This window comes from Lolium rigidum, chromosome 7 (genome assembly GCF_022539505.1).
Source record: "Lolium rigidum isolate FL_2022 chromosome 7, APGP_CSIRO_Lrig_0.1, whole genome shotgun sequence".
NCBI classification, from domain to species: Eukaryota; Viridiplantae; Streptophyta; class Magnoliopsida; order Poales; family Poaceae; genus Lolium; species Lolium rigidum.
Genome location: NC_061514.1, coordinates 228,801,658 through 228,873,746, shown reverse-complemented (window position 1 = coordinate 228,873,746; position 72,089 = coordinate 228,801,658). Strand labels below are relative to the sequence as shown.

Sequence of the window (72,089 nt, the reverse complement as noted above, 5' to 3'; positions counted from 1 at the left end):
AAGAAGGTCTGCACTGAGAGGAAGTTCGATCTTATTTTCATAAGATTGTTGAACACTACTTCCAGAGGGATGTCAGACCAGAAGCCGAGATTCATACCTCGAGGAAGTAAGAAGTGGACTATAACTTGAGAAAGTGAGTAGTATTTACTCAGAAGTACAGAAGCTCAAGTAAGCTAAGTTTAATGAAGTTGGATGAAGGAAATACCATAGACCAAATACAGTTCAAAAGGGCCAAAGACCGAAGAAGATTGAACATACCAATACCAAAGACTAATAGAATGATTCCTTTCATGGAACCTAAATAAACCAAAATAGTTATAGGTATCAATAATAAGCCATGATTGGATGGACTAAATGAGTCTAATCCATTCTTAAAGGAACAAACCAACATGCTCATTCCCATGTCAGGTACCTTACTTAGTACCATGATTGAAGTTTTGGTAGTAAGGGAAAAACAAAGACCTATTTTATCAAATAGGAGAATGTTATCCAATTAGTCCTCAATTAAGACTGTCAGTACAAGAAGAAGTCCCAATCATTGAATATTCAATGAGAAAGGAAACAAGCTTATAATATTGGAGGAAATCATGGAAGAAAAGGAAGTAATAGTTGTTTGATGTCAAACACTAATGGATTCCAGGAAGAATCTGGACAAGGGATATATTCAATTATATCTAGTGAGATCAATATGGAGTTCGAGAAAAGTTTTAGTCTATACAAGTCCGATTCACACTCCGAAACGTGAGAGATATCAAACTTCGAGGACGAAGTTTAGTTTAAGGGGTAGAGACTGTAATATCCCAGGTAATGGGGTTACAAAAATAGAGGAAACAGATGTGTGCATTGCATTCATGCATAGAAAATCTGGGGAATTTTCGCGCTTTAAAGTAAAATAGTCACAGTAACTGAAGTTTCACTTGACCTTGGTGGAATTGAAGTAGCTCATCAAGTCAAGCGCTATAAACCTCAATGTGACTTTGCTAAAACCTTGTTTTGGGTAGAGAGGATTTGATCTAAGGGGTTAGATCAAATAGAACTAATAATCAACACAACACCACTTTACTTAATGATCAACTACTTGATCTTATTAAAGATCACCACAAGATATTCCTTGCCATAATATATGAACATCCATTTAATTGGAAATCAAGTAACATTAATTGGAGAAACTATTCTTCACTTATCTTTTTCATGTCCTAAACTAATCCTTGATCTTACCATGAACCTCATGGTATCCATTTCACTTCATTCATGGAAACAAGACAAGGAGTTAAACTCTATAAATATAGATCCTTCTCCATTCCATATTATTATCCATCAAATCTAGTGAGGTGAGAGTTTTATGTTATTTGTTAGAGAAGCAAAGATAAACCTTAAGCTAAAACTTGGATATACATCCATGTAATCAAATAATCATCTTTAAGAGGAACCCTAAGATATTATTCAAGACAACACTTGATCTTGGAAGTGAGAAACTAGATCATAAGAGATACTTAAGGAAGCCAAACCTTTGATCATTACAAATTGGATAATGATCATAAACCCTAAGAACTTGAGGTAGAGATATTAAGAACAAGTTGATCATGCCTAATCCATGATCATGCTCTTGAGATATGTGAGGATTAGTTAAACCCTACTAGGATAAGTAGATCCCATTTACACATGAAATTATAGGGAGATCACTAGTAATCAAATCTAGGCTTACATCCCAACCTTTACTTATGAACCATTTGGTGATAATAAGTAGAATCTTACCACATCTAATTTTCCTTCATTCATCAATTAATGAACCTAAGACAAACCTTAGAGTTAAACACTATATTTCATATGGTGGGAAACCATATACCCATATGACCAAAGTTAACTATAAAAAGGAAATATAACCAATGTAGTTACTTTAATGATAAATTGAGGATAATAATAGAAGTTAAATTGGTAGAAGATAAAACCAATTCTCTAATTATTAGTAATTTGGGAAGCACATAAGATATAAAGTAAGCCACCACTCTATCATGGTTGGGGAAAATTAAACCCTAGCACATGTAATATGGAGGCACCCCATCTCTATAACCTAGAACTAAATATCAACCCTAGTTGAGTATCACTTGAGTGATCACAAATAAAACCTAAACCCAAGGTTAGAACAGGTGATCATGGTACTTTAATTCAAATCATAAGAGCCACCTAATGCTAAGCCCTATAATTAAACCAGATGTGTAGTGATCAACTAGTTATCTTGGTAACCAAGATCAACTATGATGGAAACATTACCTACTTAGATACTTTCAAATATAATGATGGTATTAACCTTAAAAAGAGGGGGTTATGAGAGAAACTATAAAACCCTAATACATTGGTGCTCACATAAAATCTTGTGCAAGTGACCAATTCCCTAAATTGAAATCAAGGCTTAACACAACCTTTAAAATACTTTGAGTTGAAAGTATCAACAATAATGATCCAAATAATTGAATTCACAAGGAAAAAGAAAATTAAAAATAAGAATATAAGCTCATGCCTATTTATTTTTAAGCCAACAAGCATGACATGTAAACAAATATAAAATACTTGCTTCATATAGGAGTGTGGTGTAATACATCACACTACCTCTTAATTGAATTGACATAATAAGAAACCTGCAAGAAAATTTTGAAAACAAATTAGATTCAAAACAGAATTCAATAAATGAAAACAAGAAAGAAAAAGAAAAAAACAGAAAAGGGGAGGAAAAACCTTACCAGACCTTACCTAGTTGTGCAGCCCGTGGCGCTGCCCAGCAGCAGCCCACCAGCGAAGCCCAGCCCAAGACCAAAGCCAACCCAAACCTCGTACCGATCCGTTGAGGAAGAAAAACGAGCCCCTCTTCTTCCCCAACGTCGACAACGCACAGGAGGAACTCGGCCACGTCCCGCGCCACCGCATTGGACGACGTCGAGCTCACGCAGTCATCCGGGAGTGTGCTGCAAGTCGACCGCGTTCAAGCATATCCCTATGCGCCAAGATTCACGCCCAGAACAGGACCTACATCGCTGTCTTCATCAGGGCCACTGCCGCCGGCGAGACGCCGAGCCTAGCCTCGCATTGTGCTATAAAGGCCGCTATAAGCTCCGCCGTAGACCCTAATGCCCCTCCGCTCAATCAATTGCTCACTAGCCCTCCATATCTGTCGCCACCACCTCACAGATGTCGCCGGCATCGAGCAAGACCTCGTCGGAGGAGGCCACCCCAGGGACACAGAGGTAGCCTAGGAGAAGCGCACCAGTGAGGGGATTATCCTGGTAGAAAGAATCGAGAAGGGGGCGGTCTCTATCGGGCGAATTTGAGTGTTCCCTTTCTCGGTACTCGCCGGAAATCATGTCCGTGAGGGCAACTCCGACTATACTCGGGCTTCGTCGAGCAGCCTATCAACTTCAGGGTGAGTGTGCGCTCCCAGAGACCCCTTATTTGTGCATTTCCATCGATCGTAGCCTAGGATTCGAGATCCCGCCGGAGTGCTCCGCCGCGGGTTGGTCTACCGGTGAAGCTCCGGTGGCCATTTGGAAAAACAAAAACCACCGCTGTACTCAGCGTGTCGAGGGGACCGGTAGAGCCTAGCCGCGCGTCCCGGGGCGCCAAAATTGGCGGCGCCGCCGCACGCGGACACGCCGGCGTTTAACCGCCGGTGGGTCAAACGCCCTGGTCAATTTTGACCGGTCGCTGCTCGCGTGGCAGTCCACGTGGACCACCGGCCCACCTGTCTCGTGACTATGGGTAGCACTCGCCCGGGTAGATTTAGCTTTTCTTGTGTTTTATTTCAAATTAATAACTACTGAAACTTCAAATAAATGTAGAAAATTCATAAAAGCTCAGAAAAATGCAAATAAGATATCAAAATTCTTATAAAAGAAAAATCTATCCAATAAAAATATAAAATGAAATTTATATTTTTAACTAGAAATTCACTATTTAATACTTATTAAATAAGCCTTTTCTTTAATTCTAAATTGAATTAAAATTCAATAAATAGTAAAACCTTCTAAAACAAATAAAAACCATTAAGAAAAATAAAGAGAACATTAAAGCTATTTTTCTTTATTTTTTATTTTGTTAAATCTTTATTAGTGGAAATTTAAACCCTAATTAATAATTACCTTAATTATAAATTCTTTAGAAATAATAAAATGCCAAAATTCAATATTATTTTTATTCCAAAATTATTAATAACTTCAACTTTAATAATGAAGTTATTAATCCAATAATTATAGGGTAATTAAGAAACCCTAGTTCCATTATAAATAAAGTGATAACCTCATCATTTCATGTGGTATTCTAAAACCCTAATTCATTAGGAACCCTAGCTCCACTAATCCAATTGAACCTTAATTTGTTTCTAACCTAATCCTAGGATAGAATATGAGATCATGTTACTCAATTATCATAGGGCCATGATTAGCAACTAAAGACATATATATATTCACATAAAATGTAGAACCCTATCACTACCAATTTAGCATTCCATGTATGCAAACCATTAAACCAAGTTGATCAAGTAGGATCAAACCTAATCCCTATCACCAAGGATATAATCCTTTATGAACCTTAATTAGCATCACACCCTTGTGATGAACCATAATAGCAACCATACCCAATATTGTGCATCATATACTATTCACACTAAACTCTACTAGTGTGAGATATTTACTGAACCATCCTATTTAGGAGCCAATAATTCCTTACTTAGTGGATCCAAGTAGCAAAACCTAGACAACCTCAACCCTAATTGATATACTTCCTATTATTTAAGAAGTATGTTCTTCAAAAGTTATTCTTTTGAAGAAAATAAGGAATCATCACCAACCCTGCTTATAAGGACCTATAAACCCTAGCCAGCTATCATTAGCAAGATAAACCAACCTTGACAACAACCTTGTATAATGAATTGCTTAGGATGCCTAGGCTTATCTTAACCTTACAAGCCCTAGGTGTTGATGATTCCAACTTTGTTGGGATCCATCTAATATTTACTCCAGCAACTACCTGAAACCATAGTCAACCATATAAACCCAACCTAATTATCATACTTGTTCTTTATCAAAGAACATGTTCTTCAAAAGTTATTCTTTTGAAGTATATGATAATCAATCCTTAACCATGCCATATAGTACTAAAACTGACCACTGTTCTTTACTTGATAACATTATGCCAATTGTTATTCTTTGTGTGCTCAATTGATTACTATGCCTTATTATCTACCTGTTGATAATACCAAGTAATCACACCTGAATAAGAACCTTGTATGTGAATCACTCTAAAAGTGCAACACACCCTAAACTAATCATTACAACTCACCGATCCTAAATCATCGGGGTTAGGTCACGCTTAGAGCGATTGCATCTCATACTTATGCATTATTGCATCCTTGCCAATCTTTTAAACATCGTCCTTACCGGACGATGATGCTATTTCGGAATTTGGAGTTATTGCGTATCGAAGACCTTGTCTGCATAATCTTGCAGCCAAGAAAGGCAAGTTCATCACTTGCTCATGTCATTTGAGTATTTCTATCAAATTACTTGCAAAGTATTATGGTTATCACTATTGCATAAAAATCAAAACCACTACTTTCATAACTATGAATATGACTATGTGGTGGGCAATGGAACCATGGATTGTGTTGATATGGTGGAGGTTCCATTGCACGGGTTTATATCCATCTAGGATTAAACAACAAATGTCGCTGATGATTCTTGTGCCGTAATACCCGTGTTAACCATAAGATCCGGAGTGGGACGGAGTAGTCAAAAGTGTTTCCACCTCTCGTTCATCAACGGATGCGCTTTACCGTAGACACTTGTATCCGTCGGCGGCAAGCGGTAGGTCGGGGAAGCCTTAAGTCCCCACGGCACAGTCCGTAGACACTTGTCGTTCGAAGAACAAGCGGTAGGCTGGGAAGCCTTAAGTCCCCACGGTATTGCGGTCTATGAGGGATTGTAAGGTGTCCGGAACGGTCTATCCATGATGATAGGGGAAGGCATATGAATGCCCGGAACGGTCTCATCATGGATATAGGGGAGGACAATCTTACAAAAGGGTGGGTGTTCGAGGTAGCGGAGGAACATGATTGGCTAGACCTTATACCGGGCCTCACACCATAGGAAGTGTGGACGGGTTGCGCGCTCGGTTGGCACCAAGGTTAAGATCTCTTATGGGTAAAGCAACACACCTCTGCAGAGTGTAAAGAACCGTGACCTGTCACTCCCTGTTCCGGGATATGGAACTGCGAACGCGGCCGGAAAGGAGCTCCATGAAGTTCTAGTAAACCGGTGAAGGCCGACGGACATAGTTCTTCCGAATAAAAGCAATCTCTTGAAGAAATGATTATGAAAACCTGCATTGGTATTAGACTTTCCGGTCTAATGCCGTAGCTAGTGCATTAAACACCTCTTTCCTATAATGAACTTGTTGAGTACGCTCGTACTCATCCCACTCTTAAATCCCCTGCTTAGATATGGAGGCACCGAAGGAGGATCTACAGAGGCAACACGAAGACCGAGGAGTCAACAACTACTTCAAGGGACAGGAACCTGTCAAAGGAGGCAGATACCACATCCAACAAGGAGAAACCTAGATTAGCAATAGAAAGGAACTAGCTTCCTAAACTTAGCTCCTATTTAGCTAGAATCTATTCATAGCCTCTGTAGCTAGTTAAATACTCTACAAATAGAGTTCGTGATAAGACTAGTCTACGAGTCGTTCTTCTGGAATTATCTGCAGTTTTACCTCATTGTAAAGTAGGAGGCTGTGCTGATCTTATGTAATAGAGTCAATGTTGTAATTCTATAGACATACCTTGGACCCGCATATGTTTCTGTTGTACCACTCTGAGCGATATAATACTTGTGGAACGGTGTTTCATTGGTGTTATATCAGACTTGCATACTACACCATGCAGTGGTATGCCGGGTCACCACACGCCAACTGTTGCATTCCATCCACGATGCACCAATGTTTAATACAGTGGGATGGAGATGAAGTAGAGGTCGTCCACGCAGATGACTCAGCCGAGATTTCAACGGCTGGCATGAACGTTTGGGAGACGACGGAGCCAGGAGCCACTCTCAGGCATCACTTTGGACGACTGCGAGCGCATCGACGTGACAAAAGACGGGGTGAGGCTGGTCTTATCCACCGGCCTGACCGTGTAACAAGAGCAAAATCTATGGACGTACGTGGCAAGACCGATCCTTGTGATCGGACCCAAAAAATAAAAAGGGATAATCTTGTCTCAAGCATGTCACGTAGTTATAGTAAAGCAAGACCAAGATGTAAACCTTCATTGAGCAATTCAATCAACATCGAGGCCGATTCCAGCAATCGGCCAAAATTATCCTCACCATACGTTCTGCCTGTGTTCAACGTCGATCTAACGGGCGGCGGAAAGCTGGGATACGGGTTTACGTTGGCTGATGAACTGGAAGAAGTCAACATTGGTCCTGACGGAGCCGATGTTCAAGTACAGTGCCTTGGCTAACTACAGAGCCGATATCTGCAGTTACCTGACAGATTCGGCTCGGGGGGCACCTAATTAGATGAACATGTGCGATACATGGGCAGTGAAATATTGGGGGCCGATAGAGAAATCGGCCAGTAAAAAAAAATTTAATGTACAGCCGATGCACAAACATCGACTTTAGAACTAAGAAACAAAGCCGATGCACAGCCATCGACTCTAGTACAAATTACACAGGGAGACTCTACTGAAGGAACATTTCGAGGGCATGGAAGGCATCAGCACGGACACGATCCACCTCCGCGACCTTGGCCTCATCATCTTCGTCGTTGCCTGCTACCAGCTGCGTGTTCAAGGCGCGGATTTCGGCCAAGTCGGTCTTCAGTTCAGCTTTGAGGCCTTCTGCTTCCTCGAGGGAGTGAACAATGAGAGCTTCCTTAGCTTCAATGAGCTGTTTTGTTGCCCGAACCTTCTCTTCAAGGACCTCCAACTCTTTGCGCAAGGTCGCCAGTTCAGCAGTACTGTCAGATGTGTCAGTTTTGGCGTCCAAGGCAGCCCCTTTTTCTCATTGAGCCGTTGGTGTTTGTCTGCAATATCGTCTTTCAACGGGAGCTGAGCGTGGTGCAGGTCGATTCTCTGACGAGCCGATGCCACTCTTGACCTATGGGCAGACAGAGTTGCGACTGGCCAAAGTTTCACCTGCAGCGTCACCGGAAGATGAGGCTGGATATCCTCCAGAAAGCTCGTCACTGCTTCGGAGTCTTCAACCAATGTCTCGATGGAGGAGTGCAGGGCCTTGAGATGCTGGGGTTGACCATGTGTAGTGCTGGGTCCTGGCCCTTCGCTCGTTTTAACGATAGCCGGCTCGATGGATTCAGGGTCAAATGTTAGCAGGCTGATAAGAATCATAACCAGGTTTGATGATCCTGTTTGAATTGCTCATGCCAACTGGAAGGAAGCAGGGACGGATCATGATGGAATACAACTGCCGAGTGTCAGCATCATCGGCAAAACTATCTAACCTGAAGGAGACTGGACTTTCAAAACAGCCGATGAAACAGCCATCGACTTTAGAGTTGCAAAGTATTATGGTCAGATATTAAATTACAGTCTGAATTTGAGGAGTGCTTGGATGACCGCCTAAATTGGTATTTGAGTCTGGCCTCATGGGCGTTTGAGGGGAAAGTCCGATACGTTGCTATCGGTTCTTGGTGCGGCAAATGGAAGACTTGAAATTGGATAAATGGAGAGTCAAATTGGAAGAACAGTTCTTATTGATTCAAATGAACGACTTTACAAGAAAGAGCCGATGGCTCTCAAAAGGATCATCCGATGCCTAATGCACTACTACCACTAGTCCTATGCTACTAGTCCTAGTCTAAGGGCCGTTGCTGCCCTCGTCGGTGCTGTCGTGGCTGCGGTCGGCGCTGCTGCCGGCGGGCTCCTCATCGCTGCTGCCGTAGCCTTCGGCAGGGGCCCCGTACTCCTCCTCGTCATCGTCGTCGTCGTCATCATCATCCGACCCGGCGCGAAAGCGCTTCATCGGCGGGTACTCGTCGGAGGAGGTGTCCTCCTCCACTTCCTCATCCTCCTCATCGGAAGAGATGTCTTCGCCCGCAGAGCATCATCGTTGCCCTCCTCCTCCGAATGCCCATCAATGAGGAAATGGAGGTTGTCTTCCCCATCGGTCAGGGATTCATCATCCTCTGACCAGACGGAGAAGTCCCAGTCCGCCTCGTCCCATCGCTCCGGGGCGCGTATGTCCTCCGGCGTCGGCTCGCGGGAGGAGGAAGCCCGGAGGAGGAAGAGGAGGAGGAGTCCATGGTGGAAGAAGGGTTTTCGAGTACTACAGAGGAACAGAGGATGAGGAGGGGATGAGGAAGCAAACTGCTCGATGCGGTTAAATAAAAGGGGATATAGTGGAGATTCAATGCCACAGCAGTTTCCGAGGAGGTGGTGCCCAAAGAAAAAAAAAATTGCCAGGTCACGCGGAGAAGTTGAGAAGGCAAGGCATAATGATGAAGGGTACTGCGACGGTTCTGCTCTGCCACGACATGACCCGACGAAGAAAGGCAGAGTGATTTTGGAATTATCATTTCCAAAACCAGGGGGCATGTGTTATCACCAGAATTTGACCGAATCAGAGGTGGGCCGCGATTAAGGTGGGCTTGAAGAATATACGCGGAAGATATACATGAATCGGCCTTGTATACAAAGTTTGGGCTAGTTTGCCCGTGTATCTGTAAATATAGTAGGATACGTGTCGGTTAGATAGAATTTGGCTCGTACACGGTTGGGATTATTCCCACGTTAGAAAGTCTACGGACTATAAATATGTATCTAGGGTTATTGAGAAAGACAACAATCACGTTCATCACAAACCAATCTAGGCGCATCGCCAACCCCTTGTTTCGAGGGTTTCTTCCGGTAAGCATCATGCTGCCTAGATCGCATCTTGCGATCTAGGCAAGATACGTTTATTCGTTGTTCATGCGTTGCTCGTGCTGAAGCCTTGTTGATGGCGAGCAGCGTAGTTATCATAGATGTGTTAGGGTTAGCATTGTTCCATCGTATCATATGCTTTCGTCCATGCAACCCTTAGACGTCTAGCCGCCCTTACACCTATCTTAGGTGTAAGGGCGGCACCTCGCTTGATCATTATTTAGCAGATTCGATCCGTTATGATTGCTCCTTGTTCTTCAAGGATTAGTTTAATATCTCGCATAGCTAGGCCTTGCAAACGGGTTGAAGGATCCAAGTAGCACGTAGGGTGTAGTTTGCTAGCCCTAGATAAGATGTTCCGGGATCAACTTCGTGTTGGTTTTTAGGCCTTGTCTAGGGTTGGTTTATTATCACCGTGCGTGGCTGCCAGGCTCAATCACGCGTAGGATGTTCCGATTATGTGGTGAAAACCCTAAATCGTTGTAGGTCGTTTTAGCTTTATATTGATCAAGCAGGACCACCATGTGATCGTAGACCTCATACAAACCATGGGTGGATCGGCTCCTTGAGCCGATTCACAGGACAACCTGAGAGCCGATCGAGGCTCGTATTTAATGTTTACGTTTATGCCATGCAGGAAACTAAGCGAAGCAAATCCATCACCTTCCTGATCAGGTATAGGTCAGGTGGCACGCCCTTGCACCACATCGGATGTGCGTGCCGAGGCTTTGCGGGCCGTCGCTCGAGGGACCAGGGCCAGCCGCAGTCCTGGGAGCCTCCCGGCTCTACTGTGTTGCCCGTCGTTGCTCGCCGGTGGGTTTCTGTCCAGTCGCTCGCGTATTCCCGTACTGCTTTGTTGGGGTATGTCACCTACCGCAACACATCCATACTTGAATCCAACACATGGAATACAAGTAGTACCTATGGAATATTCCTTCATATAAACTCAATGAAAACATTAGTCCATAGGGGTTGTCATTAATTACCAAAACCACACATAGGGGAAATATACCCTTACAATCTCCCCCATTTTGGTAATTGATGACAACCACAATAAGAGGGTTTATATAATGAATATTAGAGATAAGTACGCAACTTATCCGAGAATAAGTTGTACAAGAGGTTGTATTTGATATGGTCAAGTAACACTAAGCTACTATCCCATATCAAAACCAACTCTACTCACACAACTACAACTAATGCAAGGGATGTGAGTAGAACCAATATATATAGAGCAAACTCCCCCACAATGTATGCACGTGTGATGAACATGAATTCATTGCATACATTGTCAAGATTAACCTTTGGGACAGTTTCCACTATATATATACAACCATGCAAGACATATAAATATGGAATGCGTGAGAGGCAGAACACTTAAGCACAAACCAAACTTAAGTATAAAACCATTCCCTTAAACCCTCTAAACTTCTCCCCCATTGGCAACTAGTGCCAAAATGGGTGAAAATTTTAGAAAGCCAATATAATGTGAGTTCCTCCCCAAGGTGTGCACTTCTCATAATTTGAGTGGAATCAAGTGCACATATCCAATGATGAATACTTGAAGGAAGTCAAACTATATTGAGGATCAAAGATTGCATAAAGATATCATGGTGAAGTGAGCTTAAACAAATAAAGCAAGCAATCAAAGATCCAATTGGACAAACAAAGATATCATGATAAGAGAGATATAGTGTTCTAAATAAAATAAGGAAGCTCCCCAAGGTTCGTGCATAATTTATAATGTTTGCATTTGAATATAATATGCACAAACATGGAATCCTTACTCCCTCTATATCATTTAGAACACAACCAAGATAAAGAGAATATGCTTATCAAGAACAACTTGAGTCCAACAAATATGAGATATGAGTGCATGAAGAAGAACAAATAAACCAAGCACTCATAAATCTTCTTTGCCAACAACACTAAAATCAAAAGGATAAGAAGATGGGCGGCAAAGAAAAAGGATATCAAGGTGATGTCTACGGGAGCTTCTATTCTTGTAGACAGTGTTGGGCCTCCAAGAGCAGAGGTTTGTAGAACAGCAGCAAGTTTCCCTTAAGTGGATCACCCAAGGTTTATCGAACTCAGGGAGGAAGAGGTCAAAGATATCCCTCTCATGCAACCCTGCAACCACAAAGCAAGAAGTCTCTTGTGTCCCCAACACACCTAATAGGTGCACTAGTTCGGCGAAAAGATAGTGAAATACAGGTGGTATGAATGAATATGAGCAGTAGTAATGGCGCCGTAAAATAGCTTGCTGGCGTGTGGTTGATGGTGGTAATATGGTAGCGTAGTAACGCAAGAAAACAGTAAACAAGCAGCGATAGCGATATTTAGGAACAAGGCCTAGGGAATAGACTTTCACTAGTGGACACTCTCAACTTTGATCACATAACATAATAGATAAATGCATACTCTACACTCTTGTTGGATGATGAACACATTGCGTAGGATTACACGAACCCTCAATGCCGGAGTTAACAAGCTCCACAATTCAATGTTCATATTTAAATAACCTTAGAGTGCATGAAAGATCAATAAGACTAAACCAAGTACTAACATAGTATGCACACTGTCACCTTCACACTATGTAGGAGGAATAGATCACATCAATACTATCATAATGATAATTAACTCCACAATCTACAAGAGATCATGATCATAGCATATGCCAAGTACTAACACGGATGCACACACTGGTCACCATTACACCGTGCGGGAGGAATAAACTACTTTAATAACATCACTAGAGTAGCACATAGATAAATTGTGATACAAAACACATTGCAATCATAAAGAGATATAAATAAGCACTTCACTACGCCATTCATAACAAGTGAGTAAGTATTCTGTGAAATATAGCCTAAGAGACCCACACGGTGCACACACTCGTCACCTTTACACACGTGGGACAAGGAGTCTCCGGAGATCACATAAGTAAAACTCACTTGAATAGCATAGTGACATCTAGATTACAAGCATCATCATATGAATCTCAATCATGTAAGGCAGCTCATGAGATTATTGTATTGAAGTACTAGGAGAGAGATGAACCACATAGCTACCGGTACAGCCCCGAGCCTCGATGGAGAACTACTCCCTCCTCATGGGAGCAGCAGCGGTGATGAAGATGGCGGTATGGAGATGGCAGCGGTGTCGATGGAGAATCCTTCCGGGGGCACTTCCCCGTTCCGGCGGCGTGCCGGAACAGAGAATCCTGTCCCCCAGATCTTGGCTTCGCGATGGCGGCGGCTCTGGAAGGTTTCTGTGGGTTTCGTCCAACGTAATAGGGTTTTCGCGACGGAGGCTTTAAATAGGCGGAAGGGCAGCCTCGGAGGGGGCTCGGGGCCACCACACCATAGGGCGGCACGGCCCCCATCCGGCCGCGCCGGTGTGGTGTGGGGCCCCCGTGGCTTCCCTCCGGCGGCTCTCGGGTGTTCTGGATGGTTCCGGGAAAAATAGGAACCCGGGTCTTGATTTCGTCCGATTCCGAGAATATTTCCTTACTAGGATTTCTGAAACCAAAAACAGCGAGAAAACGAGGATCGGCACTTCGGCATCTTGTTAATAGGTTAGTTCCGTAAAATGCACGAATATGACATAAAGTGTGCATAAAACATGTAGGTATCATCAATAATATGGCATGGAACATAAGAAATTATCGATACGTCGGAGACGTATCAGCATCCCCAAGCTTAGTTCTGCTCGTCCCGAGCAGGTAAAACGATAACAAAGATAATTTCTGAAGTGACATGCCATCATAACCTTGATCATACTATTTGTAAACATATGTAGTGGATGCAACGATCAAAAAAATGGTAATGACATGAGTAAACAAGTGAATCATAAAGCAAAGACTTTTCATGAATAGTACTTCAAGACAAGCATCAATAAGTCTTGCATAAGAGTTAACTCATAAAGCAATAAATCAAAGTAAAGGTATTGAAGCAACACAAAGGAAGATTAAGTTTCAGCGGTTGCTTTCAACTTATAACATGTATATCTCATGGATAAATGTCAACATAGAGTAATATAACAAATGCAATATGCAAGTATGTAGGAATCAATGTACAGTTCACACAAGTGTTTGCTTCTTGAGGTGGAGAGAGATAGGTGGACTGACTCAACATAAAGGTAAAAAGAATGGTCCTTCAAAGAGGAAAGCATCGATTGCTATATTTGTGCTAGAGCTTTTATTTTGAAAACATGAAACAATTTTGTCAACGGTAGTAATAAAGCATATGAGTTATGTAAATTATATCTTACAAGTTGCAAGCCTCATGCATAGTATACTAATAGTGCCCGCACCTTGTCCTAATTAGCTTGGACTACCGGATCTTTGCAATGCACATGTTTTAACCAAGTGTCACAATGGGGTACCTCCATGCCGCCTCGTACAAAGGTCTAAGGAGAAAGCTCGCATTTTGGATTTCTCGCTTTTGATTATTCTCAACTTAGACATCCATACCGGGACAACATGGACAACAGATAATGGACTCCTCTTAAATGCATAAGCATGTGACAACAATTATTATTCTCATATGAGATTGAGGATATATGTCCAAAACTGAAACTTCCACCATGAATCATGGCTTTAGTTAGCGGCCCAATGTTCTTCTCTAACAATATGCATGCTCCAACCATTAAGGTGGTAGATCTCTCTTACTTCAGACAAGACGGACATGCATAGCAACTCACATGATATTCAACAAAGAATAGTTGATGGCGTCCCCGAAACATGGTTATCGCACAACAAGCAACTTAATAAGAGATAAAGTGCATAAGTACATATTCAATACCACAATAGTTTTTAAGCTATTTGTCCCATGAGCTATATATTGTAAAGGCGAATGATGGAATTTTAAAGGTATCACTCAAGCAATTTACTTTGGAATGGCGGATAAATACCATGTAGTAGGTAGGTATGGTGGACACAAATGGCATAGTGGTTGGCTCAAGGATTTGGGATGCATGAGAAGTATTCCCTCTCGATACAAGGTTTAGGCTAGCAAGGTTATTTGAAACAAACACAAGGATGAACGGTGCAGCAAAACTCACATAAAAGACATATTGTAAACATTATAAGACTCCACACCGTCTTCCTTGTTGTTCAAAACTCAATACTAGATGTTATCTAGACTCTAGAGAAACCAAATATGCAAACCAAATTAGCAAGCTCTAAGTGTTTCTTCATTAATGGGTGCAAAGTATATGATGCAAGAGCTTAAACATGAGCACAACAATTGCCAAGTATCAAATTATCCAAGACATTTTAGAATTACTACATGTAGCATTTTCCAATTCCAACCATATAACAATTTAACGAAGAAGAAACTTCGCCTTGAATACTATGAGTAGAGCCTAAGGACATACTTGTCCATATGCTACAGCGGAGCGTGTCTCTCTCCCACAAAGTGAATGCTAGGATCCATTTTATTCAAACAAAACAAAAACAAAAACAAACCGACGCTCCAAGCAAAGTGCATAAGATGTGACGGAATAAAAATATAGTTTCGGGGGAGGAACCCGGTAATGTTGTCGATGAAGAAGGGGATGCCTTGGGCATCCCCAAGCTTAGACGCTTGAGTCTTCTTAGAATATGCAGGGGTGAACCACCGGGGCATCCCCAAGCTTAGAGCTTTCACTCTCCTTGATCATATTGCATCATACTCCTCTCTTGATCCTTGAAAACTTCCTCCACACCAAACTCGAAACAACTCATTAGAGGGTTAGTGCACAATAAACATTCACATGTTCAGAGGTAACACAATCATTCTTAACACTTCTGGACATTGCATAAAGCTACTGGACATTAATGGATCAAAGAAATTCATCCAACATAGCAAAAGAGGCAATGCGAAATAAAAGGCAGAATCTGTCAAAACAGAACAGTCCGTAAAGATGGATTTTATTAGGGCACCAGACTTGCTCAAATGAAAATGCCCAAATTGAATGAAAGTTGCGTACATATCTGAGGATCATGCACGTAAATTGGCTTAATTTTCTGAGCTACCTACAGGGAGGTAGACCCAGATTCGTGACAGCAAAGAAATCTGGAACTGCGCAGTAATCCAAATCTAGTATCAACCTTTCTATCAACGACTTTACTTGGCACAACAAAACATAAAACTAAGATAAGGAGAGGTTGCTACAGTAGTAAACAACTTCCAAGACACAAATATAAAACAAAGTACTGTAGCAAAATAACACATGGGTTATCTCCCAAGAAGTTCTTTCTTTATAGCCGTTAAGATGGGCTCAGCAGTTTTAATGATGCACACATGAAAAATAGAGTATGAAGCAAAAGAGAGCATCAAGAAGCAAATTCAAAACAAATTTAAGTCTAACATGCTTCCTATGCATAGGAATCTTGTAAATAAACAAGTTCATGAAGAGCAAAGTAACAAACATAGGAAGATAAAACAAGTGTAGCTTCAAAAATTTCAGCACATAGAGAGGCATTTTAGTAACATGAAAATTTCTACAACCATATTTTCCTCTCTCATAATAACTTTCAGTAGCATCATTAGCAAACTCAACAATATAATTATCACATAAAGCATTCTTATCATGAGTCTCATGCATAAAATTATTACTCTCCACATAAGCATAATCAATTTTATTAGTTGTAGTGGGAGCAAATTCAACAAAGTAACTATCATTATTATTCTCTTCAAGTGTAGGAGGCATAGTATAATCACAATAAAATTTACTCTCCATAGTAGGTTGTACCAAAAGACCACTATTATAATCATCATAAATAGGAGGCAAAGTATCATCAAAGAAAATTTTCTCCTCAATGCTTGGGGGACTAAAAAGATCATGAAAACCAGCTTCCCCAAGCTTATAACTTTCTATATCATTATCAACAATGGTGTTCAAAGCGTTCATACTAATATTACTACCAAAGCATGCAAATAAGATTCCATAGGTTTTTTAATTTTCGCATCAAACAATCCATGTTTTAAATCAGGAAATAGAATAAGAAGCTCATTGTTGTCCATTATGCCAAACTAGTGTAAACAAGAAACAAAAAGATGCAATTGTAGGATCTAAAGGAAATAGCTTCGAGCACAAACACAATGGCGCGAGAAAAGTATCGTTACACGGAACCGGAGTATGAGTGCCTTTTTACCTTTCCTCCCCGGCAACGGCGCCAGAAAAGTGCTTGATGTCTACGGGAGCTTCTATTCTTGTAAACAGTGTTGGGCCTCCAAGAGCAGAGGTTTGTAGAACAGCAGCAAGTTTCCCTTAAGTGGATCACCCAAGGTTTATCGAACTCAGGGAGGAAGAGGTCAAAGATATCCCTCTCATGCAACCCTGCAACCACAAAGCAAGAAGTCTCTTGTGTCCCCAACACACCTAATAGGTGCACTAGTTCGGCAAAGAGATAGTGAAATACAGGTGGTATGAATGAATATGAGCAAGTAGTAATGGCGCCGTAAAATAGCTTGCCGGCGTGTGGTTGATGGTGGTAATATGGTAGCAGTAGTAACGCGAAGAAACAGGAAACAAGCAGCGATAGCAGTATTTAGGAACAAGGCCTAGGGAATAGACTTTCACTAGTGGACACTCTCAACTTTGATCACATAACAGAATAGATAAATGCATACTCTACACTCTTGTTGGATGATGAACACATTGCGTAGGATTACACGAACCCTCAATGCCGGAGTTAACAAGCTCCACAATTCAATGTTCATATTTAAATAACCTTAGAGTGCATGAAAGATCAATAAGACTAAACCAAGTACTAACATAGTATGCACACTCGTCACCTTCACACTATGTAGGAGGAATAGATCACATCAATACTATCATAATGATAATTAACTCCACAATCTACAAGAGATCATGATCATAGCATATGCCAAGTACTAACACGGATGCACACACTCGTCACCATTACACCGTGCAGGAGGAATAAACTACTTTAATAACATCACTAGAGTAGCACATAGATAAATTGTGATACAAAACACATTGCAATCATAAAGAGATATAAATAAGCACTTCACTACGCCATTCATAACAGTGAGTAAGTATTCTGTGAAATATAGCCTAAGAGACCCACACGGTGCACACACTGTCACCTTTACACACGTGGGACAAGGAGTCTCCGGAGATCACATAAGTAAAACTCACTTGACTAGCATAGTGACATCTAGATTACAAGCATCATCATATGAATCTCAATCATGTAAGGCAGCTCATGAGATTATTGTATTGAAGTACATAGGAGAGAGATGAACCACATAGCTACCGGTACAGCCCCGAGCCTCGATGGAGAACTAGTCCCTCCTCATGGGAGCAGCAGCGGTGATGAAGATGGCGGTATGGAGATGGCAGCGGTGTCGATGGAGAAGCCTTCCGGGGGCACTTCCCCGTTCCGGCGGCGTGCCGGAACAGAGACTCCTGTCCCCCAGATCTTGGCTTCGCGATGGCGGCGGCTCTGGAAGGTTTCGTGGGTTTCGTCCAACGTAATAGGGTTTTCGCGACGGAGGCTTTAAATAGGCGGAAGGGCAGCCTCGGAGGGGGCTCGGGGCCACCACACCATAGGGCGGCGCGGCCCCCTCCGGCCGCGCCGTGTGTGGTGTGGGGCCCCTGGGGCTTCCCTCCGGCGGCTCTCGGGTGTTCTGGATGGTTCCGGGAAAAATAGGAACCCGGGTCTTGATTTCGTCCGATTCCGAGAATATTTCCTTACTAGGATTTCTGAAACCAAAAACAGCAGAAAACAGTGGATCGGCACTTCGGCATCTTGTTAATAGGTTAGTTCCAGAAAATGCACGAATATGACATAAAGTGTGCATAAAACATGTAGGTATCATCAATAATATGGCATGGAACATAAGAAATTATCGATACGTCGGAGACGTATCATGCATCTTCTCAAATTACTCAAATGCACAATAAGAACTTTTTCTTATAAAAAGGATTTTTCAAGAATCGCAATATTTCCAAAATAAAGAATTTCATGCCAAGATGCAACCTACAAGAGGTTGGATGCTATAGGAGTATGCATGAAGAAGATACTTGTTACCGAGATAGCAATGGCATGATGTAGTATATAAGAGTTCATTGATCATCCTAGCTTGACTCCAATTCTCATATGGTGACAATACCTTCCTTATAGTTGAGACAAGCCTCCATTGTATCTCCAATGTACCTAAAACAACATTCAAGTACATCTTGGTCCCCAAACTTATTGGGTCCAAAATGGTTAGACTAACCACAATACATAGGATACACTCCATATCAATATGTGCATATTTATAAATGAAGTTGGAATTTCATGCACATCTTAGCCATTTAGGATTTGATGGAGTATACCCTATATAATGGATCAAAGAAAGCAAGCATGCTACAAATATAAACAAATTGCATATAAGCACGCATAAAGACTTTAAAGATCCAAGAAAGATACACTTTGGACAAAACACCAAATGAATTCAAGAAGGCATAAAGGTGTGACCAAACAAATTTGTTGTCCAAATTATATGGAAGAAGCAAATCACAAGGATTTGTTCAACAAAGTTCAACAAATGAACTAAGAAGAAACCATTTTGCATAAAGGATGAAATAAAGAAAACATGCTCAAGGATTTATCTCATTCAACAAATAAAGCATAGAAGAAGGAATGAGATAGCAAAACTCCCAAAAGAGCAAGGTTCGAACAAATAAACCAAACCCTCTACACTTTTCACAATGGCACAATGTACCGTAAAGAAAAGGTTTGTCTTCCAAAACAAATACTTGATATGAATCAAGAGAATTTATCAAAAGATTTTTCAAAGGGACAAGGAAGACACATGGGAGCAACAAAGATTTGTTGGAAATAAAATAAGGCAAGAAGAAGCAATCCAAGGTGAAGATGATCCAAAAAAATTCAACCACATACAAGGTTATTAATTGTCAAAGACAATGAGTATATTGGAAATAATTTCCGGTGGAGCATTGACGATGATAGTAAGGATCAACTTCACAATAAAAGGCATAGGATAAGTATATAGAATTAAGCGCTATGCACGGATGAAGATTCTTGATAACTTCAACTAGTCAAACAATCACGCACGACAATGATTAGAATAACTTGAAGCAATCGGTATCCCAAATAAGATATAGCGATATGTATTTGAGGAAAAACCGTACCAAGAATTTCTTACTCAAACAAGAATCCATAAGATGAGAAATAAAAGCTTTTAAATAGAAGTGGAGCTTGTTTGAGCAAACATGCCACCTAGGAACAAGATAATTAAGAGCATCAACTCCAAGTGGCATAACCTCATATGTTCACATTTTCTAGGCTTGTGATATGTACAAAACATATTACTCCCCCATAATGTGATAAAGCATTTCTTCTAATCAAGAGGCAATTAAAATCGACTAGAGATGATTAATGGACATTAGAATTTGAATTTCTCATGAGTATGACACACCACATAGTGACTAGATAATCTTGCAATATCAATACTAAGTGGTGGTACCCATATACACACATTTTAAAGAAAGAGAGATGCACAATGCATATCACTCCCCCAAAATGGGATGTTCTATTAATCACTCAAAGAGAGCCAAATAAGATGTCATCAAGATGCATTAGGCTCACAACAATACACAAGTATATGATGAGTCAAACAAACATACTTGAATACACAAGATAGGTAAGTAAGATACAACACATACACACACATATTTGGTACAAAACCAAACATGCAAAGGGGCAAGTTACTTACAATAAATATGATGAGTTGAAGTATAAGTTACCGCAAAGAGGAACATTGGATATAAGATATAGATGATAATCCATACGACTTGGCTTGGTCAAAATATAATATATGAAGATCCCTTAATTCTTCATGAAGTAGCCAAGTCTCCAATGACCTCCACTTGTACCTATTGATCAAGTTTGAGCTTGTTGGTCCCCAACCAAGTTGGGTCCTAAGAGGTTAGTCACAATAGGCTTGGCAACCCAAATGGTTCTTTTCTTGAAACCACTTTGAGTTCCAACAAACTTGGAAAACACATTGCCATCCTTATCCTTCCCTAGAGAATAATCATCATCAACAATTACAGGGTTAGATAAGGTACCACCTAAGCAAGAAGAAGCAAAGTGCCCCTTCTCACGACATAAGTAGCAAGTGTTCCCCTTTTTCTTCTTTATTGATTTCTTTTCTTGGGGAACAATATCTTGATTCTTCTTGGGAAGTGGCCTATCTTCAACTTGAGGTCGAGCTTGAGCTTGACCTTGACTTTGTGGCTGTTTCCCTTGTTGTTTCTCACTTAAGTGCTTCTTCTTCTTCAATGGGTATGATCTAACATGGTGCCCTTCAACTTTGCACTTGAAGCAAACAATCTTGGCCGAATCCTTGACTTTGCCTTGGCCCTTCTTCTTGTTGTTCTTGCTCTGGGACTTGTTCTTGTTATTGGAGTTGAATCCAAGTCCACTCTTGTCATTGGGGGATTGTTGCACACTTAGCATCTTGTCAAGTGCGGATTTCCCTTCATGACGCTTTTCCAAGTCTTTCTTCAAAGAAAGGACTTGGGCCTCGAGCTCTTTGATTTCCTCTACATGGTTAGTAGAAATACAAGTACTAGAGGAAGTAGAAGCTTCATTGTTAGAGCAACAAGGCAAAGCAAGTATTCCAACACAAGGTGTATCACTAGTTTGACTAGATGGATTACTAGGACTAGCACATGGCAAAATAGCATTTTGAGTTGAGGTTGTGCTAATGTCCACGTGAGGCTCACAAGATACTACTTTAGTGATACTTGCCTCATGAGCTAATTTTAGCTCATCGTAGGAAGTTAGAAGATCCTCAAGAGAGTGTGAGAGCGTTTTATTGCTTTCTTCCAATTCCATACAATTGCTAGTTAGCCAATCAAGTTGAGCCCTTAGCTCAACATTCTCCTTTAAGATAGATGCTTCACAAGAAGTAGAGTTAGTAGCACAAGCATCAACAATAGATTTTTCATTTTCAAGCTCATAGGATTCAATTTTTTTGCGTAAGCATAAAGTTCGTATGCTTCTCATCTTTTAACTCTTGATTGAGGAGTTCAATTCTTAGTCTCCTATTTTCAATATGAGATTATAACTCCACTATGGTTTCCTTGTATTTATTCAAGATTTCCATACAGTGTTCAAGATCAGCACGAGCTTCTTTATTACCATGAAGAGAAGCATATACCATCCCCATATCATGCAACAAGGTATTATATTCTTCATCATTATCATCATCATCACTCTCATCATTAGAGGATGTGTTAGGAGTCAAAGTAGGAGATACCTTTGATCCATTTGCCATAAGGCACATGTGCATACCGGAGGATGATAATGAGGATATTCTTGAATCCCCATTTGAAATCGTGTCTTGATCCATAGAGTGTTCGGTTTCCTCTACATTGTTAGACAACAAACAACTAGAGGAAATAGAAGCATTTTGATTATGGAGACAAGACAAGGCAAGCATATCATCATGAGATCTATGTAAGCAATTTACACATGATATGCAAGGACTATCAACACAAGCATGTAGATTATTTTTAGTGTTGGATGTGTTTAAGTCCAAAGAGGACACATTGCAATGGGAAAGAGATGAAGAATCATCACTATTGAGCACAATATCAAAATTACAATTTTTCTCACCACTCACCATATCATTACCTTGTGTCTTGTCACACGTTGGTGAAGTGGATGAAGATGAGAACTCATCACGGCCGGAGGTGGAAGCAACTTGGAGCTCTTCATGATGTGAAGGGGTAGAGAGCTCCTCGGAGACACCACCGACCAAATGAGAAATGGATCCACCAAACATTTCCTTAAGCTTGATCCACATCTCATGAGACTACTTTCGCTTTATATATATCAAGAACCCACGAAAATCTGGCCTGAAGGAGAATAAAAGATCATTAGATACTTGACCTTCAAGATGTAAGTTTTTTTTCATCCTCTAAATATAGATTTTGAGGATCCATCGGAGGAGAAAAACCTACATCTAGAAATTGCTCAATGTTTGGACACAAGGTCCGAAGATTGCAAAGCAAGCAATTTCGCCACAAAAAATAATTTGTGCCAACAAAGATAATTGTGTCATTGTGCACTAAATTACTAGCCGACATATTTACTCTCAAGGCGGTGAAGCCTTAAACAAGGAGAGACCTTGCTCTGATACCAATTGAAAGATCGAGATGTCGCCTAGAGGGGGGTGAATAGGCATTTAAAAACTCTTACGGATTTGTCTTGTAAGAATGCGGAATTTAACTAACGTTTAGATTACAAGCACAAACCCTAAATATGCTAAGCTCAACTAAGTGTAACAATAGCAACTAGAGCTAAGCAAGATAGGCACAAGATATATGTAGCATAAGTGATAGCAAGATATATGTACTTAAAGCACGATGGCTATCACAAGGAAAGAGAGCTCGGGTATAGAAATAACCGAGGCACGCGGAGACGAGGATGTATTCCCGTGTTCTCTTCCTTTGCAAGAAGGTACGTCACGTTTGGAGGAGTGGAGGTCCCACGAAGGATTCCCCGCGCCACGAAGGCTCACCCTATTCTCCGAGCCACACCCACGAAGGATAATGGCCCTTTCCTTATGGTTAGCTTTTCCTCCACTCCGGAGATGGCAAGCTCCACAACCACTTCACAAGCTCCACGAAGGAGAAGCCGGGCCCCTTCACAATCTTCCACGAAGAGATCACCGGGGCACCAACCAAGCCAAATAGGAGGTCTCCCTCCAAGAGTAACAAGCTCACGGTCTCTCACTCGAACTAATCGTGGTGGAGAGCTCAACACTATGCAATGATGCAAAGCAAGAACACTAGAGGTGTTCAAATCCTTCACTCTCAAATCCCACCCAAGCAACAAATGCTAAGATGAGATTGGAGAGGAAGAACAATGGGGAAAGTCAACAAAAGAATCCAAGATCTAGATCCAAAGGGTTCCCCTCACTTAGAGGAGAAATTTATTGGTGGGGATTGTAGATCTAAATCTCCTCTCTCAAATCCTCAAGAATGGGCAAGAATCATGGGAGGAATCAAGGGGGGAAGCAAGTTCTTCAAATAGCAACAATGGAGGTGAAGAAGGGGAAGAACTGACTCAGCTCAAGGTGGAAGAAGCTTATTTATAGCTAGGGGGAATAACCGTTGGGGGAAAAGACAGAAAAACTGCACAGTGAAAACGCCCAGAAAAACGGCCCAGCCGGTGGCCAGGCCGGCTGACCGGAATTGGAGCTGAGGAGCCCTGCCGGGTGTCCGGTCGGGCCGGCCCACTGGCCGGGCGGGGCGGCGAGCGTGCTGTGCGGGAGATAAGCCAGGGGGAGGCGGCGCGAGGTGGGCCGCGCGAGGCGGAGCGGCCCAGCCGGCAGGGAGGCCGGTCAGGCCGGGGCCATCGCCGGGCGGGCCGGCGGCTGCCGGGCCCTGGGCCGGACCAGACCGGATGGGCCTCAGTAGGCCGTCCGGCTGGCATCAGCGCCCGGGCCGGTCTCGGCCGGGTGGGCCGGCGTGTGGGCCGGCAGGCCGGTCGGTCGGCCGGCTGCCCCTCCCCTTTTCCTTTTCTTTTTTTTCTTTTCTCCTTTTTCTTTAATAGCGAATGCTCCCGAACTCCGATTCGAATGAAACCAGTTTTGTTTGAAAGATAACAACAAATGCTATCCTATAGAAAGTGAAAAACACAAGAATCTGTAGGAGGGGATTTTATCATGAATATAAAAGGTAGAACCTTATATCATGAATAACCGGTAAAATCACCCAACCTTGAAAACGCAATAGAAGATGCATGCGGATTCCATTTTCGATGAACTTGGGCTTGTTGTAAAGATAGCAACAAGCTCAAGAACCTCACACAGAGAAACACCAAGAAGAAATAGAGATATGCAAAGTATGCAAATGATTGAGCTCCCTAAGACGATGTGATCAAGTTACCTAACCGAAAGCCCCTCTTAATAGTGCGGCTATCTATCCTATAATCCGGACTCCCATCAACCACCTTGAGACCGGTAAAAGGAAAAACCTAGCAAGGTCATACCTTTGCCTTGCGCATCCCGCTTGATCTTGATGATAGCTCTTCAAGCTCCACTCAAGCCGGAATGCCTCACTTGATCATCGTTGCTTCGTGAAGACTCACAAATGCTCCCCCATACACCATGATGGGAAAGCTCCATTGATACATATCTTCACATGTCCAATATCACCAAATGGACGGCAAGCTTCAAGCATGTGATCCACTTGAGATGCTCATCTTGAACTTGCCCAACTCAACCTTGTATCTTCTCATACTCTATCATAATATCTTGAGGTGTATAAAGAATTCTTCACTTGGAATCAAGCTCTCAAGATCTTGATTATTCATTGCTTATCACATAAGATAGAGCATGGCTAATATTGAGTTCCACATAAGAACTCCAACTTCATTTCTTCTTCTTGATCATATCGCATATATATCTTCAAATCGATGATCTTGATGCCAATACACAAGGTGTATCTTTATCTTCATGGCATCCATACTTGAATCCAACACATGGAATACAAGTAGTACCTATGGAATATTCCTTCATATAAACTCAATGAAAACATTAGTCCATAGGGGTTGTCATTCATTACCAAAACCACACATAGGGGCAATATACCCTTACACATATCTAGGATGAAAATAGACAACTACTGTGAATTTATCAAGATTTTAGGGGTTACCAAAAAATCAGAACAAGCCGTGCACTAAAAAGTGCAGCGCAGGAATCAACAACTCCATATTTTGTTTGCAACTTTTATCATCCAAACTAGAAATAATTGTCGAAAAATTAGGCATCGCCAAATAATTACCGTAGAATAATTAGTAGTGCAACATTGTGTAGAAGATTGATTGTCGAAATTTACTGATGAAAGATTATTATTACATATGATGGAAAATTATGTCAAAGATTGACAACCAAAAAAATCACTAAAGAATTCCTCTAATTACCCCAAAAATAATGTCCACCGTTGTTACAGTCATCCTCACAATGAACAACAACCTGGTGGGTTCTGGTACGAGCAAACATGCTCGACTTTTATATATAATATTATGTGTAAAAACTTGGTACTTTATTTAGAAACCAGAGAGTAAACTAAAAGAAAACTAACATGCTACAGCAAGCCGAGAGATGGAGTAAAAATGTACCAATTCATGGTTAAGTGCGATAAGTATGTGTCCACTACTCTCCCTTGACTTGAATATTTTGATAGGTTGACAAGAAAATGGATAGCTCGAGTTGAGGAGACCTCATGGGAGGATTCCCCGGCACTGCCAACATACCGCACATGGGAGGACGCACCTGCAGCACCCGAGTATCACTTTGGGGAAGGCTCTTCTTCTCACATGGGGAATGAGAGCGCACCTCAGGAGTGGGCACCATGGGAGCAACATGCACCCTATTATGATGATGATCACCAGCATACTAGCTTCCACCCAAGATCGGGAGAGTATGATTACTGGGCCTTCCTACGTTGTATATTCCATGCTAGAATTATATAAGTTGTTCGATTTGTAGTCTTTTCTTCACAAAAATTCGAAAATCCAAAATGATTTTTTACTTTTAAGCTTTTGCATGTTGTTTACTCTTAGTAAAAACCCAAAAAGATTTCACTTGTCCCTTTAGCTTGCTTTCTATTTATTTAGTTCTATTTTCCACCCAAAACTGAAAACCACAAAAAAAAATCGTTTTTGTAAAATATGTAGAAGGAGCATCAGAAATCTTCATGATGCTGCTCACTATTTTATTTTTAATTCTTTACCTGTAACTTCAATTAGGTTGCAAATTCTGCAGCAACTACAAATTTCATCCCCTACACACACAAAAAATGCAAAAAATCCTGGTATGTTTAAGTAGGGCAAAACTGGGCTGCATTGTTGCAGCAATTTGTTGGCAAATTTTAATTTTCATTACTAAAAGTGGCTAGTTGAACTTGCAAATGATCCCAAATGAGTACTATTAATATATATGGATCACAACCACTATGAACCACTACTTTGACACCATTTGATAAAAAATATGAGGAAGAAGCCCACGGTACGTTTGATCAAACTTTTCAAAATAGGTCCCAGATGAACCAAAAGTTATACCCTCTTGACTCTATTCCATATGTGAGAATATTATGCAGTTCAAGTTGGGAGAGGAAGAGCAAGAATGATGAATCAGTGTGTATGAATTGATGAAAGAGGTATGACACCTTTGCTATATTTATGTGTGCAATTTAACAATAGCAAGTACTTGTGCATAGCTTCAGGAATACTTAGGGAAGTAATAATGGATGTCTATCCTATTTGTGTTTTTCTCGCTATATAATGAGGCAAATGAGATACTATTGAGGAACATTATTTAGACTTGATTGGGAGACAGTAACTTTGAATAAAATTCTATACATCACAGTATGGTTGTTATTACAAACGTGGCACATATCCAATGATGAATATTTATATTCTCGTGTGTCTTTGAAAATGAAGGTTGATGTTTGTGTGACAATCCAGTCTTTCAAATGGTGAACCTCATCGTCGAATCAGATGTAAGTCAGTTGATAGTATCCTTAGTTGACCAACCAGCCTCCCTATAGCCTTTAAACCAATTCCACCAACATGGTAATCATTGTCTTGGTGGGCAAATATCCATGAGCCACTATCCTGAAAAGAAAAGAAGTAGAAAAAGAAAAATAAGAAAAATAAGAAAAAAAGAGAGAGAATGAACCCAATGAGATGGCTATTATGATGATACCAATGAAAGGTCAAAAACTAAGAAGTGCCCGCGAAAGAAAGGCAAACCAAGAAATGCATATACAAGAAGATGAATGAAAAATGGAAATACAAGCTCACATTCTAGGGGCAAGACCCTTGCCGCTCATATAAGGTGTAAAGCTTATAAGAAAGCACGCATCCTACTTCCACTCCACCATTTGGTCAACTAAAGATACTAGCCAGTTACTCATGTATGCGTCTCCTATGAGTGTTTAAAGGTTGAAAGACTGGAAGGATGCGACATCACCCAAGTATTTAGTTTGTAATGCAAACATGGTGAATTATTAGTCAGCAATTGACGGAATCAAAGGTCTCAAAAACCTTACTCATGATTCAATCAAATGCGATGTGAGAACTTTGTTCGTTGCTACTATCAATTAATCAAGCCTAAGTAGTGTTTCCATAGCCTTGAACCATGTATAAACATTGGAGAACAACCATAATGAACTTTAATTAACACTTCGATATTCATTGATAAAGTTATGTTCCAAATACTTTCTATGTTAAGCTGCTACGCATGCATTGGGGCAAAATTATTGTTGAATTTTTATATCGTTTCTACACTACGTTTGAGTTATTTGAGGAAAAATAATGAGCTAAGCTTGGGGGAGCTGAAACACCGCAAATGTATCAACTTTTCCAACTACTTTGCTCTTTGATTTGCTCCGGAATCTCACTGTACTTTGGTAAAACTGCTGAATCTGACATTGTTTTTAGCAAAAGTATTTTTTTATGTTTTCGCGGGAAATAAACTCGAGGAAAAATGCCACAGAAGTTTTTCACCAAAACAAGGGGTCTGGAGCTTTGGAATCACACGAGAGGGGCCACGAGGCCCAAAATAGAAAAAGTGGTGTGCCCCCCTCTATTGGGCGCGCCACCGATGCTATGTCATCCCTGGAGCATCGCCTCGGCCTCCCCTTTGGCGTACACCCATATATACCTAAAAAACTAGGTATCCAGAAGCACGGAGCTTTTTGCGAAACAGAGCGCCGCCACATCCACAATCTTCGTTTCGGGGGTCAGATTAGTCCTGTTGTCCACGCCGGAGAGGGGTATTTCGAGATCTTCTTCACCATCATCGCCACCAACGTCATCACCAACAACCATGTACTTGATGTCTACGCAAGCTTCTATTCTTGTAGACAGTGTTGGGCCTCCAAGTGCAGAGGTTTGTAGAACAACAGCAAGTTTCCCTTAAGTGGATCACCCAAGGTTTATCGAACTCAGGGAGGTAGAGGTCAAAGATATCCCTCTCAAGCAACCCTGCAATTACGATACAAGAAGTCTCTTGTGTCCCCAACACACCTAATACACTTGTCAGGTGTATAGGTGCACTAGTTCAGCGAAGAGATAGTGAAATACTAGTAATATGGATGATTATGAGTAGTAATTGCAATCTGAAATAAAAAATGGCAGCAATCAAACATGTAGCAGAACTGGTTGTAAACGGTGTTTCAATGCTTAGAAACAAGGCCCATGGATCATACTTTCACTAGTGGACACTCTCAACAATGATACCATAATTGAATACATAGATATTATCACTTCACTATGCTACTCTGAACCACTCTCCGGTTTGATAATAAACACAAATTCACTGTGTAGGTCTGCAAAAGCATTCCTTAAAGTTCGCATTCCTAATCTATGGACACTCCACGCTGTCACTTTGAGCATACAAAGATGGTACTAACTAGTCACCACAATTCATAAGTTTTTTTTATAAATTAAGCATAAGAAACAAACACGGTGTGCACACGGTCACCTTCACACCGTTGGACAAGGTGTCCCCGGCGATCACATAATAAAACCACTTGAGTAGCACAATAGTTGAAGAATAACATCTACTTATTCAACTAGATTACAAAGCTCATGATCACATAACTATCATACATGGAGAGATAGATAGACCACATAGCTACCGGTAAAGCCCTCAGCCTCTTAGGAGAACTACTCACTCCTCATCGTGGGAGTCAGCAACGGCGATGGAGATGGCGGTGGAGTCGATGGAGATGGCTCTGGGGGCAATTCACCGTCCCGGCAGGGTGCCGGAAATGAGACTTCTGTCCCCCGGATCTTGTCTTCGGCGGTGGCGGAGTTACTGAACTTTTCGTGGATGGAGCCTTATTCATTTAGGGTTCACGCGTCGGGAGGCTTCTTAGAGGCGGAAGGGAGAGGTCGGTGGAGGTCAGGGGGCCCTAGACCACCCCTAGGCGCGGCCAGGGCCTGGGCCGCGCCTAGGCCTGGTCTGGCCGCCCTTTGGCGCCTCTTCGTCCCCCCTCTGGACTTCGTCTTCGTTACGGAAAAAATAAGATCTTTGGCTTTTGCTTCGTCCAATTCCGTGAATATTTCCTGTACAACTTTTCCGAAATACAAAACAACAGAAAACAGGGAACTAGCACTTTGGCATCTTGTCAATAGGTTAGTGCCGGAAAATGTATAAAAGTGCAACGAAGTGTAAGCAAAACATATATAAATTGGTGTAAAACAAGCATGGAGCATCAAAAATTATAGATACGTTTGCAACGTATCAGCATCCCCAAGCTTAACTCATGCTCGTCCTCGAGTATGTAAGTGATAAGAAAAATAATTTTTGAGGTGACATGCAGCCAACACAATCTGATCAAGTTATTGTAAAAGCAATGTGAGCAGTGATCAAAGTACTCTAAACATAGGCATGATAGATATAACTCTAACAATGGAACTTAGCAACTATGTTACAACATGAGAAGTAGCTCAAACAAAGGATCATGAATAATTGTGCATTGAAAGCAACTGTTTGTTTATGAGCATAGAGAAAACATAGCAAAGTGGTACTCATCTTGTCCTTTATGAAGTAGCAAAACATAAGTGCTAGGACACCTTTAAAGTTCAAAGGGTGACTTGATACAACTAATTTAAGAACAAGCAATATCATAATCATGAATCAATCAATAATAAATTTTGGGACTATGCAAACTATACTCAGAATGACAATTATGCTCTCTTAATTGGTGCATAAAGCAAGAAGATCGAGACTCAACATAAAAGTAAAAGAAAGTGTTCTTCAAAGAAGGAAGCAAGATTAACAAGTTTTATAAACCTTCCAAGAAGTATGGTACTCATTAGCTTTGAGCTCTCATTGCCCCTATCATAAGGATCTTGAATGGTTAAAGTTAATGTGAGTGCTAATATGAGCTATATGCTTGACAAATCACAAGTTGAAAATCGCATGCCCCTTGAATACGAGTACCTAAACCTCATTCTACTCAACTTAGGTCCCAAATAAGTTCTTGTCATTGTAAGTATACATGTATAATCGAGAACGCCAACAGGGTACCTCCTACCCCATGATATGGATGTACTCCTGCATAGGAGCAATCCCATGCCAAAATGACAAAGACAAACAGACAATGAGCATCTCAGCAATCCTTTTATTTACCATGGGTATAGATTTTTATTGAATATGCTTCATAGAATGCTCACTATGGTTCGTTGTAAATTTCTACCATGTATGATGCATGGCTTAGATTAGCGGCCCAGGCGTTTCTCTAACACATATACAAACTCCATGGACTTACAAGTTTATATTTTATTTCGCACCTCTAGGCATCCATGAATAAAAGAACATGACATCAACGAAATAGGAATAAGTGCAATGTTGAAAGCGTTCCCCATGAACACATGGTTGTGCTAACTCCCAACTTCCAATTTGCAAACATATAAACTTCATAAGATAGCCACAATGACTCAAGTTTATTAAGTGCAAAAAAGTAAATGTGCCATCAAGTTCGTGAGAGCTTTACTAACTAATTTTCTCATGCCAAAATTTAATTTGGAAGATAAATAAAAGCATGATGAATTTACTTGGAATAGCAATAATGCTAATAGGTAGATATGTTTGACACAATTGGCAAACTTTGTTTTTAGGTGGTTGGATGCACGAGTAGAGTTCATACTCAGTACAGGCGAAGGCTAGCAAAAGACTGGGATCGACCAACTAAGAGAGCAATAATGGCCATAATCATGCATAGCGACAAAACATTATTAATCAAAGCATAAAGTGATATCACGAGTCAAAAACTAAATGATCATAGAGGTTTTAGTTGACTGGTTATAGTCATAACAAGGTATTAGCATGTGCCAAGTCAACCCAATAAAGCATCAAAGGAGAATACCATAATATTATGCTTTTATATGGTGCAAACAACACATGATTCTTTCAATGGCATACTATGCACTCTCAGCTATTTGAGATAAGTAATGCTACAACAATAAATACTAAGCATATGACAATAATAACATCCAACATAACATGCCAAAGTCTATGCCTCAGTCTAGACAAGCTTCCTTTTGCATCACTATAGGCATGAAACATTTTACTTGTCTCCAACAACAATCAACTTATTTTAAATAGCTCTCAGAGATGAAAATAAATATGGATCATAGAGCTAATAATACATAAATAAGTAATACTAACGAGCTCTGAACAAAATTCAAGAGAATGAACAAGAGCTAAACGCAGTACTAGAAAACTAGAACACTCGCAGAACAATAAGAGCGAAAACTAGAGCGTTCTATGCAATTAAAACAGAGCGTGTATTTCTCAAAAACAAATATGCCGGGATCCAACCATAGGCTACAGCAAAAAAACTAAAAACAAAATAAAGACGCTCCAAGAACAACATATAGTATATGAAGCAATAAAAATATAGCGCATAGAAAGATGATATGATGCTTTGTTGATGAAAAGGGGGTGCCTTGGGCAGGATGTTTCTTGGGGTGACATGGGCATCCCCAAGCTTTAGCTTTTGTCCATACTTCATCTCATTACATCATTCTTCTTTTCCTACACTTGAAAACTTCCTTCATACAAAACTTCACACAATTCTTATTAGCAGCATTAGTGCAATTAAAATAACAAATCCACTTGGGTTCAGTTCTAGCATATATCAAACATCTATAAAAAAATTAGCTACTGTAGCAACTTCTTCAAAAAGCTCTTTCCTCAAAAGAACTCAAAGAGAAAGAGATTAAGAGGCAAATGCAAACAGTGGTAGAAATCTATCAAAACAGAACGAAAGGTAAAGATCAATTTTTTCAAAAATCTTATGTTGCTCAGATCAAAAAGTGTTTAACTAACTAAAGTTAGATAATAACCTGAGGCATATGCATAAAAATTGGCAGCTCAAAATTACATTCTGGCTGGGAATACGAATGTTTATGGTGACATCATAGAATCTGTTTCAGGACATCAACTTCCCTAAATCTTACTTTCTTCCTATTAGAGGCTGTTCTTGGCACAAAAACGAAATAAAAATGATAAGTAGAGGTTATTAAAGATTTAATAACTTCCAAGACTCAACAAAATAAAAATTACAGAAATAAAACATGGGTTATCTTCCAAGAGTGCTTTTCTTTAACGCCTTTCAGCTAGACCTAGTAATTTGAGAATGCTCACATAAAAAAAAATATGAATTGAAGCAAAAGAGAGCATCAAGGAGCAAATATGAAACACATTTAACTCTAACCCACTTCCTATGCATAGGAATCTTGTACACAAATAAATCCACAAAGAACAAAGTGACAAGCATATGAACATAAAACAAGAGCAACTTCAAAACTTTCAGCATATAGAGAGGTGTTTTAGTACCATGAAAATTTCTACAACCATATTTTCCTCTCTCATAATAACTTTTAGTAGTATCATGAATAAACTTAACAATATAACTATCACATAAAACATTCTTATCATGAGCCACATGCATAAAATAATTATTACTCCCCACATAAGCATAGTCATTCTTATTAATTGTACTGGTAGCAATCAACAAAATAGTTATCATTATTATTCTCATCACCATAATCATCAAATATAGGAGGCATATTGTAATCATAATTAATTTTCTCCTCAATAGTAGGTGGACTAAAAATAACAAAATCATCATTGTAATCATCATATGTTGGAGGCATAGTATCATCATAGCAAATTTCCTCCTCTAAAGCTAGGGAACTAAAAAGATCATTTTCATAAAAACTAGCTTCCCCAAGCTTAGACTTTTCCATAGCATTAGATATAATGGTGTTCAAAGAATTCATACTAATAACATTTCTACCAGGATGCAAGTAAAGTTTCATAGGTTTTTTAATTTTCTCTTCAAATACCTCATGTCCTAACTCAAGATAAATACTATAAAGCTCTCTAATTTTGTTGTTGTTTTCCATTAAGCCTAACTAATGAAAATAAAAACAAGAAACAAAAGGATGTAATTGCAGAATCTAAATGAAATAACTTTGAGCACTCGCGAGCAACTAAAAGACTTAGTATCCAGAGGATGTGAGTACCTTTTACCTTACCTCCCCGGCAACGGCGCCAGAAAAGAGCTTGATGTCTACGCACGCTTCTATTATTGTAGACATTGTTGGGCCTCCAAGTGCAGAGGTTTGTAGAATAGCAACAAGTTTTCCTTAAGTGGATCACCCAAGGTTTATCGAAATCAGGGAGGTAGAGGTCAAAGATATCCCTCTCAAATAACCCCGCAATTATGATACAAGAAGTCTCTTGTGTCCCCAACACACCCAATACACTTGTTGGGTCTATAGGTGCACTAGTTCGGCGAAGAGATAGTGAAATACAAGTAATATGGATGATTATGAGTAGTAATTGAAAACTGAAATAAAATGGTAGCAAGCAAACATGTAGCAGAACTGGTTGTAAACGGTGTTTCAATGCTTAGAAACCAGTCATAGGGATCATACTTTCACTAGTGGACACTCTCAACAATGATACCATAATTGAATACATAGATATTATCACTTCACTATGCTACTATGAACCACTTTACGGTTTGATAATAAACACAAATTCACTGCGTAGGTCTGCATAAGCATTCCTTAAAGTTCGCATTCCAATCTATGGACACCCCACGCTGTCACTTTGAGCATACAAAGATGATACTAACTAGTCACCACGATTCATAAGTATTTCTATAAATTAAGCATAAGTAACAAACACGGTGTGCACATTGTCACCTTCACACCGTTGGACAAGGTGTTCCCGGAGATCACATAATAAAACCACTTGAGTAGCACAATAGTTGAAGAATAACATCTACTTATTCAACTAGATTACAAAGCTCATGATCGCATAAAGATCATACATGGAGAGATAGATAGACCACATAGCTACCGATAAAGCCCTCAGCCTCGGGGGAGAACTACTCACTCCTCATCGTGGGAGTCGGCAGCGTCGATGGAGATGGAGGTGGAGTCGATGGAGATGGCTCCGGGGGCAATTCCCCGTCCCGGCAGGGTGCCGGAACAGAGACTTCTGTCCCCCGGATCTTGTCTTCGGTGGCGGCGGAGCTACTGAAGTTTTCGTGGAGGAGGCTTATTCATTTAGGGTTCACGCGTCGGGATGCTTCTTATAGGTGGATGGGAGAGGTCGGTGGAGGCCAGGGGGGCCAGACCACCCCTAGGCGCGGCCAGGGCCTGGCCGCCCCTAGGCCTGGTCTGGCCGCCCTGTGGTGCCTCTTCGTCCCCCCCTCTGGACTTCGTCTTCGTTACAGAAAAATAAGATTTTCGGCTTTTGTTTCATCCCATTCCAAGAATATTTCCTGTACAACTTTTCTGAAATACAAAATAGCAGAAAACAAGAAACTTGCACTATGGCATATTGTTAATAGGTTAGTGTCGGAAAATGTATAAAAGTGCAACGAAGTGTTAGCAAAACATATATAAATTGGTGTAAAACAAGCATGGAGCATCAAAAATTATAGATACGTTTGCAACGTATCAGTGCTCACTCTCCATCATCATGTGTGAGTAGTTATCTATGGGCATATGAGGTGGATGGGGATTGGATGAGATTGATTTTGTAAACATTGATTGTACAAGGATGTCGCCTAGAGGGGGGTGAATAGGCGGGTTATAAAAACTTCTACTTGAGTGCTAAACAAGGCGGAATAAAACTACTCAAGGTTTACTTGTTTAGCACAAAGCCTATCAACTAGGGGTTTGCCTATGTGCACCAACAACCTATGCTAAGCATGATGAGCAACAAGGTGATAACAAACTAGATATAGAACATCAAGCGTGACAGATATCACAATGTAAAGCGCATAGGTAAAGGAGCTTGGGTTGAAAAGTAACCGGTGCACGAGGAGACGACGATGTATCCCGAAGTTCACACCCAAGGGTGCTACGTCTTCGTTGGAGCAGTGTGGAGGCACGGGGCACTCCAATGAGCCACTAGGGCCACCGTATTATCCTCGAGCCTTTCCACCAAAAAGGGAAAGCCTCGATCCACTAAGGGACCCTTGAGGGTGGTCACCGAACCCGTACAAGCTTGGGGCAAACACCCAAGTATCAAGCTTGAGGCAACTCCACAACATGGAGGCTCTCAAGTACAAGGCCACAAGGGCTACAACACACCACACCGGCAACAAGGCCACAAAGACTCCAACGCGCCACAACCGGCTCCAAAACCACAAAGGCTACCACACTCCACAAAGGCAACAACGCCACAAAGGCTACTACGCCACAAAGACGACAAGGCCACAAAGGATACAAGGCCACAAAGGCTACAACACCACAAAGGCAACAAGGCCACGAAGGCAACAACAACACTAAGGTCAACAAGCCCTCTACGAGACCGAAACCCCGGAGAGAATCCAAACCGATGCACCTAATGCAATGGCTAAGAACACCACTAATATGCCCAAGTCCTTCTCTCCCAAATTCCAACAAAGCTACAAAAGCTATTGGGGAAATAAGGGAGGAAGAACAAAATAGGAGGAGGAACACCAAATTACTCCAAGATCTAGATCTAGCAAGATCCCCACACTTGGAGAGGGATTCACTTGGTGGAGCACCAGATCTACATCTCCTCTCTCCTTTCCCCCCAAAATATGCAAGAAATAGTGGGGGGTCAAGAGGAGGATCAAGCTCTTCAAGGTCAACAATGGAGGAGAGAGAATGGGTGGGAATAACTACCTTGAAAGGAGGTGGGAGAGAGGTACAAATAGGGGCCCAGAAATATGACTGTTGGGGCTAGAAAACGGTCAGATTCGCGACCCAAACCGGTACTACCGCTTGTCGAACCGGTACTACCGCTTGCGTCAAAACTCTGCAGAAAACAGGCAGAAAACGACCCAAAGCGGTACTACCTCTCGAGCGGTACTACCGGGTAGGTACCAGCTCAATACCGGACCGGATCCAGGGTCTCACAGAGACTAGACCGGTACCTGACCGGTACTACCGCCCTTCTTCTTTTTTCCTCTAATTAAGTTGCGATACGGAAACGCCAATAACTCGAGCTAGGAAACTCCGATTGAGGTGAAACCAATTTTGCCGGAAAGAGGACGACAAGAGATACCTTCACACATGGTGAAAACATGGAAAAAAGTGGATGATGATTTTCTTATGGTCATAGAGGTGTAACCTTTCAATATGGTACATCGGGAAAATCATCACCCTCGAACATGCAACATTCGATGCATCCGGAATCCGTTTCCGATGAGCTAGAGCTTGTCATGAGAATGAACACAAGCTCTAAAACATCTCATGGATAAGAACCAAGAACAACCAAGAAACACGATGCAATGCATGCAAGGTTTGAGCTCTCTCCGATGATGCGACCAACTATCCTACCGAGCACAAACCTTGACCTTGCGCGTTCCACTAGAGCCGGCAAGCTCCGTCTTCACCCTCTTCATCATTGTACATGCCACCATCTTCTTCCAACATACACGCCACCGTCTTCATCCATATTCTACGCACGTCACTGTCTTCATCTCTTCTACCCCGTCTTCCTCCCCCTTCATCTTCTACACTTCTTCATCCGTTCTCTACATCGAACTCGATCTTCTTCATTGCAACCTTGAGACCAACATATGGCTGTGGACATGACCTAAGATAGATTCTCAATACAACCATTAGTCCATAGGGATTGTCATCAATTACCAAAACCACACATGGGGGATCCATGTCCTTTCAATCTCCCCCATTTTGGTAATTGATGACAATCTCTTCGAGAGGGTTTAGATAAGAAAATTTAGCGAACAACCCAAGTTGAATATTTAGAACAAACTCCCTCATAATATATGCATGTGTGAATGAACTTGAATTTCATTGCATATATCGGAAATTAAAGCCTAGCCGAGTATCCTCTAAATATTCAACCATGCAAAGCAACTAATGCAAGCATGAGAGGCAAAAGCTTAAGAACCAAACAAAAGTAATTCCCTAAAAACCCTCCAAACTTCTCCCCCATTGGCATTGATTGCCGAAATGGACGAAATGTTTCGAAGGCCAATATAGTGAGAGTTCCTCCATAAGGTGTGCATTTCTCATAATGTGAGTGAAATCAAATGCACGTATTCAATGACGAATACCGGGAGGGAATCCAACTATATTGAGGATCAAAGATTGCAAGAGGATAAGAAGGTGAGAAAGCTTCGACAAATGAAGCAAGCAATCCAATGAACCATCGAACCAAATGAAAGATATTATGATAAGATGAAGAAGGATGCTCTAAGAAATATGTGGAAGCTCCCAAAGGTTTGTGCACAAGATAAAATTTTGCATTGAAGAGTAAGGTGCACACATATGTAATCATTACTCCCACAAGATCACTCAAGGCAAAAGATACCAAGTGAAATAAGGATTTATGATAGCCGCACATGAGTATCTTAAATAGAATGAGAAAGCTCCCCAAGGTACATGAACATGTTATAATATTATATGTGAATACAATGTGCATAACATGGAATCTTCACTCTCTCGTTGCCATTTAAAACACAAACGTTTGTAAGAGATCATAGAAGAGATTAAGCATCACTTGGAATAACAAATGGTTGAGCATCAAGTAAGAGCAAATATAAAATAATGCTCAACCAAAAGGATGTGTGAGAGGCATGACAAAGCATATTATAAGACCAATACAAGGATGAGCATTGAGCATCACCATAGCATTCAATGAATGAGATTGATAAGCATAGCCATACAACACACAAGATTCAAATGATATATCAAATGAGAACCAAAAAGAAAACACAAGCTTAATAAGAAGCAAATAAAATCAAAGCTTGTGCCAAAACCACATATGAGTGTGTGAAGATGCAAATAGGATAAAGTGAGCACTCATAGTCAAATTCTTTGTGGAGCCACCAAAGGAACAAACAAGAATAAAAGGATGGACTCCCACACGAGAGATATCAAAGGATATGCATCGTCTCTCATGTATATAAGATTCTCTAAGCGGACAACATGACAAAGATGTTTATCCATCAAGAAACATGTACACACGAAATAGATATACAAGAATAAATTAAACTCTCGCAACCAAATTCTTTGTGGATCCATTAAGAAAATAAAAGAGAGTATAAGAATGGACTCCAACAAAGAGGGATATCAAAAAGATATGTACCATCTCTCATGTATATAAGTTTCTCTAAGTGGACAATAGCACGAAGATACTAATCCACAAAGAAACATGCACACACAAGATAGGTACAAAATAAATAGAGCAAGATATCCAAGGTGAAGTAATACAATATACCAATGAGACATTTGCTTTATAGCACGGCCAAAGGCTCAAATTTATCTCATTGTACATTGAACAACTTCAACCATAAACACATCAAAGACATCACAAGAATCACCAAGAGAATGAGATAGTTGATATTCTTTTAGAAAGGCAAACAAGTATCACAAAATTAAATACCAAATGGAAGAATCAAATTTTTTTGCAAATTTATCTTTATTGCGCATGTGAGCATATTGAGGAGAGAATATGCAATTCAATTGTGAGGTTGACATATTTGGGATTAGGTGAATCATAAACATGATTTTCATATTCCCCGAAAATATGCTCTCATCTCAACATACTCATATTTGCAACAAAGTTGTTTCATTTAAAAGCTTTGCAAGACCATAAAAATTTCAAGCAACAATTCATGCCAAAGATAGCCCCATGGTTGGATACAAGATAATCATGCATGAGGTAGATAGATACTTGTTACCCGAATGCGATGGTGTGATGTAGTAGATATGAGTTTGTCATAACATCATAGCCCGCCTCCAATAGTCACCTGTCCTTCACTTCCTTTTCATGAGTGATACGAGCATCCAAAGCACCGCCAATGTACCTAAGACAAAGCTCAAGCACACAATGGTCCCCAAACTAATTGGGTCCGAGTAGTTAGTGAAACTACAACACATAGGAAAAACTCCACGTAAATGTGTGCATATAGATATGAATTTGAATTTCATGCACATCTTAGCCGATTTAGGATTATGGTGGAGTTTTCCCTATGCATTGGATCAACGAAAGCAAGCATGCCATAAGATATACATAAATGTAAATATGCATGCAAGACTTTCAAGAACCAAATGGAGATATGACTTGGATAAAATGCAAAATAGAACACGATGGCACACAAAGGTGTGACATGTCAAAAAGTTGTCCAACCCATATCCAAGAATCAGATCAACACAAGATTGACCCCAAATTTCGACAAATGAACTCAACACAATGAGCAAGATGATATCCAAAACAAGCATGCTCAAGAACTTATCTCATTTTAAGAAGCTAAAACCAAATATCAAGTAATGAGATAACCAACTCCCAAGGTAAGCAAGGTTCCAAATAAACCAAACCCTCAACACTTTTCATGATGGCACAAAAGTACTGAAAAGAAAAGGTTTGTCTTCCAAAGTCAAATTCTTGAACCAAGAGAGTGTTCTAACAAACATAGGAGAGCTCCCCCAAATTTAGTTCACTATTTAGGATTTTGCATTTGAATACAAAATGCACAAATGCAGGATCATCACTTTACCGTTGTTTATCAAAACACTAAAAAGGTTCAAGTGAAATAAGGAGATACATAAGAAGAAAGGAAGACACATGGGGGTCTAACCCACAAAGACAAATTCTTGGCAAGAAATAAAGCAATTGAGCACATGAGCGAAATGTAAAGATGATCCATAAATATACCACATAATATATTACTAATTGTCCAAGGACAATAGATATTTAGTAAATGTTACCTATGGTGGTTTGCGGATATGTCCAAGATCATCTTCACAACTAAGGAAGCATATGGTAAAGGATAAGAGTTAACCATAATGCAAATGGAGATTCTTGAGAGCTTCAATTAGTTACACCAACATGCAAGGCAATGAATAGCATAACATGAAGCACATGATCTTCCAAAGAGTATATGGAGCTAGCAATACAGTATGGAAAACCATGCCAAGAAAAACTCTCACAAACAAAATCCAAGAGAATAGCAATAAGAACATTTTAGGTAAAATGGGATTTGTTTGAGCACACATGTCACATAGGAACAAGAGTCTATAATATCAATTCTATGTGACACAACCTCAAGTGTTCACATTTTCTAATTTTGTAATATGCGCAAAGCATAATACTCCCCCATAATGTGATAAAGGAATTTTTCATACAAGAGGCAAATAAGAACCACGTGAGATAATTAGTGGACATTATAGAATTTTTTTGAACTTAAAACCATTTCATTCAGCAAACAGCAGGCCGCCTCATTAAAAACCTTCCTGTCCCCTTAGGTACCCTGGAAGGAAAAGAGTGCGTCAGAAACCTGCTGCCGCAATCACAGTATAGTTACATCATCTATAAGAGATTGTAGGAGGAAGCTAAGGGGTTCATCGATCCAGGTACAATCATATTTAGCATTAAAACAAAACCTAGCTAGTGAATGTGCAACCTCATTTGATTCTCTAGGGCAGTGAGTAAAGCTAATAGAATCAAGACTAATAGCAGCATCAACACAGTCGGCAAAAATCACCGATGCTTCATTCCACCACCTTTGCTCGCCATTGCATGCTTGGATCACTTCTAGGGAGTCCGATTCAACAACTACCCTTGAACATCCCATGCGTTGGGCAAGGCCAATCCCCTCACGCATTGCCAATGCTTCCGCCATCATAGCAGAGGCTACGTGAGTAATATAAACTGTCGATGCAGCTATGAAATCGCCTTTAACATCTCTGAGGACTACACCAATAGCTCATGTGCATGAATCAGCAAAGAAAGAAGCATCGACATTTACTTTTACCTGTCTTACCTCAGGTTTCGACCACTTCGCCGTAGTACTCTGGGCTTTCTTGGCACCGACTTTTGCAGCATTAGCCATCATAGCAAGTATAGACATTTTGCATTTATAAACAGGAGGTGTAGGTTCATCATGTGTCCGCTGTCGTCGTATCCACCATAAATACCACTAGGACACCGAGACCACTTCTTTCACACCAAACAACGTAAACCCATCAAGAGCATTATTCTGTCTGTTTAAAATGTTTTCGAGAACCGCAGATCCCGCACGGTCCTCTACTAAGGCATCGTCGATGATATGAAATAGACCCATAAATTGCCAAACTGTCATAGCGGCCAGGCAGGTGAATAGAAGATGTCTGATATCCTCTGCATCCAAATTGCACACCGGACAGGAACCCGATGTACCAATGTGCCTGTTAGCCAGAATAGCTTTGAGAGGAACTATCCCATGAAGCGCTTGTCAAATAAAAAAATTCACCTTTGCTGGGATTTTCAACTGCCATAGGGTCTTGCATACTGGATTCAGGGCCGAGACTCCAGGGATCGGCAGCTGGACAGTAGACGGACCAAATTGATGCCACCACTGTAGATGATAACCTGATCGGACTGTATACTATCCATGTTTGGTGAAATGGCAACTAATAAAGTCCTCAAACCCATGTGTGCTGATCGGAATTTGCAAAATTCTTGTAACATCAATTGGATTGAATAAATCATTCAATAAAACTTCATCCCATTGGCCCGTGATAGGACATAGGAGTTCACTCACCCGCGTATAGATGGCGCCCCTCTAGGGGTCAGTATTCTTCTATTAGCACTTGATGGAATCCATGGATCTTCCCAAATTTTAATTTTTTCACCGTTTCCTACTCGCCAAATATACCCACGTTTAAATGTGGTTAGGCCAGCTAGAATGCTTTGCCATGTGAAAGAAGATCTAGCCTTCGGCCCCGCCTTTAGAATATCACCACCCGGGTAGTACTTTGCACCAAGCACACGAGCACATAATGAGATAGGATCATTGATCAGTCTCCATCCCTGCTTAGCCAACATAGCAAGATTAAAAGACTGAAAGCTCTAAAGCCCATACCTCCCTCTTTTTTTGGATAGCAGAGTTTCCACCAGGCCATCCAGTGCATCTTCTTTGAATTTTCACCATCACCCCACCAGAACTGGGAGATAGCATCCATCATTCCCTTGCAAATTCCCTTAGGGAGTTGGAAGATAGACATAGCATATACAGGAATAGCTTGCGCCACAGCCTTTAGGAGAATTTCCTTTCCACCCAATGATAATAGTTTTTCCTTCCACCCATTAATCCTCTGAATAATTCTTTCGAGGAAGTGTTTGAAACAGTCACTCCTATCAGCTCCAACTAAAGCTGGAAGTCCAAGATATTTATCCGAGAGAGCTTCCGTATCAATATGTAACATGGTACAAATTTCTGATCTCAACAAAGCATTTGTGTTAGGAGAAAGGAAAATACTTGATTTTGCCAAGCTCACCATTTGGCCAAAATTTGCACAGTAGGTATCTAGGACATTTTGCAGGGAAGTTGCATTAGTCATATCAGCCTTCATGAGAATGAGGTATCATCAGCGAATAGAGGAAGGTATGAAAAAGTGCTTGATGTTGTGCAAAGCACATCGTTGGGGAACCCCAAGAGGAAGGTATGATGATCACAATAGTAAGTTTTCCCTTAGTAAGAAATCAAGGTTTAATCGACCAGTAGGAGAAAATAATCACTTCTGAAGGTGTTGCTAGCTGACTTTTGGATGGAACTTCTAACCCCCGAAACTTGTCTGGACAATGGAGGCGGCGACGGAAATTTTCATGGACGAAGGCTGTTGTATTTAAGGTTTTTGTGTCGAAGGCATTATATAGGCGGAAGGGCAAGGTCGGTGGGCGCTAGGAGGCCCCACACCACCCCATGGCGCGGTCAGGGGGCCGCGCCAAGGGCTGGTGTGGCCTCCGTGGTGCCCTCCTCCATCTCTCCGCCTTCGTGTCGGGAAAAATAGGAGGTTTGGCTTTTGTTTCGTCCAATTCCGAGAATATTTCCTGTACAACTTTCCTGAAATACAAAACAACAAAAAACATGAACTGGCACTGTGGCATCTTGTCAATAGGTTATTTCGGAAAATGCATAAAAGTGTCACGAAGTGTAGACAAAATATATAGAAATTGGTGTAAAATAAGCATGGAGCATCAAAAATTATATATACGTTTGCAACGTATCAGTAGCCGCCAGGATTTCATGCCCGGCGACGATGCTCCCAACAACAAAGACGAGGTCTTCTACGACGACAACGAGGAGGAGGACGATGAGGAGGACGTGCCTCTAGCCGCTGTGAAGCTGTAGGCGGTCCTCCCCGACAACTACGATAAGGAGGTGGCCACAACCGCCGCCTTGGCCGTATCATTGGCCGACATTGAAGCCAAATGGTCTTGTCCAGGGCTGGAGGACGTTGTCTATCTCTCGGCAACGGTGGTGGAGCACGTAGCCTCCCTGTCGCGTGCCATCGCCACCACCGCTGCCGCTGCACGCGCCACCACAGGCAGCATGGGACGGCCAGGAGGTTCCACCACCTCCGCCGTACGCGCCACCAGCGGCACCACCATAATTCGCGCAACCACTGTAGTACGCGCCGCCACCGCCGCAGTACGCGCAGCCAGCGGAGGTCCCTGCTTGGGTGCAACAGCTCTGGGCGCCAACGCCCTTTGTCTACCTCGTCTGCGATGACGAAAAACACGGCGGCGCCTGAATTATTTTAGATTTTAGTTTTATAAACATAAGGCCTAAGCCCGGATTTAAATTAATAAAGCCACAACGTAGATTACATGGATGCTGAAAACAGCTTACAACAAAAAAGAAGTTACAAGCACACAAAAGAGAAGAGTGAAGAACAACTTACAACACTAAGGTCCTCTTCAACAAACAAAGCCCGGTGCCCGTGGAGCTTGAGGAGTTAGCTGGTGTGGTAGGACAGGGAAAGCCCCAGGGATTCAAGCATCAGCCTCAACCTTTCCATCGCCGAAGAAGGCTCCCTGCCTGCTTATCCTCGCTCGAAGGGCGCCAAACCGTAAGCCGATGGAGGCGCTCCCCTGAGCTTGGTTCTGCACTAACGCCGCTCAGAGGGAGCCGAAACCAAGCACACCGACGCCAAGCCACACACATAGAGCAACACAACAATAGGCTGGAGATTGAACGCGTCGAAGACGAAGCAGATGGGTACGCTGGAGAAGAGCACCGGCACACCTCCAAACACACAACCTGCGCCCACAACCTACCCGAGCTCCCCAAGACCGCGCCTTCAGCAAGGTGAGCGACGCCACGACGCCACCGTGACCCAATCCAAGATTAGGTTTTCACGTAGGGAGCAAGGTGGAGGGGGAAGGGTAGTACCTCGGTGATGCGCCCAGCAGGGGTGGCGGCACCAATGGACGTCATTACCGTCGTGGCCGGTATCACCGGTCAGGGATATCTCACGGTCGCAGAGTCCTGCCACCATAAGCTCGCCGGTGTAGTACCCGACGAGCTTGGATGCCGTTCAGGAGAGGAGGGGCCAGCGACTTCAGATCTGGTGCCGGCGACCACCGAGGGGGCCCAGGGCCCAAATCCCCGCCGCCCCCTTCACCGGCGTCGCGAGCTAGGCCCAGCGGCGCCTCAGGGAGCGAGGAGGAGGAAGGGAACAGAGGGGAGGGAGCAGCGGCGGCGGAGTTTAGGTTTGTCAAGTGAAAGGTCAGATTTTAGTTTTAAAATATGTAAATTATATTTGAATCAATGAAATTTCTATCAAATTTTCGCGCGCTTTTTTTGAAACGAGGCAAAAGCTTTGCCTTTCATTGATATAGGAGAAAAGAGTTGGCCCGTTTATGAGGAAAACTGGCCGAAAACCGTTACAACACGACACCACACGCCGGCCCGAGGCTGCGCTCCACACGGGTCGACGACCAGCCAGGTCGACACCACACCTCAACGCAACAGGCGGAGGCGAAAGACCGGAGCCACCGCTCCAACTACCACACCGGCCCCGAGGCCGCGCCCCGCCTGGCCGAAGACGAACCCGCCTCCGCCAAAAAACCACCAAAACACTCCACAAGACCCTTGTCCGGTGGACATCCAAAGCGAGGCCCCAAGAGGCAAAGCGACGCAAGAGCGCCGCCCACGCCCGATCCCGCGAGGGATCTAGGGTTTCCCCCGGAGAACCCGAGCGGAGAACAAGAAACACCCGCTTCGACGACGCCTTCAAGAAGTATGCGGCGCCCACGAGCGTCACCGTCGTCGGTCCCGGCCGGCCGCCAAGACAGAGCTTTCGCCCAGCGAAGAGTTCCAAGACCTCGCGCCCGCCAACAAGGACCGGCACAAACCACCATCTAGCAACCTCCTGGACAACCCGTAGCCGCCGATGCGCAGAGGGCAACACAGCCCGCAGCCAACGGAGAACCGCCGAAGATCATCGTGGGCGCCGCCGGAACGCCACATAGAGGGGACGCCGACAACACCGACACGGGAATCGAGGACGACCGCCGAAGTCCGCAGACGTGAACACCCGCACCATCCGAGCCGCCACCGCACGGTCCAGCGGCCGGCAGGCCCGGATCGGGGCCCACCCCCCGCCGCAACCACCGAGAACAGACACCGCCGCCATGGCCACCGGCTGGCTCCTCCGCCTCAGCTGCGCCCGATGCGGCGCCACCACCGCGGCCTCCGATGCGGACCCGCCGCTGCGGCCTCCCGATGCGGATCCGCCCCGCGGCCGCCGTCTGGCCGCCGCCGCCCAGCCTCCCGAGCGCAGCGCCGCCGCCGCGACCGCCCAAAGCATCCCGGCTCGCCGCGGTTCACGAAGGCTGCGCCGCGGCCCTCTGAGCTATCGCCGCCGTCGCGGCCGCCCGATGGCGGAGGAAGAGACCGCCGAGCCGCGGCTGCCGCCGCGGCGCTCCGCCGCCACCAACCTCGAGGCGTGCGCGCTCCATGGCTTCCAGGTCCGGATCGGCGCAGCCGCCGCCGACCGGAGGTCACCGAGCCGGCCGTCGAGATCCGGGCCGCCAAGGCGCCCGAGCTTCCAACCCCGGCGAGCACCACCAAGACACTGCAGCCGCCACGCCGCCGCCGAGCGACCACGCCGCCGCGCCCCACGACTGTGCAGCGCCCGCCAACCGCAGCGGCCCGCGCCACCACCGCCGCGCGAGGAGAAAAGGCCCCGCCGCCGCCGGCGCCCCGGGGCTTTGCCCGGCGTTGCCCTCTGGCGGCGGCGAGGAGGAGGGACAGAGGTGGGGAGGGACTGGCGGCGGCGGGCTAGGGTTAGCTCCTGGCGCCGCCCGCGGGAGCGACGCGCAGGAGCGGCTGGGGCCGCGCGCTTTTTAAATTCATGCCATTTTATTTGTCCCGTGTGCGCGGACCAACTATCCAGCGGACCGAATGGATCTGCGCGCACTGTCCGGTCCGGCTGAACCGTGAGACACATCTTATCCGCTCGCTGACCTAAATAGACAGAAAGAGACCATTTGAGTAACCAATTTGGGAGGTCACGAGAACGTGATTCAGAAGAGGATTGGAGCATTTCTTGGATAGAGCAAGCTAAGCGCATTTTGTGACGCTAAACGCGGCCGTTCTTTGCTTGTGCTTTTGCTGCGTGGGGGCGAGGAGCAGAATTCGCGAGCTGCCCCCACATGCCCGTGAGCGACACAGGCTGTCTGTCTCGCTGGTCGAGCGCACCCACGGGTCAGCCTCACTCTGTCGTGACGCTCGCTCGCTAGTGAGTGGGCCATCATCATTTTCTCGAGACTTCCTTTCCTTTGTTGCCGCTCCCGCGCGAGCTCACTTTAGTCACGCTTTCTGCACGGCTGCGCGCGCCTTTGTTGCGGTGCCCGCACCGGCCGCTGGAAAGGTAGTGTGGGCGGGCAGGCTGCACGGACGTCGGCGTCGTTGGGTTGCCTTCCGACATGTTTCATGGTGGTGGGCTCGGAGGGTGGCGCCCATGAAGCCTGTGCTCCCATCCGCAGTTGTGCATCGCAACCTCATGGGCCAATGTACACGGGCTTTTACGCAAACGCTGACCTAGGCCCTGCTTGTTTGGGCTTCCACTTCTGCTTTTGCTGCTTTTAGAGGTTCAAAAGCAGAAGCCCAAACAAACAGCCAAAACTAGAGAAGCGTTTGGCAGAAGCGTTGTGGGCAAATGAACTACGGGAATCGTTGTCGATCGAAGCAGCCCGGGAGGTGCTTTTGCCTGCTTCCCGAGCTTCCCGAAATACGGTGGACAAAATTACCCTCATGATTTCGGAAGAACTACGAAAAAAGCTGCCACCGAGAGGTGCCTCCAGACTCTCATTTCCCCCACGCGCTCCATTTTCCTTATCTCTCCCATCTGTGCCATGGCAGGGCTAGGGTTAGAGTTCCCCGCCGCCGCCGCCGTTCGCCGGCGCTGTTCGTCGGCGCCGCCGTCGCCGGTCACCGCCGTTCGCCGCCGCAGGTCGAGCTTTACCCCGTCGGCCGCTGGTGGCAGGAGCGCTGCGAGCCGTCGTTCCCCACCTGCCCCGTCCGTGGTCTGCTCCTCCGAGCTGTTCCTGGCCTCGTACCACTCCCGCCGTCACCGATTCAACTAGGCGCCCGCGGGTCGATCTCGTCTCCATCGGCCCCCGGCGACAGGATCTTGATCCGCCGGCAGAAATTCCCGGGAACGGCCGCCACCGCGCTCACGGGTCGAGCTTGACCTCGCTGGGAACTGCCACCGCCTCGCTATGGATGTTCCCCACGACTTGACACAGTTCTCTGGACGCTGCCTCCAGATTTACTTTACCTGGATCTCTCAAGTGATGCTAGCAATTGTAAAAAATAAGTCTACTTCTGTCTTTGATGCCTCGAATTTGTCCATCTAACTTACGTGGAGGTTTACAAATAATTTAGGTATTTTTGCGCCGTCTCGGTCCTCCTCCAAGCTCGACCCGTCCCTGTCTTCGGTTTATATTGAATATAGACAAGTCTCGTAAAACGAGTTAAAATTAGTTGATTCATATCAAATTAGCATTTATACAACTTTTTCATCATTTAGGGGCATTTAAGAGATTTCATTCTTCATAACAGCTACAACAGCCATTAACGGCATTCCTGCAAAACATCAAATCTCTGCTTCTCATAACTGCTTCCCACAGTTGCTTTTCCACAGACTTAACGACTACAAATGCTTCTCAAAAGCTGCAACTCAAACAAACGAGACCCCTAATGGCCTTCATGTCCCAAGTTCGAGGTTGCTTCGCAAGGTTCCGCTGAAAAAAGAAACTTTATTAAGCTGAATTTAGGAACAATTTGCACGGGTTAACAGCTCTAAGAGTAAGAATAATAAATTCTAATCAACTGGCTATAAAGATTAAAATAACATATTTATATCTAGTTGAAGGAGATAGAAGATGAGAGAGAACTTCAATAGTATAACTGTTGGCTAATATGTAGTCAACAAGTATAATGGTTGGCTATAAGAATGTACTACTTTCTCAATTGATGACCTACATTTCATTCACAGAACTTGACTAGGAGCAAAAAGATACGCCTTGTCGCGCGCTGCCTTCTTCGCATTGGGGCTGCGTCGACCACCGCTGCCTCCCTGGTCACCGCCGCGGCGGCCTCATTGGCCACTGCTTGCTCAGCCTGCTGCAGTGCCCATTGAGACTGATGCGCTGCCGCCTCGACCACCTCCACCGGCGATTGCTGCGCTATGTTGCCTTCGTGCTCAAAGGCGGCAACCTGGTCCTCCGCCTCGTATGCGGGCAATCTCCGTGGCCATCTCGACCTCCTCGTCGGACGGACGAGGCCAACGGGCTCAGCACATCTCCCTGATGTTGTCCCAGTTGGAGATATTATGGCGGGTCATGTGTTTTTTTTGGCATCGATTGGGTGTGCTGGCCGACGTCGCGCCGATGACAGCCGTTTATAGCCTCCTTCTTGGGCGGGAAATGGCCGCCGGACGCGCGAACTATTCCGGCTGCGGCGGGAAACCGGAGCCGAGTGGGTGGGAACCAAATGGATGCGGGCGAAGCGCGAGGCCGGCGACGCCATTAGAGGAAGATCGTCATCGTTGACAGCGGACTTGGAAGGTCGATTTGGGTCGGACCGCTGGAGGAACCGCCCAACCAAAACAGATAGACACCCCCAAACTATCCGCGGACCGACCCAAACGGACATAAATTGACGGTTTGGGTCGCTGATTTGGGTTGGCCTGCTGGAGATGGTCTCAACAAATAAGGCTTACTACATCCGTTTCAATAAATAAGACGTAGGCGTATTTCAAAATAAACTTGATCCAAAAAAAGAAACAAAATTATGATATTATTGTAGGTGTATCATTGGATTTGTATTGAAAATCACTTTCTAATGATGCTAATTATATACCAAGAATCTTTATATATGTGAAGTAATTCTTTGTTAAATAAAATAACATGTAAAATAAGGATGCTTATTCATTGGAATGGAGGGAGTATATCTTTCTGATCATACTGATTTTGTAAATTTTACATAGCTTGACTTTTTGAAAAATTAAATATAATCTTTGTTCATTGAAATGGAGGTGGTATAAAATAAAAGAAAAGGGCCGAATAGGCATGCTAAACTGCTCGTTAAATTTCTGTTTGCGTCCTTTTCACATGTCACACATGTGGTTTAGTTTTAGAAGTATAGATGCGTGGAATTTGTGCAACACTGCCAAAAATGATATACCCTTGCTAACGTGTCTTGTTATGTAGTTTATAATTGTTCTCATTTGAGACGCAAACTACAATTCAGAAGAAAAACAAGTTGAGATGATTTAGCAAATCTCAAGAAAAATACATGTTGGAGAGGAAGATGAAAGGACATTAGAAAATAGTTTGCTATAAACCAATGGAATTCAGAAAGAAGAAGAAATCTATTTTTTTAAAAGAAAGAAGAAAATTTAAGAACATTTTAGGGAAACCATTTTCAAACATTTTATACATTGGGACTGGTGATACTAACAAAATATTTCATGAATGCTTTGTTGTTACTTGCATGTTAGTATGTTACCAACATGTCCTTGACGATTTTTTTCCTGTTTTCTCCGGTTTTCTTATAAAAATCACATATTATTAATTGTGTGTTACCAGAATTTTAACTTTTCCTATTTAAAGAAATCCTTCTCCATTCAATATTTTATTTTAGAATTTTCTTTTCATCATGAACATAAGGTAATTAAATTTTTACTAGGTGGAAGTAAATCAAATTGTTTACATGGACGCCGAAAAGCTCTGTATGCGTGTAAAACCACCTATGAAGACAAACCAAAAGATACACATTGAATTGTTTATGGTTCAAAATTCTGAATTAAGTGGTTTACAACTTTGTAAAAGTGAGCTCCCTACTAAATACACCATCCATTCATTATTTACTACGGAGATACGTTTACCAGATCTATCTTTATTTTGAGGTAATTGCACCAGAAGTACAACAACTTGCACCATATGTGCATTTTCATACAAAAACTTCAAAAGTGAGTTCAGGTGGTACAAGAACTTGTCCTGGATGTACACCGTTGGTACAAGTGGTGTCTGGAGCTGCCACGCGTCCCTGGTCAACCGTCAAACCGTTTTTGCGAGAAAAGTCCTTACAGAATTCGAGATTTCGCGGCCGAGCGAAGCTTTCCTCTCCTCTCCGTTCGTCTCTTTCCCTTTCCTCTCCTCTCTGCGGCGGCGACCGAATCGAACCCTAGATGCATGGCGGACCAAGGGGAGGGGAGCATGGACAGCACGGGCCGGACGCCGCCGCCGGGGTTTGCCCGTCGCGGAGGGCCGCGGTGGAGGGCGAGGCCCGTGGCTCCGGCACCTGCTCCTGCTCGTGGCCGTCACGGAGGGCTGCGACATGCGGTGGCGGAGGAAGGCCATGGCAGCATCGCGGCGACGAGAGGAGAGGGTTGCGGAGGAGAGGCAATGGAGGTACGACAAGGCTGGTCCGAAGTACATGCTGATGTACTGCTGCCTAGCATCAGAGGAGGAGAGGGCGGCCATGGCAGAGCCCAATGGCTGGCGGCCGGCAATTCCAAGCAATGTCAGCCTGGAGGAGCAGATTGGCGTCATGGAGGCTCAAGTGGCCAGCCTGCGGCAGCCTCCCCCGCCACCACCCCCGGCTATGCGAAGGAGGAAGACATGCGCATGCGGAAGGAGGGAGATCCGTGGGCGACGATCACGGGTGAGTACTTCCGGAAGAATGGCGATGGTTGGGCGAGTGGAGTCATCGACAGCGGGAGGATCATCTTCTCCATCTACATCGGTGAGTTAAATTTACGTGTTAACTGAAATTGTTGTGTTAACTGAAATTCGGTTTAGGCGAGGATCGACTTGGTTGATGTTTGTTCTTACAAGCAGAAGAAGAAACTGCAAGAGGAGAATTCATTGCTGCTGATGGAGCTAAAGGGGGTGGAGCTACAGCTAGAGATGAGGACGGCAGAGAACAAGAAATTGCTGAAGAAACATAGGCAGGAGCTTAGAAGGAGGGATTGGAGGGAATGTGTAATCTCGTGCTTGTTCTCTGCATGCGCTAGTGCTTGTTGCTATGATCAGTGTGAGGTAGAATTGGGAAATGTAGGTGGTAACCATGCTTGTTTAGATGAAAACCATGCTTGTAACCAACTATGTTTATGGAATAAATATGAATCTTTGCTTCAATTTACTCAGTACTTGCTTTGCATTCAGGCATTAGTAATAGAGGAAGACAAATTGTAGGGTTCAAACATCATTTCAGTACCACTGATGGCATTCAAGTGTTTACAAATATAAATATGATCCTAATTCAAGGGTTCAAACATCATTTTAGTACCACTGACATCATTCACTTAGAACATTACAAATTCATCACTGAGGTGCTTTGTCGACTAATTGGAATTTCTTCGAGATTGTCACTTGGGAAGGCCTCATTCAAATCAGGCAACTCATTTATGGGTTGCTCATCACCAAAAAGCAAGTAGTAGGTTGATCCTGGACCTGTGTTGTAACCTCTTCTTCTTGCATTTGATGTTGTTGGCACAGTTGGCTGTGATGAACTGGCCTCCTCTGCCATATTTGGCTCTTTTCTTTTCCTTCCTTTTCCTCTTCCTGTTTCACTTGCTCCTCCTCTGCCAGCTCCTCTTCCTCTTGCACTTGCACCTCCTCTGACAGCTCCTCTTCCTCTTGCACTTGCACCTCCTCTGCCAGCACCTCTTCCTCTTGCACTATCTGCTTGTGCATTAGCTCTGCCTCTACCAGCTTCTCTTCCTCCTCCTCTTCATCTTGCACTTGCACTTGCAGTGGTAAGCCTTGTAGGTGGTAATTCCTCTCTTGCAGACACCACAAAGGCACTTTCTTCAGGTAATGGTTGTTGCACTCTTGGTATAGGGAAGTGAGCTGCTGCTCGTTGAAACATTGGTTGACACATTGGTACAGGGAAACATTGCATCAAAAAACATAGATTGAAAAATTGGTAATGGATCATGGAGTTACCTCTTGGCCCATTTGATGCACCGATGATCTCATTTGATGCATTGGATCATTTCTAGGGTCGGGAGTGATAGGCATTAAGTGTTGCATGACAGTAAGGATCATCCACATCATCATCTTCCACATTGGTAGGTCCATTTAGGTTATCCAATACCCACTTGGCATGTCCTTTTTTATTATGGTTGGGGTTTCCACACACGGAGCGGTGCATAGTCACACTCGCTCCGGTGATGGATTTGACTCCATGTTGCTCCTTCTCCTCCGGAGTTTTCCTTCGTTCTTCTTTGGTCTTCCCATGACCTTTGTGTAGATTGGAGGATGCACAATTGTTGCATTCATTTTTCCCAATGAACCCTGGATCTAAGAGGAGTCAAATTGTATGCATAAGCTTTCTTGAATGTGTCTATGCTATAACAGCTATGCACAAGCTTGTCCACTTGGAGTCTATCTGCTCTGCAACAAGCAATTGCATGATGACAAGGAATCCCTGTAAGTTGCCATCTCCTGCAATCACATTGCCTGCTGACCATGTCAACGTTGTAGGTTTTCTCATATTCATTTGAAGTGACATGGTAGACACCATTTCCAGCATGTGATGCTCCTAGATTCTTTGCCCATTCTGTCATTTTATCTATTTTTTCCTTATCTTGGGGCAAATAGTACCAGACCATGTATCTGCCTCTTTTTGCTTTGCCACATTTCGATGCATGATTTTGCTGAAAATGGTTTCCAACATTGACAGTACTGGAAACTCTCTAGCCTCAAGAATGTAGCTGTTAAATACTTCAGAATGATTATTCAGAAGCATGTCACATTTTGGGAAATCATTGAAGAAAGCTTTAATCCATGTATTTGGCTGCAATTCCTCCACCCATGCCCAAGCTTCTTCACTGTCCACTTTCATTTTTTCCATATTTCTTTCCCAAGTTGGAATATTTGTAGACCTTGCAACTGCCCATAGATCATTCTTCAGAGTTTGCCCTTTGTGTTTCTTGTGAAAATGCTGGTAAATGTGTCTCACACAGTGCCTATGTTCTGAATCAGGGAAAACTTTCTTCACTGCATTGATGAGGCCCTGTAATATAGAGACAATGTTAATCAGAGAATATTCTTGTGCATATGGCAGGTTGACTGGAAAGTTAATTATGCCCAATATAGAGAATATTCTTTTCCTTTTTCTGGCTAGACACTACAGATCAAACTCATGGACTTGTCTACATGTGTGCCTTACGTTCAGCTCGTGTGCTCATGCCATTGTGCTGCATCCTATAAATGGCATCCATCTACTGAACCAGAAATGCAAACAAAGATGGACAATGCCATGAGTTGGAGGAGGATCACTGGCTCTACTGGTGCCTCTGGCTCCAGAGATGCCTCTCTGTCCAGAAGTGCTTCCATGGCAAGGGCAGACAAGCACTTGCTAGTTTATCGTAGGAGAACCTTGGAAGAGAGGAAGCTCGCTGCTGCAAGGTGCGGGGAGGAGGAAGAAGGCTGCTCGCTAGGGTCGAGGGAAGAGCAACAAGCAGCTGTTACCCTGAAGCAGCTAGGTGAGTGCTTTAGGACTACACAGGTCATCCAACTTCCAACAGACAGACCAAAACCTACTACCAAACCAAGAAGGTACCATGTGTCACCAAATCTTGAAGAAAAGGTGAAGGCTGGAGTTATGTTGTCTTGGTGAAGAAGGGCATGAAGAAGATGAAAGAGGCATCGAAGATTGGTAAAGGCAAGGACAAGGGCCAAGTTTATCATAGGAAAGGTTAATTATGGCATGTAGTTTGTTGCTGTTTTAGTCATCTAGTTTGTCTGAATAAGAATGTAAGGCCTGAATAACAATGTACCAGAGTTGAGTAGATAGTGACATACCTTCTGTCTGTCACTCATGGTAGTGAAAGGACCAGTGTTTGTAATCCCTAAATCATCCCTTAGTGTTGTCAGGAACCATTCCCATGAGCTAGTGCACTCAACTTCTACTAGTCCCATTGCAATAGGATAGATGCAGTCATTTGGATCAATGCCTACTGATGTCAACAAATTTCCTTTGTACCTTGTTTTTATGTGACATCCATCTATGCATATCAGAGGCCTACAACCTTCCAAGAAACCCCTCTTGCATGCATCATATGACCAATACAATGTGGCCAGATGCTCTTTGGGAACATCATCTGCAACTTCTTTAATTTGATTGGTGCTCAAGAAGAATCTTGATCCAGGATTTGATCTCCTCAACTCCTGCCCAGAGTCACATAACAGGGCAAACTGCTCCTTTTCATCCCCATGGATTATGTTAAGTGCTGCCTTTCTTGCCCTTCCCAACTTAAATCTGTTTGGGCACATATTGAATTTCCTTTGTACTTTTGCTGCAAATGCTTTCAAATCAAGTTTTTGGTTATCTCTGAATTGATCAATGAAGATCTGAGTAAGGAAAGGAGCTGTCAGTGACTTCAACTCCCAGTACCTCTCACAAGTGTGCTCACTGCAATGATGTCTCACTACAATGGCTCCCTCCCTTTTCTCTTCTGAAACCTTGATCATCCAAGGACATCTTTTCTCACAATGAGCATCAAGCCTAGTAGCTTCATTCCTTGACTTCCTAATCTTTACTCTCTTATTCACACCATAAGCTGTCAAAGCCTTCCTAAATTCAGCCATGCTAGAAAATAACATTCCAACTTTGAAGACAGGGGTTGCCATGTCTACTTCGGGATTGAATTCTTTGAACTCTGTATTCCAAAAGCTTCTGCTGCTCATTGCTCGGTTTCAGATTATCATGTTCAAGCCCGAGCATCATCCTCAAACTCAACAATGTCATGTGCACTCATTGTGGTCATTAACATCTTTGTCAATGTTATCAACAAACAGATCATCATCACCATCTTCAGCATCATAATCACTGTCATAGAAGTCACTGTCAGTGTCACCATCATCCTCATCCTCATCCTCAGTTTGTATATCTCCTGATGACAGACATGCAGATGACAGAGGTTCTTCATCAACAATCTCTTTCTCTTGCTCTGTTTCATCTCCACCTCCTGTGTATTTCCTTGGAATTGGAACCACAACATCTGTCCTCAGCCCCTGCAAGAAATTGTTGTGATCAACCATAGCCGACGGTGTCTTCACCTCTCTCACAGCTGCCATCATTGCAACAATGTCACCATCATTCTCAATGAGACACAATCCATCTCTCATGCCAGTCCCAGGAACACACCAGTAGAACTTTGTTCTCTCTGTCATTTTATTCCCTCCTTGCTTAACAAAATCCTCAAGCCAGAGAAGTGAGAAAGTATCAGTGTTGCAATTGTCAAAGAAATCCACAGTCCCACCAATGTACTCCAAATGCTCTTTCAGACCATAGAAAAACCCATTGTGATCAAACTGAACAGATAAATCTGTCCGGATCGTCTGCAGAATTCAGCTCAAGTGTCAAAATTCAGTTAAAAATGCAAGTGTTAAAATTCAGTTAACTTGTGCATCTTCCATTTGGACCTAAACTTCATAAAACAGGATGGATTACTGCTACATTGTTACAAACACAGTACTAGCAATGGAGTAGATGCATTCATCTGAGTTGATTCGACTTATTCATCATAAAAAATGGCAGCCTTTCCACCTCTACATTTTCAGTTAAAAATTGAGTCTTCATATTCAGTTAACTTGTGCAGCTTCGATTTAGACCTAAACTTCATAAACAAGATGGATTACTGCTACATTGTTGCAAACACAATACCACTAATGGAGTAGATGCATTGGTCCGAGCTGATTCGACTTGTTCATCACACAAAATCGCAGCTTTTCCGATCAAAATTTACTGGAGCCTAACATGAACACCTACCATCTGGACCAAAACCTTCCCCAAACCTATCCCTAAGCAGTACAACGACGTCTCCCACTGATTTTGCCCAGCTAATCGTCCACACATGGCTAGATCGGCCGCACGAAAATCCATGGCCGTGGAGGACAAACACAAAGAAGAAGAGGAGAAACAGAAAACGAGGACGGCCACGAGACGTACCATACTGCGGAGGTTCGTCTCGCCACTCTCGCCGGCGTGGATCGTCCGCCATGTCCGCCGCCGCCGCCCACGAACTCGCCTGCCTGCGTCCACGCCACCCACGACGAAGAGAAAGGAAGGCAAGCGTCCGGTTGCGTGATTTACGCGCGGTCGTTATACGAAGAGGTGGGAGGACCTCTTCGTAATTATCCTGTTTCGACAACGCTGCGATGCAAAACTTCCTCTTCCGCCTCCAAACTGCCACGTGTCGCCACCAGATTCAATTGTATGAACTGTGCACATCCAGGACAAGTTCATGGGCGATTTGCACAAAAATAACCCAAAAGTGAAAGAAAAGCACAGAGTGACCCTCCGGCGAAACTATTTCACCCATCTAACCCTTTTGTGTGGTGCCCCACACATCGGCGCCACACATGCCAGTGTGGCGCCCCTCCTGCCGGCGCCACTCTCCCAGCCGACGTGGCGCCCTCGACGCTGAGCTGGTGCGCCCATCCGACGTGGCAGCATGTGTGGTGCCCCTCCCAACGGCGCCACACATGCCCTTACAATTGCCCAAAACATACTATGAGACAATTCGTCTGAGACTTAGCCGTTTTTGCGAGGCTCTATGTGTGGCGCCGATGACACGGGCGCCACACTAGCATGTGTGGCGCCGATGCCACGGGCGCCACACATAGAGCCTCGCAAAAACGGCTAAGGACTTATCGTCCGGAGCCCCTGGATGTTTTCGACCCAATACTGGATATAAGTTGGCATGTGTGGCGCCGATGCCGTGGGCGCCACACAGTGCAGTGTGGCGCCACACGTTGACTTGTGTTAAAAACATGAAAAATCCTACCAAACTCCAACAGTTTTGAGTACAACATTGGACACAACAAGTAGCAATTTCAGAACATACACATATAACACTTCATAGCTCACATCGTAGGAAGTAGATTCAAACAACAAGTAGCATTATAGACATGGTTCGAAATGACATAGGGTTCACAACTCGATACTTATGAAGATATAGTTCACAACAACACGGAGCACATCCTAGTGTCGTCCTCGACGTGTCGTCCTCACGGGCTGCTTCCGGACGGCCATCCTCTCCGTCCGCTGCCGTGGCTCTTGTTGCTGCTGCTCCTCCTGCTCCTCCTCCTCTGAAGAGAACGGCTCGTCGTTCCTCATCCTCGACAAAGATGATCTCCGCACCGGCCCCTCATCCTCCTCAATGACAACCTTCTTTCCTCGGTTGACATAATCTTCCGGAGTGTACTCGTTTTGGAGCATTGCCCCTTGGCTTCAGCGGGAAGCTGACCGTGGGGCTTGCTTGGAGGTATGCTTTGGAGGTATGCTTTGACTCGAGAATCAAGTCGTCGTCGGGAGGAATCTTCACAAACATGAACACATGAGATTACAAAAGTTGAAATTACTAAGAACATGTTGGACGAGCAACAAAATAGTCCATACCTGCGGTTCTTCGGAAGAGGAGGATGTAGGGATTTCGCCTTCGCGGCAACCTAGCAAGTTCGCTAACCGCCGCATCTTTCGTGCGGTGTTCGCGTCATGGAACTCATGGTTACAAAGCCACCGAACATAATAGCGTTCATTCAAAGTTGATGATCATACCTTAATGAAATGCCGCAACGGTCAGACCAGGCTTTTCTTCTCTCCGCTCCGGTCCCATATAATCTCGCACTCGTCGTACTTGTTTTTGGATCTCCGACCGCTGTGACAAACATAGCATACACGATTTAAGCGAGAACATGGCAATCTAGATGATGTACTATTTAGTGAGAGAATCCATTACCACGAAGTTCAGCTCGGAAGCAATAGAAGTCGATCTCCATCTGCGAGCATAGGTGTCGTGCTGGCTTTGCGCAACCTCATCGAAATCGATGGGGTCGTCCAAGATGTAGTCAGCATACGCGCGCTTCACTAACTCGATACGCGTGTTTTCATGGAACCACTGGAGGTAGTTGTTGAAAGCGGCCAAGTCATGAGGCACAATCTCCGGAGGGCCGGCGATCCGTGTCGCTTCCAAACGAGTGTTGGAACGCTGCGATGTGGCCGCTATGGTGGATCAGCCAATTTGTGATCTTCCTCTGCCGCTGCCTATCAAGCCTCGCAAGAATCAAGAAGTTAGATTCTACCTCTTCTATCGGGAATCTTCCGTCGCATGATTCCGAAGTTTACCTATGAAGCGCCTTGTCCGTGTCTTGCCACCGAGGTGGGCACTCCCGATACAGCCCAAGCTGCTCTCATCACTCTGTGCGGCCGGTGGTGTTCAACAAGCCACATGCATATGAGTGGGCAGCGCATCCGCCAGAACAGCGCCTCCTCCGTGCACTTGTGGTTGAGGTCAGCCATCCCCGCGCCATGATACGTCCAAAACGTATCTACTTTCCCTAACACTTTTGCTATTGTTTGGCCTCTAATTTGTGTATTTTGGATGCAACTAACACGGACTAACGCTGTTTTCAGCGAAGCTGCTCTAGTGTCTCGTTTTTGTGCAGAAATCCAACTTTCGGGAAAAACCTCGGAATTTATGCGAGAAGGCCCTATTTTCCCGAGAAACTAACGGAGCCGAAGGGCAATTGAAGTGGAGGCCCGAGGGCCCCACACCACCGGGCGGCGCGGCCCGGGGGGCCCGCGCGGCCGGTGGTGTGGCCCCCTCGGCCGGCCTCCGACGCCCCCTTCGGACTACTTATTCGCCTCGACCTAAAAACGCACGGGGAGAAGTCGAAGTCGCCGGAAACCCTCCGAACGCCGCCACATCGCGAAACTCCGTCGCAGGAGCCGAAGTCTCCGTTACGGCACTCCGCCGGGACGGGGAATTGGAGGAGATCATCACCGCCATCACCGCCAACGCCTCTCCATCAACCGAGCAATGTTTCCCCCATCCATGTGTGAGTAATTCCCCCGCTGTAGGCTGAAGGGGATGGTAGGGATTGGATGAGATTGGTCATGTAATAGCATAAGATTGTTAGGGCATAGTGCCTAGTGTCACGTAGATGGTACTTTTATGATATTGTTGCAACTTGTTATGCTTAATGCTTGTCACTAGGGCCCGAGTGCCATGATCTCAGATCTGAACATGTTATTGATTCATGAAGATATTCGTTGTTTATGATCTTACCTGCAAGTTGTATGCACATGTCGCTGTCCGGAACCAATGGCCCCGAAGTGACAGAAATCGGGACAACCGGAGGGGATGGTAGTGATGTGAGGATCACATGTGTTCACGGAGTGTTAATGCTTTGCTCCGGTACTCTATTAAAAGGAGTACCTTAATATCCCAGTAGTTTCCCTTGAGGCCCGGCTGCCACCGGCTGGTAGGACAAAAGATGTTGTGCAAGTTTCTCATTGCGAGCACGTACGACTATAATTGGAACACATGCCTATTGATTGATTAGTACTTGGATACCGTTTTATTATCTGCAAATGCCCTGCTATGATTGTTACATGAGTTTCTCTCATCCATGCAACGCCCGTTATCCGTCCCCGTGCCTACAGTATTTTAATCCTCGCTGTTTACTATAATCACTACTGCTGTCTTTGTTACTCTGTCTTTGTTATTTCATCATCGCTATCTGCTATAAAGCTGTTACTACTCGATAAACTCTTGCGAGCAAGTCCGTTTCCAGTGCAGCTGAATTGACAACTCCGTTGTTAAGGCTTCCAAGTATTCTTTGTCTCCCCTTGTGTCGAATCAATAAATTGGGTAATACTTCCCTCGAAGACTCGTTGCGATCCCCTATACTTGTGGGTCATCAAGACTATTTTACGGCGCCGTTGCCGGGGAGCATAGCTTTATTTGGAAGTTCACTTGGATTAATATTGTTCGCTGCAAATTCTCCATCATGGGTAAACCTCGCGATACTAAGATCGCCATATTACCATCCACTACAAGAAAAGGTACAATTCCGAGTACCTCCGCTACACTTGATTCACCATCTGTGATTGATAAACTTGTTTCACCGCCACATGCTTCGCATGCGGGTACATCTGCTGAATCTGAACACTCTCATAATACTGATAATATTTCTGATGTGCTTGATGATAGTGGTTCATTGGGAACTTTTCTAGATGCTTCCATTGCTAGGTCTAGACAAACTGAAAATGCTGAAATTCCTGATGTTACTACACCTGTTAATTCACCTGAACTTGAATACTCTAGTGATGATCTTGATGAAGATTATGTGGAACTTGATGATGATTTTATTGAAAAATGCAATGCTACTACTGATGCAAGAAAAATTAAAAAGTTGCTTGCAGAACATACTCGTTAGATATAAACTGTCTCCTGATCCTAAATTTGCCACATCTCCTATAAACATTAGGGATAAAGATTATGATTTTTCTCTTGATCTATCTCATATAGCTATTGTTGAGAAAACACCATTTTGTGGTACTGAAAAAGAAAGTGCTGTTGAACACATGACTGAGTTATCTACTTTGAGTAGCTTGTTTTCTGATGATGTTAAGAAGCGTACTTACTTTGTTGCTAAAATATTTCCATTCTCATTGAAGGATGACGCTAAAACTTGGTATAATAGTTTGCTACCTGGTTCTATTAAAAGTCCAAAAGAATTACTTGCTGTTTTCTTTCGGAAATACTTTCCTGCTAGTGCTCAACATGCTGCTTTGCAGAGAGTTTATAATTTTGATCAAGAAGATGAAGAGAAATTGCCTGAGGCTTGGGCAAGATTTTGCTCTCTTATTAGAGCTTTGCCTGACCATGATCTAGAAAAGCATGATTTACTTGATATATTTTATAGTGGACTAACCATTGAGTCTAGGGCATACCTGGATAGTTGTGCTTGGCTGTGTTTTCAGGAAAAGAACTCCAGACGACTGTCGAAGAATTATTGGCTAAAATAGGCCGGAATTATGATGATTGGAATACGCCTGAACCAACTCCAACACCAATAGTGAAGAAGAGGGGTTTAATTAAATTGAATGATGAAGATATGAGGGAAGCCAAGAAGTCTCTCAAGGAGAAAGGTATTAAATCGAAGATGTGAAGAATCTACCTCCTATAGAAGATATATGTGAGATAATTCCCCCTTCATCCATGATTGAGGTAAATTCCCTTCAACGCTTTACTAGGGAAGATATTCCGTATTCGAAACCTCCTGCACAATGCTTAGATGAGTTTGATAATTATATTGTTAAGCAAGAAAATTTTAATATGAGAGTAGAGAATCATTTAATGGAAAATTCTCAAGCTATTAGTCAATTGCATGATATTGTGGAGAGAACCTCCAATGATGTTAAGATGCTTGTTAAACATTTTCATATGATTCAAACTCAAATTGATCAACTCACTAAAGTGCAAAATGACTTGTTAGGAAATAATGCTAAAGAAAAACATGCATATGAAGTAACAACTAGAGGTGGTGTCTCTACCCAGGATCCTCTATATCCTGAAGGGCATCCCAAAAGAATTGAACAAGATTCTCAACGCATTGAACCTAGAGCTCCATCTAAGAAAAAGAAGAAGAAACATAAAAATGTTGTAGAATCCTCCGAACCCGCTAATGATCCTAATAGTATTTCTATTTCGATGCTTGAAGCTGAAAGTGGTAATGAACATGATAATGATAAAGATAATGATAAGAATGATACTCCTGATAAAGAAGAGGTTGAAGAAGAACTCGAAAAGCATGCTAAAAATAAAAAGTATACTAAAGAAGATTTTATTACTGAGAAACATGGTAATGAAAGAGAACCTTGGGTGCAAAAGCCAATGCCTTTTCCTGCTAAGAAACTAAAATCAAAGGAAGAGGAACACTATAATAAATTCTGTGATTGGATGAAACCTTTATTCTTGCAAATCCCTTTGATCGATGCTATTAAATTGCCTCCTTATTCAAAGTATATGAAAGATATTGTTACTAACAAAAGGAAAATCCCCAATGAGGAAATTTCCACTATGCTTGCTAATTACTCTTTCAATGGCAAAATTCCAAAGAAGTTGGGCGACCCAGTATACCTACTATTCCTTGTTCTATTAAGAATAATTATGTTAAAACTGCTCTATGTGACTTGGGAGCCGGTGTTAGTGTTATGCCTTTTTCTCTATACAAGAGACTTTACTTAGATAAGTTGATACCTACTGATATATCTTTGCAAATGGCTGATAAATCTACTCGCTATTCCTGTTGGTATATGTGAGAATGTTCCTGTTCAAGTTACTACTAAGCTGCTTGATATTAACCGATTTTGTTGTATTGGAAATGCTCGAAGATGATAATATGTCTATTATTCTTGGGAGACCTTTTCTTAACACCGCAGGGGATGTTATTGATTGCAATAAAGGAAAGGTTACTTTCAATGTTGATGATAAGGAACACACCGTCTATTTCCCCAAGAGGATTGAAAAAGCATGCGGAGTTAATACTATCTCTCATGTGAGAACTATCAAAGTGGGAACCATCGATTGTCCTATATATGAGCCCAAAGAAGAATATCAAACTCTTGTTATTGGATCCATATCAATACAATTCAAGGTAACATGATTGATTTGAGGTTTATTTCTTCATATGCTATGTAAAATTTATTTGGTGGCAAGACTTGATCAACCTTGTTAACAAATACATCTTATATGCATAGAGGAGGTAAACAACATCTCTTTCTTCCTCCACTTGTTCTAGTTGCTGTAGCACTTTTAATTTGCAAAGTTTCTTAGTTGATTTGAGATTTCAAAAATTTTCCTGGCCAGTAATAATAAACTTAATACCCAGAAAATGTGCATTTTTCAAAGTTTTCAAAAATTCGCGAAAATTACACCGTTGGTCCTATTTTTCGACGAGGCACTCGGGAGCACCAGAGGATGACCTGTGGGGCACCAGAGGGCGCCACACCACTGGCCGGCGCGGCCAAGGAGGTGGCCGCGCCACCATGTGGTGTGGGCTCCCCTCTGCCCCACTTTGTCATCTCTTCCTCCCAACACCTTCTCTCTCCCGAAAAAACTCGTACCAAGTTCATCTCTCTCGCGTTTTTGCTCCAGAGCTCCAGATTTTTCGATCTCTTTGCTCAGCCCAGATTTCTGTCTGGAATTTGGCACATTTGCTCTTCGGTATGTGACTCCTCCACCCATCCAAGTAGAATTTCGTTTGGTTGAGTATATCTTGAATATTTTGCTGCTGTAGGTAACATGTTTGGTGAGCTTGCATGCTTGTTCTAATTGGTAGAAATTATTTTTGATGCATGATTAGTACTCTAGCAAGTTCCCATGGTAGTTTCCCTCAATTATATGTCACCGAATCAAGTTTTATATTGTTTGTTGAAAATTTCAGAAAATGAAGAAGTTCAAATTTGGAGAGTTGTTCAAGAAGGGAACAACCAGCACCGGGAGGCCTTCTAGGTCCTCCACCCAAATTAGGCGGTCATACAATGAAGACATCCTCGCGCCTAGCTTCGCGCACGAAGAGGACAACGGGCCTCCTAATGCTTCTACTTTTCCATGCTATGAGTTTCTAAGGAATGCAGGAATATTGGAGGACTTCTTAACACTTGTCAACAGGGCAGGGTTAACCACCTATATGGGCGATGAAAGAGAGCAATACTACTTGCTCACCAAGACCTTCGTCGAGAGTTTCCAGTTCAACAACAAACAATATGAGCCAACGGTTGCGTTCAGGATCTATGGTAATACTGTGACTATGCCATTGAAGGATTTTTGTTGTGCCTTGGATATTGCCCCTGTAGGTACAGCAAGTAGGATTGATGACAACCCCGGGACTTGCTGGAGCTCTACCGAGGGATTACCGATGATGATTGTCGCACCATTCAGCGGGGCAAGATAAGGAACATTCAACTCCCCGCCATTAAATATTTTGCATACTACATTGCTACTAGCATTCTTGGTAGGGAGAACACTAGTAATATCTCTAGCTACCATCTTGCTTTCTTGAACATTGCACTTACTTGGACAAACATCCTATCACCTTGGTGCTCTTATTGCTCGCCGCTTTGTCTACCGGGGGCCTATTTTTGGAGGAACCATTGCACTTGCGTGTTTTAACATTTCTTAATCTTCCTATTGATCCTAATGATGTGCCATTGGCCCCTAGGAGACTCGATATTACTGCTATGAAGAGTCATCATTTTGTTACAACTGACTCTACTTCAGATAATATGGTATATAGAATGTTGTTTTCTGACGGGGAGGAGAAGGAAATCCCTCTTCCCCAACCTGGTTTGCTCAGTATTGACAGGCAATCATGGTCGTGCACTAAGGAGGAGGTGGATGAACATATGAAGATACAAGAGTTCCACCAGCAACATGACTCCGAGGACGTCGGGACCTCCTACGACCACACCGTCACATATCCGGGTGCTTCTTCTAGCACATACCCGGAATACGACCCATCTTCATATTACGGAGATACTACTTCATGGGATCGATGGGATTGAACTCCACTTAGGCCAAAAGCCTAAGCTTGGGGGAGGTATACCGGCATCACTCATTCTTTGCATATTATGATTGCTGGATACTTGTATATACTTGTTTAGTCTCTTTGAGTGGTTTTCTAATGAGAGGAAGATGATATTTGGGGAAGTGCTGCCTGAAAACAGATTCTGGGCTGTTACCGTAAAAATTCGTGTGCCCAGCCAGAACAGTATTTTGAGTTGAAAATTTTTGTGCATGTTCCCCAGGTTGTTATCTAACTTTCATTAGTTGAACACTTTTCGAACTGAGCAACATAAGATTTTTGTAAAAATCGATTTCTGTACTGCTGTCAGGTTTTGGCAGATTTCTGCCATTTCGGTTTTCTGTGTTTCTTTTAGTTTGCTATTTCTTGTTTTCACTTTGTTTCTTTCCCAAAACACAAAAAGACCAAAAATATTTCTGTTGTTTCTCTTCACCATTTCTTTATTTTGGTTTTTGCATTTGTTTCGCTTTATTTGCTATTGCTAGTTTGCTATAAGAAAACCCAAAAAGATTTTGCTTTGTTTGCTTGTTTCCTTTTGTTCTTGTTCTCAAATTCGAAAACACCAAAAATATTTGCTGTTCTTCTTTGGTTTGTAAAGTTCATCATGAGTTCAATGGTCTTCGGTGGCTGGAGCGTGGTTTTCATTTCATATTATCCAAGCTACACAAGTGAAAAGGCAATAATGATGATCTACGACAATCCGATTGTGGTGAGAGGCTGGTATGAACTCTATTTGTTTTCATTTTTGTACATATACTCATCCATGTGAGCATGCTTAGTTGGTTCATGTGAGGTATATGTTATTTGAGAAAGTCTAGTAGTTTATGATCTCTCATGTTTAGTTCCAATCTATTAATATGAGTAGCATGTCATGGATGTTTGCTTGCATTGTTTTATTCATAAGTAAGTATGGCATTGTGGTATCCTCCTCTGAATAATTCATTTATATCGACTTGGCACATGCTCACGCATGCATATGACTGAACAAAAAGTCAATTAAGCCTCGATGATCTATATTGCTTCGTAGTTCTTGTATCACTTTTATGCCTCCGTTAATTTATTTTGCCGCAAGCATGATTATGACGATTCATTGCTCTCTTGATTTGTCGCTCCCTAGTCTTTTGCTAGCCTTCACTTGTACTGAGCGGGAACGCTGCTCGTGCCTCCAAACACATGAAAACCAAGTTATTCCAGAGTGTCCACCATAAATACCCATGCATGACATTTCAAACCATTCCAAAGTAAATTCTCATGCGCTACCTTTAAAATCTTCAAAATACTTCTCAATTTGTGTTTATGTTGCATAGCTCATGAGGAAGTATGTGGTGTTTAGCTTTCAACCTTGTCATTTACTTTTGACGGACTCTCATATGGAATAGTGGCACATCCGCTTATCCAATAATTTTGCAAAAAGAGTCGGCAATGGGATTCCTGATCCCGAATTAATTAACTTAAATAGACACTCCTCCATGGTTTGTGATTGTTGGACGGCACCCGAAGGATTCGGTTAGCCATGGCTTGTGTAAGCAAAGGTTGGGGGGAGTGTCATCATCATAATAAAACTAAAATAAAAAGGGCACTCCTTCATGGTATGAGATTGTTGGCAGGCACCCGAGGATTCGGTTAGCCATGGTTTGTGTAAGAAAGGTTGGAAGGAGTGCCACATAAATATGCAATAATTCATGGAGCCGCTCTTGAAAGTCCGGTTGGCGAGGTAGTTAGTTTACCCATTACCATTCGTTGACAACAACAAACACCTCTCAAAATAATTTTACTCCTGATTTATAAAAATGAAAAGCTCTAGCGCATGTTAATCCCTGCTTCCCTCTGCGAAGGGTCAATCTTTTACTTTTATGTTGTGTCTCCAACCTTTCTTTGAGCACTTTCTTGAGAGCACAACTGTCATTCTTAGTATAATATGCTTGTCTCAAAATATGATTGATTGTGGTATAACTTTGATGCTTTTATCTTTGACAATCACTACTTCTAGTCTTTCTATGAACTTCAAAGGTGCCCGGGCATTTATGTTTTGCCAATCAAATACAGAGCAAGCGAGATACCACTTTATCATGCTCTCTTATGAACATTGCAATCCTGCTTATATACATGATTCATGATGCTTATTATTAATTGTTGGTACCTCTTCATGATTGACATAGTCTGTTAGATGATCTTATTTGCATGTACCTTATTATGAACTCGCTCAAGTATTAGCCATATCATGAGAATATATACATCATATGAGCAAATGTGTTCGTGAAAGTTCTTTTATCGCTCGGTTGTTAAGCTGAATTGCTTGAGGACAAGCAATAAGCTAAGCTTGGGGGAGTTGATACGTCCAAAACGTATCTACTTTCCCTAACACTTTTGCTATTGTTTGGCCTCTAATTTGTGTATTTTGGATGCAACTAACACGGACTAACGCTGTTTTCGCAGAACTGCTCCGGTGTCTCGTTTTTGTGCAGAAATCCAACTTTCGGGAAAAACCTCGGAATTTATGCAGAAGGCCCTATTTCCCCAGGAAACTAACGGAGCCAGAAGGGCAATTGAAGTGGAGGCCCGAGGGCCCCACACCGCCAGGTGGTGTGGCCCCCTCGGCCGGCCTCCGACGCCCCCCTTCGGACTACTTATTCGCCTCGACCTAAAAACGCCTGGGGAGAAGTCGAAGTCGCCAGAAACCCTCCAGAACGCCGCCACATCGCGAAACTCCGTCGCGGGAGCCAGAAGTCTCCGTTCTGGCACTCCGCCGGGACGGGGAATTGGAGGAGATCATCACCGCCATCACCGCCAACGCCTCTCCATCAACCAGCAATGTTTCCCCCATCCATGTGTGAGTAATTCCCCTGCTGTAGGCTGAAGGGGATGGTAGGGATTGGATGAGATTGGTCATGTAATAGCATAAGATTGTTAGGGCATAGTGCCTAGTGTCCGTAGATGGTACTTTTATGATATTGTTGCAACTTGTTATGCTTAATGCTTGTCACTAGGGCCCGAGTGCCATGATCTCAGATCTGAACATGTTATTGATTCATGAAGATATTCGTTGTTTATGATCTTACCTGCAAGTTGTATACACATGTCGCTCGTCCGGAACCAATGGCCCCGAAGTGACGAAATCGGGACAACCGGAGGGATGGTAGTGACGTGAGGATCACATGTGTTCACGGAGTGTTAATGCTTTGCTCCGGTACTCTATTAAAAGGAGTACCTTAATATCCGAGTAGTTTCCCTTGAGGCCCGGCCGCCACCGCTGGTAGGACAAAAGATGTTGTGCAAGTTTCTCATTGCGAGCACGTACGACTATAATTGGAACACATGCCTATTGATTGATTAGTACTTGGATACCGTTTTATTATCTCGCAAATGCCCTGCTATGATTGTTACATGAGTTTCTCTCATCCATGCAACGCCCGTTATCCGTCCCCGTGCCTACGGTATTTTAATCCTGTTGTTTACTATAATCACTACTCGCTGTCTTTGTTACTCTGCTGCTCGTTATTTCACTACTGCTACTCGCTATAAAACGTTACTACCGATAAACTCTTGCGAGCAAGTCTGTTTCCAGTGCAACTCGAATTGACAACTCCGTTGTTAAGGCTTCCAAGTATTCTTTGTCTCCCCTTGTGTCGAATCAATAAATTGGGTAATACTTCCCTCGAAGACTGTTGCGATCCCCTATACTTGTGGGTCATCACGCCAATACGGTAGTAGGTACCATATGGCTCCCATTTCACCTGCACCATACAAATATTTCAGAATTTAGAACATGCCAGTAGAATCAATGAAAACTAGGATTGCAAAAGAGTGATCGGTTACTCGCTCAGCGAGTAAGAGTGTCCAACTCCGCAGTTGTACCGCTCGTACATGACCATTGGATCGCTTGTCATCTCCGAGACATTGTCCCAAAGGTATGCCCAAGTGGGCTCCCGATCGTGGTTCTCATGGTGATGAGGCCATGGCCTCTCGTTGAGTACCCTAGGCCGCCCAACCGATATGCGGTCCCGGCTCCATACGGAAAGTAGGAGCAAGCATCCACCAATACCGCCGCTCCTAGTCCTCGCTCCCGATCCCGCGACAAGCTTCGTCCAACTCGCGTACATAAGACATTTGGTTACTACTTTGTCTAGCACACTACTATAGGAAAATAGTACATAGAACAAGTCATCACCTGCCGGTAGAGGTAGGCAAGTGCCGCTGTTCCCCAACTCCACCGGTTGTCCAACACAGTAAGAGCCTTCAGCCAACACCAATGGGCCAGCTTCCCCCCACTATCAGGAAAGAGAGTCCTCGAAATCATGTACCATAAGTACACACGGGTGTACGTCCTCCGAGTGTCCTCGTTGGCCCCTTCCGGGCATTGTGCAAAGTTAGTCCTGATCCAAGAGAAAGACGCGCCGGCGGGAACTCTCTCCTTTGGATTTGCTGGCGCCGGAGGAGCCCTGCCAATAAGGTCCTCCATCTGTCCGCGCCACCCATCAGAAGCTGTGTTCATACACAGTGGCTCGCCCTGAATAGGTAGTCCAAGGATCATGGAAACATCCTGGAGAATAGGGGCCATCTCGCCGGCCCTCAAGTGGAAGGTGTGAGTCTCCGGCCTCCACCGGTCGACAAGGGCGGTGAGTGCGAGAGGGTTCATGTTCGGCCCCCACGGCTTACAAGGGATATGAACGGCATAAGACCGGAAGGCTGGATGAACTCCGTGTACCTCTCGTCATACGGTATATCCATCGTGCCATGGTAACGAATCTTCAAAGGGTGAAGATCCGTTCCCCTCTCCGTCATATGAACAGCCCGGTGCTCCCTGTCGTACTCTTCATCCAGAAGCCACACCATCCTACATGTTTACACAACCATGTTATGAGTTATTCCACTAACAAAAATGAGCAACACATACATGAGAATATATCTAACTTTCGAATCACCTATACATCACACATACATGAGAGTTCATATCCAAATACATCACACATATGAATTTCGTAAGACATACCATTCCTAGGCACATAATAGACATATGTAAGACAATAGAATGCATTTTCTAAGCTCCAATTTTGCCTTTCACCATATACATACATAAGGTTCCATACATACACACATACATCAAATACATACATATACATTCATATCTAGGGATAGAACACCATATGAGTTATTCCTTCACATACACATTCATGAAATTTGATGCCTAGGGTTCCTCCACAAATCTAGGATACATACATATCTAGGGTTCCTACACATACACATTCAACACTTACATACCCATTTCAACACATACATAGCCATTTCAAACATCTTTGGATACAATGCATACAATCTAGCAAAATTTAACATCTATGGTTCAAACACATGCATACAATCTATGGTTCCAACAAATCTATGGTTCAAATCTATGGTTCAAACACATGCATACAAATCTATGGTTCAAACACAACCAACATTTCCAATCTAGGCAAAACGGCTAAATCGAATTAAACCGGAGCAAATCTTGGATGAATCGAAGGGAGACGAAGGGGAATACCTTGAGGATTGTATGGGGATGGATTTGGCCGGCCAGATCTGTCCAATCCGTGGAGGATTTGGTGGGGGGCGGCGGAGAGGCGGCCGACGGCGGCGGTTGGAGGAGAGAAAGAGAGGAGAGAAAGAAGAGAAAGAGAGGGTCGGGCCGGGGCGGGCGCGGGCGCCACACTTAAGTGGATGTGTGGCGCCCGTGGCATCGGCGCCACACATGCTAGTGTGGCGTCCGTGGCATCGGCGCCACATGTAGAGGCTCGCCAAAACGGCTAAGTACCAGACGTCCGGAGCCCCTGGATGTTTTCGACCGAAAACTTGATATAAGTTGGCATGTGTGGCGCCGTTGGGAGGGGCGCCACACATGCTGCCACGTCGGATCGGCGGACCAGCTCAGCGTCGAGGGCGCCACGTCGGCTGGGAGAGTGGCGCCGGCAGGAGGCGCGCCACACTGGCATGTGTGGCGCCGATGTGTGGGGCGCCACACAAAAGGGTTAGATGGGTGAAATAGTTTCGCTGGAGGGTCAGTCTGTGCTTTTCTTTCACTTTTAGGTTATTTTTGTGCAAATCGCCCAAGTTCATGTACCACTGAACACACTTTTTAAGTTTTTGTATGAAAATGCACATAGGGTGCAAGTTCTTGTACCTGTGGTGCAATTACCTCCTTTATTTTTGTGAGAATGACCGAAACAGAGGAAATGGAGAGGGCAAGAAATCAACAGATTGTGCGAGAGACACGCGCGTGAGAAGAGACAAAAACGTCGGGACAGTTTTGCTGAGGCAAACGGGCCTCCTCCATCCATCTGGCTGTAGGCGCTTGTGCTTGCCACACACCCCAAATCCACCCCCACGCCGCCACGCCTACTCAAGCCAGCGACCGAGCCATCCATCCCCAA

General features: G+C 43.3%; 1 protein-coding gene across 1 annotated transcript in view; it reads left to right on the top strand.

Annotated features, from left to right (window-relative positions):
- The first annotated feature begins 72,051 nt into the window (after positions 1-72,051).
- Positions 72,052-72,089, top strand: part of LOC124675657 (CDGSH iron-sulfur domain-containing protein NEET) — a 1,574-nt gene continuing 1,536 nt past the window's right edge. Inside the window, exon 1 of the mRNA XM_047211719.1 lies at positions 72,052-72,089. This exon is cut by the window's right edge and continues 295 nt beyond it. The gene's annotated coding sequence lies outside the window, so the exon portion shown is untranslated.